This window comes from Cucumis sativus, chromosome 6 (assembly GCF_000004075.3).
Source record: "Cucumis sativus cultivar 9930 chromosome 6, Cucumber_9930_V3, whole genome shotgun sequence".
NCBI classification, from domain to species: domain Eukaryota; kingdom Viridiplantae; phylum Streptophyta; class Magnoliopsida; order Cucurbitales; family Cucurbitaceae; genus Cucumis; species Cucumis sativus.
In genome coordinates, this window is record NC_026660.2 from 7,688,524 (window position 1) to 7,760,612 (window position 72,089).

Sequence of the window (72,089 nt, forward strand, 5' to 3'; positions counted from 1 at the left end):
TGATTTTAGACATAAAATCAATATTGCAGTTTGAACCTTATTATACACATCAGAAATTTGATTGTGTGTAGTATTTAGGCGTCGAGAGGTTGTTTGCCTTAAATAAAGATTAAAACATGAAATCGTATAAAAAAAGACTTAAACATGAATCTCATATTTCACTTCAGCATATGTATCCTAAAATGCGAGCATATGTGGTGAAAGCTCCGAGAGGTTGCTCGTCTTAATTTGAAGTTGAATATATATTGTTATCACCTCAAAGAGATCTATCATCTTTTTATTTTGCATTATTTCACAATAATTTATCTTTTATTATTTGTCAAAGTTTGTGTTAAGCAAATTAGTCCAAAAACATGCTCAATCACTAATATCTATGTCACCCTTCCCACTCCACCGTCAATGTAAATAGTCGCATGCAAAATGCTCACTATGTACCTCTTCATCGTGTAATAAATAAGTCATTGTTGGGTACAAGTTTTCTATTGTTTGCCCAAGTGCAAGCAAAACAATAGGTTTACCTGGATGATCTAGGATCGAACATAGGGAGTTGTTTCAAGACATTAGTTCTAGAGTTTACTTATCGGTTAGGCGTTATGATGATTCCAATAAAAGAATATATAAAAAGAACCGAAGCTATTTACTGTCACCTAGAGACTCATGCATAAGAGAATAAATTATGGCGTGAGATGAAAGATTGAGTAAACTAACTTGCGTTAAGAAAGTGGTGAAGGAAGGTCTCATGTTATCAAGCGAGTAAGCTATATGACCACCTCACTGCGATATAACTCATCAAGCTATCTTATGTTTAATGTGTGGTCCTCTCGGAGTCGTTGAATGCCACACTTGGTTTTCTTTAGAGTTCAAATGACTAAGAATGACTAAATGGTTTATATCTAGTAATACTTATTTATCTACTTAGAGTGTTTCACATTTAACGACAACAACCTCTCGACGTCTTATTTCACACTTGTTTGCCTTTTGGAATACAAATGAAGGAAGTCCTCTTGCAAGGTTGAGAAAATTCTTCCTTACATGTGTTAATCACGTCCTTGCTACCTACCCTATCGGGTAGTTGGTGATACACTCTGGCCAAGTGTAGAATGTAGTTCAGCTAACACACTAAGCGATATAAATATGTATTACGATAGATGAATAGTAGAGGCCTGGTGATAACGCGCAGATATGTCCGTTATTAAAGCCCTTTTTTATTAAAATAATGAGGTCAAAACACGTAAGAAGATGATCAGAAATGTGTGACTCATGTTGTAATTTCATAAATATTTAGAAAGATGATCAGAAATGTGTGACTCATGTTGCGAGGAGATTCACATTGAGTGCCTGGCAGTCAGTCTCCACAAGGTCGCGTAAAGTTACTTTTGGGACTAGGCGTGACTAGTTGGTATGAGAGCATAAGTTCTTGAAAAAAGTCATAGAAGTTATAAGCATGCATATAAAGAGTCACATAATGGGTTATGAAGGTCTAATGTATTTATGCGTTATAGGGAGTTCTGGCACTGCGAGGAAGATTGAGGCGAGGTAGGCAAGTGACAACTGTTGTTCATACTACTGGGAGCACTAATGAAGCGCAAGAATGTAATGAGATATCTAGAAATCCACATGATCCTGTTGAGCAAAATGAGGAAGAAAGCATGTTTATCTACTTTGCTCAAAGGTTGACTAATAAATTTATGCCTATATGCACCTTCCACCATCGATAAAAAGGTTTGGCATAAAGAGATTGAAAACATTGGGAGCAACAACCTTTGAAAGAACAACAAACCAAGTTGATAGGGAGAAGTGGTTGAATTTAATAGGAAAATATTTCGAGGTGATGGAGTGCCCTAAAGAATGAAAAGTAAAGTTTGAGCTAGAGACTGGTGGACTCTCCATGTGGCGAGAGTTTGAGCAATGGGCTCCGTTTTATGGGAGGAGTTTACAAAAGCATTTCAAAATAAATTGTATCATCGTTCGTTTTGTGATACGAAGAGGGATGTATTTATGAGTTTAGTGCAAGGCTATATGACTGTCGTAAAGTATGAGAAAAAGTTTACCGAATTGGCTAAGTATGCATTAGCCATTGCGATTGTCAGATAAATTCAAATTCTTTACTTGTGTGATTATTTTATGCGATTTGAATTTTATGTGTAACCAACAAACTTCATAACCCGCGGTTACCTCACACTATAAAGTGTTCAACCGAAAAATCCTTTGATTTTTTGTGTTCAACCTGTTTGCTATCGCCACTAAATATTTTTACTAGAAACAATTTAAATATTATTTGGTTCGAAGTTGGGTGACAAAGTCTGCTCGACCGTATAAAAAACCAATCTACAATTATACATCTTCATCGCCTATAAAATGTATCAATGATAAATTAACTCACAAGTGAAAGTATATCAATGATAAGAATTTATAGTTGATAACACGTGTCCAATTAAAATAAGTGCAACTTAGTAATTTTGTGATTTTAAAAAATTGATATTGCTATATTTGTATTATAAACACGTGTTAAATAGTAGCTTTTCCTTGGTGTCTATTTTCAAGGGTCAAAATATGATCGTCCTATTTGTTGTCTATATGTCTCAAGATAACATATTGTTAGTGTCCATGTAATCTATTAACTACTTACTATTTTACCTATAAATAAAGTTCTTTGGTGGATCTTGGTACTACCCATAATATTGATGAAAATTCCTAAAATGTTAGAGATAGTGGAAAATCTTTGAGTGCTTTTTGAAGAATTTTATTTTAGTAATTTTGTTCTTTATATATATATATATATATATATATATATTATTTTTCTCCGTATTCGTATTTTGGTTGTGTGTCTTGTGCTTCTCAATCTCACAACATGTTATCGGCTTTAATTTTAATTGTTTTCTAAGATAGGTCCTAAAAGTATGTTAGACTTTTCTCTTATTTTATTACAATATTATAAAATAAATGTTATTTTACATATTATATATATATATATTAAATTTCTAATATAATTATAATATTTTGTGATTGTTATGATTATATATCTTGCAAAAATAGAATTCATAGCCCTTAGCATTAATGATAACAATTATTTGACATGAGTTCTTAAAGTTGAAATGCATCTTGAAGCCATGAATCTCGAAGATACAGTTAGAAAGGAAAATATAATGACCAGTCAAAAAAAGTGAAGGTCATGATCTATCTTTGTTATCACATTCATGAGAATTTGAAGTCAGAATATTTAACAATAAAATATTCTCATTATTGTGGAATAAACTAAAAGAAATGTATGCTCATTTACCCAAACTTGTTAGATAGACTTGAGGCTGAAAGATTTCAAAAAAGTAATTAATTAAAATTCTAAATTATTTAGAATTAGTTCAAAAGTGTTGTTATGCAAAGAAAAAAATATTGATGCTCATATGTTGGAGAGGACATTTTCTACTTTTTCATATCTTGAATATGCTTATGCAACAATAATATTTAGAGAAAGGTTTAAAGAATATTTTGAACTCATCTCATGTCTTGTTGTCAAACAAAATAACAAGTTGTTAATGAAAATTCATGAATCTCGACCAACTAGAACAAAATCATTACCTGAAACAAATGTTGTGAATTTTAATCATGGCCAAGGTTGTGGTAGTCATTCTAATAATCCAAATTTCATAAAAACCACGTAAAATGATGATTGTAAAGAGAAAAGGCTTTACAAAATAAGAATTCAAAAGGTGATGTAGAAGTATACTACTAATATAATATGACCGGATATTGGTCACTTGTTTGTCGTACATGAAAACTCTTAGTTGGTCTATATTAAGCATCTCTGGAAGAGAAAAAAAAAAGGAAAAAATGTAGAAGTTAATTGTGTCTATCAAGATAATGATATATTTTATCAATCCAATCTGACTAATTTGAATGTGGCAGGTTTCTTTGAAACTTCTGAAGAGAAGATCGTCATGGTTTTGATAGAACAACAAGTGTTTCTTTTGACTTTGAAAATATCTAGAATAATGTAATTATTTTATTATCTATCATGTTTTTGTTTTTGCTTTTGTTAATGTTAGTCTTGTACATTCTAAACGTTATTTTACTTATTGGAATGATTTGTTTTTAACAAAGAAAAATGCATCAATTTTATACGCGAGTGATTAAAAAATGAGCAAATAAGATCTATGTCTACCAAACAATGTAACCACACACAATACTTACATGTAAAAATTATTTTTCTAAGTTAACATTATTGAATGCAAAAGTAAATACGATATCAGGTTTGCAAACCTGATTGAAGACTTTGGAAAAATGTATGTTATTTTGCCTAAAATAACAAAATTTACCATTGATGATGCATTGTTTTCCGGTCAATCAAAGAGAAATCTACTAAGTTTTTAAAGATATATATTGCAATGGTTATCATATTGAGAATAATAAAAAGAATAAGATAGAATATCTTTATATTATCTCTCCCTACAAGAAATCAAAGCATTTCCAAAGCTGAAAATGACGTCGAGGTAGAGTACATTGGGAATGTCCTACCATTCCCAACGCTACTTGACATGCGTCGTCGTAGAGGTCCAATCCTGACGTAAAAGTTCAAACGTCGAGAATGATCCACCATTTTGATTTTTCTTTTATTTTATTTTGAAATTTGTTCCGAAGCCATGAAAAGAGACGTAAAAATTGTGTACACTTGCCCCGACGTCTACGTTTATAGCGTCGAGAAAATTAAATAATTTTTAAATTTTTGCCGATGCCATGCAAGAACATTTGAGATAGTTCAAACCATTCTCAAAGCCATTTGTGAAACGTCGAAAATGATTGGAACTATCCCTGGCGTTTCACTTTATGACGTGAGAATATTGGGATCTTCCGACGTCTTTGAGGTGCGTCGAGAGATTCCCTGTCTATTTTAGTTTTGTGTTTACAAAACATAGAACTTAAAACGAAATGAAGGAAATGAGGAAGAGGTTGAGAGAGACAGGTCGCCCGTTGCCATCCGCTGTCTGTCATCTTTCGTCGACGCTTGTGAGCTGCCATGCGCGCTTGTCGGTAAGTGTTTGTTTTTGTAGTTGTTTTCTTTGTTTTGGTTTAAGTTTGAGAACAAAAAAATATTAAATGGGTCAAGGCCTTCTCTTGTCTGTTTTTCTCCTTGTCGTCGTCGTCCACCGCTACCCTTTCGCTGTTGTCGCCGTCTACCCCATGTCGGTAAGTCTTTGTTTTTAATTTTTGTTTAAGGTTGAGAAAAAATTATTAAATACGTGTGTTAGTCTTTCCCTTGTCGTCCACCCCTCGTCATCTGCCCCTCGTCCATAAGTCTTTCCGTTCGTTTACTAATTGTTTTGGATTTATTTCAGCCTCAAAAGATGTCAAGGATCTCTCAACGCTATATTTTATGCGTCAGGAGATTCTGTTTTTTTCCAACTCTGATCCCGACGCGAATTTATGCGTCGAAAAATCCTTTTTCGATGTTTTTTTATATATCTCCTGACGCACAAAAGCGTCGGGAGATCTCCATTTCCTTGTAGTGTCTATTGTCTCAAATAAAAATATGCTTTTAGAAAAGTCGTTTGCTTTATCTTTTAGATTATACTATACTCATATTTGAGTAATTGAAATGTATGCACCAATATACCTAAAGTTCATGAATCTAGATATATTTTTTATTTGACGTGAAAGATTAAGTCATATAGGGTATATAATGATGAGAATAATTACTGAGAATTTCAATGGACACTCGTTAAAGAACTAGAAGATTTTTTAATTCTAATGAATTAACATGTAATAATTGATCTCAAGGAAAATTAATAATTAGACCATCACGAATTAAAGTGAAAATTAAATTATCTACATTTTTAGGACGAATTCATGGTGATACATGTAGACCTATCAACCCATCAAGTTGATCATTTAAGTACTTTATGGTATTAATGAACGCATCGAGCAGATGGTCACATGTATGCTTATTTTCAAGTCAAAATTTTGCATTTGCTAGATTACTTGCTCAAATAATTATGAGCATAGTTTTTTAATTATACAATTAAGAATATTTGACTTGATAATACTGGTGAATTTACATTCCAAACATTTGATGATTATTGTATGTCAATTGGAATAAGTGTTAAACATTTTGTAGCTCATGTTCATATAAAAAAAGGTTTAGCAAAATCAATTATAAAACGTTTGCAATTAATTTCTCTCCAGGTCAATGCTTATAAGAGTCATGCTTTTTACATCTGTATGGACATGTTATTTTGCATGTTGCATCACTTGTACGTAATGGGTCAACAACTTATCACAAGTACTCATCATTACAATTAGCATATAGTCACGATCCAAATAATTCCCATTTGAGAATATTTGGGTGTGCAATATATGTTATTATATATTGTTCCACCACAACACTATAAAATATGTCCTCAAAGGAGACCATGAATATATGTTTGATTTTATTATCTTTCAATTGTTAAATATCTTAAACCTCTGACATGTGATATTTTACTACACGACTCGGTTATTATCATTTTAATGAGACAAAATGTTTCAATATTAAAAGGAATTCAAAAGTTGGAAAAAGAAATTACATGAAATACATCATTATTGTTTCATTCAGATTCCAGTACAAATAAATGTGAACTTGAAGTTAAAAAAACAATTCATTTGCAAAAATATAGCAAAATAGTTATCAAATACCTTAGTAAATACAAATATAGGAACTAAGTCACATATACCTAGTTGTAAACGTCCCATAAAATATCGATATATACCAACACAACAAATTGTCATTAATGAATCTAGAACATGTCAGAAGTGTGGTAAACCAGTGGATTACAAAAATAAAAATCCTTGACAATTTGGTAAACTTGTTTACAAAATCATTACCTACTATAACCTTTGAAACACTAGTGCATAACTGAAATCTTAAATGATGTTTTCATAAGAGGGAGTAAATGATATTTTTGTAAAATTTATATCGAATATGTACTTCTTTTTCCTTCATTGAGATTTTTTTTTTCCGTTTAGATATTTTTTCCTAGTAAAATTTTAACGAGACATATTTCTTATACACAATGGATATCTAAGGGAGAGTATTATAAATATATGTGTTAAATATATACTCATCCTTCCTGTCTATTACCATGTGTTAAAATATGACCATTCCATTTGTGTTGTGCATGTGCTCAAGATAACACACCATTAACTGTACATGTAATCCACCACCTAGTTGTCATTTAACTTATAAATAGAGATATTTGGTGAATCTTGGTATTACACGTCCCAGTCAAATATTCTAAAATTTTTGAGATAGTGAAAAAGTTGGATTATTATTTTTTGAAGAATTTTATTTTAGTAATTTTGTTATAATCTATAGGTATATTATATTATTTTATTTTATTGTTGGGAAAGGAGGTTGTATTTGTAACATATATAGTCAATTTTTTAAAAAAATATATAGAATTATTGTGTACGATGACAAGTTCCAAACCGTACTTTGATATATGATAATTATTTGATCATAGCTCATCGGGTTTCCACCCTAAGAACCTCATAATCATGTAATAATAAATTCATAAAATTAATAAACGAACTAATTATCATATACTTAATCTGTACAATAAATCAATTTTGAAACATGGAATCATTTTCTTCTCTTTTGTGAATCACCCTTCATATTTGGATACATTATACAGTAAAATTTCTTAAGTTTCCTCAATTTTATTTAATATATTTTTAATAAATCTTAAAGTTAATATTTGATGCTAATTTGTGATTGATTTTCAAAACCTATTCACCTATCATATTCTGACATTTTTAAATATAACAAAACGAGTCGAAACATTTACAAAATATAACATAATTTTTTATTATATCAATCATAATTGGTAGATACCAATCTACCAATATAAGTACAAAAAGTGATCAACGGGAAAACGAGCTAATACGCATAGTTACCACTAAGCTTTCTTTATACATATTATATAAAGATGATAAAGATGAAGGAAATCTCTCCTCGGACCTATACTAAATCCGCCGGTGTATGCGATGATGTTAGATCTCGACATATAAATCATAATCTTTAATTGAGTATACACCATTTTTTTAAATTAATGGGTGTTTAGACACCACACTTTGAATGGGTGAAGTGAGCTATAATATTACAACCAATCCTACGTTGATCACTCTAGCTATTAATACACTTTAAACACAAATTAGTGTAATCCAAATTTAAATAGTATGTACTCTAAACACAAATTACTATAACCTACTATCTATTTTATGGTATTTAATTGAGTGCTTCAAATAGTTCATAAATAATTAAATATTCATTTTAAAAGAAAATATTTTAAGTGAGAAAACTAGTTAAATATTTATAAATATGTGGTAAAATTTTATTTTTCTATATTTATAAATAATTTTAATAATTTTATATTATTGAAACAACCCCTAAATTGTATTAGAATAGTCAGTGGATCAAATAAAAAACGTTAAATAAAGAGAATAAATTTCTTGATATATGTGAAATGAAGCAAAGTATAGGAAAGTTTTAGAATCTATTTATTTGAAAACATATAGACATTAATAGTACTTCAATTTCTGTGATTTGATATATTTTATACTACTTTTATAAATATTTCAAACAATTTTACTATTTGAAATAATGTTTGGAGGGTATTAATGCATATATTCTTAGTTTGTCCTGAATGCTATGTTTCAGTTTTGAGGGAAATTTTGTAATACAACAACTGAATCTAAATATTATTTGGGTATACACTCTCCTTTATAGATTAGATATGTTTGGCCCCCATTTGATTTACTAACAAAAGTATTTCTAAAAGAAGTTTTTATTCATTTAAACCTTTCTTTTCTTCTTATATATATGTGTATAAAAACAGTTTATCTTTTGTGTTTCTGTCAAGAAATCACTTATGAATTTATCATATTTTATAGTTATTTGAATATTAAGGTTTTAAACATATTATATATATATATATTTACTTTATGAGATAAAATGGTTCAGTTACAAATTTGATTCTCATGGTCTTTTGAAGTTAAAATTCATCAATAATGTTTGATGACAATTTCATTATTTATTTTGGCTTTTGAAAATTTATAAGCATATTTTATGTTGACGTGCAGTTTTTGTTTAAGTATAATGGTTCAATTCTTAGCTAAATTTTAAAAAGAAAAATAACCTTTTTGAAATCGACATTTTTGTTTGTTTTTTTAAAACTGACAGTAAAATGTGGACAGCAAAGAAAAAAAGAAAAAGAAAGTGAAAATAGTATTTATAAGGTTAGTTTTTAAAAAAATATATATATATAAATAAAATAGTTATAAAACAGGATTAGTCTTAATTATGATTTGGTTAAACATGTTTACAACGTCTTTATGACTTGATAAAACTCTTGCATTATATTTCATCAAATAAAAAAAGATGAAATTTTAATTTTTAAAACAAGATCAAATTTATAATTTAACCATTTTAAAATTGAATTGAAATAAAATGTTTTGATTTTTTTTTGTTAATGTTTGAGTGTAAGTTAACGCGAGAACTCAAACATGCCCTTGAGTGTTCCTCCAACATTTTCTTCATGTTGGACACATTGTTGAAGATGATCGCAACATTATTCACTCCATTGTAGTATTGGGCTGAGTATATTTTGACGTAGAAGTTAGTAGTCAAAGTATTTAACTCAACTGGGTAGATATAGAATTGGTAATTGTGTGAGGTTGTTGATACATGACTATTCACAAGGCCTCATCTACTAAGTTTCACTTGAAATATGTGCAATATTTGAAAGAGTCATAATATGTATTTGGCGAAGAAGGTTGTGAAGTGCGAATGAAAAAGAAAGCATGATCATTGTTGGAGGTCAACTGAACAGAATTCAAAGAACTTGACTTTCTCTTTTGAAACTGATGGACCCATATTCATGCTTTAAAACTCGCTTAGACTTAGGTCTTGTCTTGATGATTTAAAAAATGAAAGAAAAAGTAATTAGACTTTAGTGAAAAGAATAAAGAAATAAAAATGTGTAGTAGTTGGACATAGTTTAACCAATAATAAACACCACAATGTCTAAAAACTAACAAAACAAAAGTTAAAAAGATAACTTAGAAAAGAAATTGATGGAGGAATTAAAAGATAAAACTCAAAAGAAGATGTCAGTTATTGAAATGTTATAGAGAAAATAGGAAGCAAAAAGAAAAGAATTGTCTTATTTAGAATAAGAAAAGGAGAAAACATGTGACACTTTCCCATCGTAGCTACCAACAATGGAAAAAATAAAGAAGAAGAAAAAAAAGAAGAAAAAGAAGGTTTGACAGTCATTAGATTACCAACGAAAAAGAAACGGCAATTCAGGATCTGAGTCTTCCATGACGTCTTTAATTAATTCATTAATTAATTACTCTTTCCTCCAATTAATTTCTATCTTTTCAGTTTTCCTTTTTTCTTTTCTTTCTTTCTTTCTTTTTTTTTTTTAAAACCCTAATCGAGGAAAGACCCTTCACATCTATTGTATGTAGATAGACTCTGCTTTCTTTTTTCTTTTTTCTTTTTTTCTCCTTGGTAACCTAATCACATCCACAAAAGCAATTTATTAAAAATGATAGTAATAATAAAACTGACAAATAATATTTTTGAAAGCAATTTTCCAGAGAAAAATCCGCATAGAAAAGCCCCTGAAAAAACTAAGGTAATTTACATAACACAACAGTTCTCTCCTTTCTCCTTCACAGCCCCGCCGTCTTTGCAGTCCCAAAATAAAAAAATTAAAAAAAATAAAAACCCCATTTTTTCTTTTATATATTCACAACTTTTTCTTTTATTAAAAATACCATAAAAATTGAGTCTTTCTTACAAGAGTGGTGGTATGTTTTTTGTGTTCATATATATCCAAGAATCCCAGACACCCTTTTTGGGACCCTCATTTTGTGTCTTTATCCACACCTTTTTGTCCTTCTTCTTTTCTTCTATCTTCCCATCATCTTCTTTTCTCCCTTTTTTCTTTTTTTTTTTTTGAGAATTTAAATTTGTTTTTATTTCCCTTAAAAAAAAACAAAATTTGGGCTGTGCCATTTCTCGTATTGTTGTTTATTGTTGTTGTTGTTGTTGTTATGTCTTCCTCCGCCCCTTCTTCCTCCGGTAGCGGACGACGGCGGCGAGGTGTTGGTGATTTTGATGGTCCATCTTCATCCCGCCGCCGTGGGGCCAATGAGATTTGGCCTGAGCCATTTATTGAAGCACTCGCCACTCAAGTCGCCATTGATGCTTCTCGCTCTCTTGGTCGTATTCATGCTGCTGCTGCTCTTTCAAATGTTTTCCAGGTGACACCATCTCTCTCACGTGCCTCTCCCCCTTTTTCTTTTCTCCAATTTTGTTCATTCCAAATCAGTGTTCATTCTAGTGGGAAAAAATGCATTACTACAACTAAAGTTATCATGATATCCGTCTCTTGTTTTTGTGTAATTATGTGTTGAAACCAAGTCTTCTAAATGGTTCACACATTGCAGAGTTTTCATCTTTTTTTTTTTTTTTTTTTGTGTGACCCTTTTTTCCAATTCTGCTAACTCGAAAATAGCTCAAATCAATTTTCAATCACGATGTTTGAGGCTTTTATCTGTCCTTATATATTCACTAAAGAAAGATGTCCTTTTGAATTTGGCTAACATACACGTAGGTTAACTAGTTTAGACATATGTGTTTTCGACGAAGAGCTTTAGAGGTTATAGTGTTCTTGTTAGAACTTGAAAAAAATACAATTTTTTTGAATGTTATAGAAAGGTTGAAGAGGGTTTAGTTAGAAAATGGTGGAAGTGTATATCTAGTAGTGAAAGGGATTGGTATCAAATAGATATATTATGATTATTGTTTGTTTTCCTTATTTTGACATGTTATGGTAGGTCATTTTCAAAGTGGGGGTTTTCTTTTTTCTTTTCTTTTTTTTTGGGAGAGAAAATTTGGTTTGCCTTATTTATTATAGTGCTTTAGAATTGTCTATTTTTGGGGCCCTTCTGCATATCTCATGGAAAAGGGCTCTTTTGGCGTAGAATTTGCCTTTTATAACCTTTATTGGCATGGATCTCTTTTCTGCTCTATAAAATCCTCCCTTCTTTTTTGACTGAAAAAAACACACACACACACACACAACACATACACTTTACTTTTTTTTCCTCTTTTTTTTAAAATTTTTTTTCTATCTGTCTCACTATCACCAAATCTATTCAAAACCCCTTTCTTGGGTTCTAACACTAAAATGCAAATAATGACTTTTGATACCACTTTAGAACACATACAGTACCTATACACACATGTAAATAAATATATGTACCATGTAATTCAAGGAAGAGAGAGAACCTAAAATTTTCTCACTTCCCTTTATTATTCACTTTGTTTACATACATGCGTAACACCCCTTTTTACCTTACCAAAATAAAAATAGGGAAAAAAAAGGAAGCAAACAAAACCATGCAAAGCATAATATAATATATGGAAAAAATGTTGCAAAGTTATGTTTTGTTATAAATGACATTTTGTGTAAAACAACATCTCATGCGTGATGTTGGGTAGTACTAAAGTAAGCATATAATATATAAAGAAAAACATAAAGTATTTGATAAAAAAGTGGTTATTCTGAGAGAAAGAGAAGCAAACCAACCTAGGAGCTTAATAAAATTAAAAGTCCAGAGAGAGTTGATAGAATAGACAAGCGGGTCAAAGCTAGAATGAGATTTATTTGTTTGTTTTTTTTTAAAAAAAAAAGAAAAAAAAAAGGAGAGAAAAAGAAGAAAGATTCTGTGGTTTGAACGAGAAGGGGCAATGTCTACACCTTTCTTGGAAATGAAAATGGAAAATACTTGGGGAAGCACGCTTTTGAATCTCCCATGTTTTTTATAAATAAAATTTATTTCATATGGGTCCTTTTTGATGTTGTTTTTACAAAGCCTAGACTAAGAGTAGTCCAATTCAAAACTATTATCAAAGAGGGATAAAAAAATTATAAGACAATGAAATAGATTTTTATTATATGATCATGGACCACAAAACACACAAGTGAAAAAGTGTTTTTTTTGGGTACATTTTTTAGGTTGTTCTTTTCTTCCTACTACTGACTGACAAAACGACAGATATCTTCTTCCCACAGTTATTCTAACATTTTAATTTTTGAAAAAGAAAGAAAAGAAAAGTGGGTAGCATTTTGCCATGCTCATTTGGTGAAAAAGTGCATATCTTTGACCCTCTGTCACAAAATGTACATATGTGAAATTTTTTTATGTACTTTTGTGTACTCCGCTTTTGTTTTTTTTTGGTTTCTTTCATATGGATTCAATTCAACAATGATAAAAGAAGAGATATGTCTACAGTGTTCCCTGGGCCACTTGTTTGTGTTTATTAATTGTGTGTGATAAAAACTGAAATACAGTGTTTCTTAACTAAGAACAAAGAAAAATAGATTGTGTTTTGTGGGGGATGGAATGCCATTCCCTCTCTGTTTCTATCTCTTGTTTAGTCTCTTCCATTTCAGTCTTCTTATTTTAACGTTTAAATTCAGTTCACTCTCTTTTATTGTTATTCTATTATTTGTTTTCTTTTTTAGTTTTGGATTTGATATATAATTGTGTATCCAATCAATTTCTGCCATTGTGTGTCCTGCTCGTGATTCATGTGGGGTCTCTCCCCTTTTGCCTTCACATGCTTTGAGATATGTTCCCCTCTTCTTGTAATCATACTATATTTCTCTTCTTTCTTCTTTTCTTCTCTTTCTACTTTGACATTTCTTGTCATGATTGACTGCTTCCCTGCCTTTTTGACTTCCCATATTAACCTCTTTTTCTTTTTAATTTGCTTGTGAAGGTATGTTCCACATGGCGAGTGGTGTCTCGCTCCGAGCTACTGTGGCATCGTTTGACTACTCGAATATGGGGTCGGACCTATCGTCTACTCGACACGTGGCGCGATGAGTATGTGTACTGGCACACTATTGCTCGTAATTTTCGCACTGGTAGATCTCTCCATACTGTTCTCCGATACGACCAATCAGACGTGGATGAACCTGATGGTTTGATGTGTCGTTGCCTTGCCATCTCCTTGCGCCACTTGGCATGCGGATTTGCCGATGGTACTGTCCGCCTATTTGACCTTGCTACGCGGTTGCATATCACGACGTTTCGCCCTCACCACCGTGATCGTCTTGGCCAGTTCTCGCGTGCTGTCTCCGGTATTGTCATCATTGCCGATGCCCGTCTCGTTTTTGCAAGCATTGATGGTGATATCCACGTTGGGATCATTGCCCCCAACCCTGTTGCTATTTCCCCCACTCGTCGAGTCCACGAGGGTAATGTGATGAATGATGGCGTGTTGGTTGACTTTGCCGGCTGTGATAGATGGTGGGTTGGACTGTACGCAGGTGTACCTGGTCGTGCATTTCACATATGGGACGGAAACAGTGAAGAACTCGTGTTCGTAGGTGGGTCGTTGACTGATCCAGAATCTGTAACAGGGTGGCACATGTTGGCGGAGCTAACGGAGCAAGTTGGTAGGGTACGAGTGTCGAATCAAGAATCGGCAGTAGCATGCACTAGCCTACAACTCATGGTTTTGGACTTAAGAAATCAAGAAGTGGTATTAAACGAAGAGGAAAATGGGGTGGTACGGATAGTAACATCAATGGATGTAAGCAATGAGACTTACATAGTGGTGGACGGAAATGGGGTGGCCATTGTACGACGAGTGGACACAATGGAAGAAGTGTGCACGTTCACAGTAAGAGGGGCGGCTGACAGAGGGGTTGTGGGATGCATCAACATGGGTTATGCTGTGATGAGTTCTGGTGGAACGATTAGAGTTTGGGACATAGAACATGGGCAATATATGTGCAGGTTTAGAGAGAGGATTGGGGCTGCCAATGCCATCGTTGCCAATGATCGATATGTGGCTGCCTCCGCGTTTGACACAACTTTACATCTGTGGGATTTTGGTGCATAACTAAAACAATGTAAGAGAAAGAAGATTGGTTTTGGGGGGGAGGATGTGTTGTACAGTTTGGAAAAGGTTGGTTTTTGTGGGAGTGGATGGGTTTCATTTGATAGTTATTCCATTTTATTGGGTACTTGAAAGGAAAGGGTTGGATTGTAGAAGGGGATTAGGATTAATAGGAGATTTAAATTATGTTTTTTTTTCTTTGCCATTTTCTGTCGGGGGAGAAGGAAATAGTAATCTGATTCATTGTTTTGAAGAACGTATTTTCATTTAAATTCAAGGGGGAATGGAATTATTAGTTGATGGAGTTTAGGAATGATTATTGGAATCTCATGCCTTAATTAATTCATTATTCTTAATCATCATCCTCATCATTGTTAAATGTCTTTTTTGACTTCTTAGGTACTTTCTTTTGCCGGGAGAATCCTCCACTGGTTTGGTTCTCATAAACTGCCAATTTATGAAAACATAAATTCTTCAATACTCTCTGCCTGCAGGTATTATTTGGTCAAATTTTTGGCAATATTATTAATTACCATCAGACAATGATTTTTTGATTTTTGGTTTTCCTGTTACAAAGGAGATTTTTAATTATCATACTTATAACGTGGGACCTACCAACGAGCTAATATAATAGATAATAATAACGAATAAACTTTTCCAAGTCTTTTCTGTCTTCACAAAAGTATGTACAATCTTTTCTAACTTAGATATGTATAGGGACATGAAATCTTAAACCTAGTGATGCCAAATTTTCTTATCATGTCATTCTATCTTCATTATTATATTTTGGAAAATGTTAAATATTTGAATGATGAAGTCTTTTCGAGAGTAAAGAAAATGAAACTTAGTAATACAATAATATTAAAAAAAAGAAAACGGAACCAAATTTTAAAATATCAACTCAATCAGCAACAATATAGCTGGCTTTTTTCATCATTATTAAAAATGTTCACTTCCGGCAGTACGAAGGAATATACAAAGATTCTTCACTGAACAGATGAACCAACTAACTACATTGGTTTTTAAAGATCCATAACTAGACCAATCTAACTTGAAAGTTGATTTCAATCTGAACAGTTTGAATTCCATTGATGTTGGAGTGGTGAAGTTTCAGGAGATGCCCAGTAGTCATTGTCCACAGTATCTAAAAAGACCATGCGTCCCAGAACCAACGTTGCCGACAATTAAATCCTCCACTATCGGACATTAATGACAGAGTGAGAGCCCATGAAAATTTCAAGGAAGCGTTGACGGGCAAGGCAAGGATACCTGTTTGGTGCATAACATAAGTTACATAGTTCCTTCACATTGGTAATCAACTTGGATTGAATCATGTGATAGAGCTGTTGACAGAAAACTGCAAATCATCTGCTAAACAAAAGTCAATACGCAGTATGTTTCAAGTCGTTTGAGGCACCATCAAGGCCAAAATGTAGCTATCTTGTATGCTGCACAAGCACAAGAAGATAGATCTTAGGTCAGTTTTTTTATCCTTTTGGAATGAGGAACCAGAAAGGATTTCTTGTAAATCCCATAACGATAACTCTTATCAAAATGATACTACATAAAATGGTTAACTATCCAAATGCATCTTTGTTATCGGGCAACAAACCGAATGCCTTGAGTTTGTCAAAACCTTCTGGCAATAGACGTTGAGCTTCCAACTCACTGCATAACATCATAGCTGTTTTAACCTTTCCACACTGACCAAGTCCAGCACAAAGCTCATATAAATTATTCACATCAGGTGCCTTATGTCTATTCAACATTTCCTCTAATAATTGGACTGCTCCATCATAATCCTCGTTCTCACAGAAAGTGGACAGCAACATCCTAAAGGTCTGATCACAAGGAGTAAAACTACTTTTTATCATGCTTTTATATATTTGAAATGCTCGCTCCGACTGTTTCTGTACACATTGCCCATAAATTAGAGCAGAAAAGGTTGAAGCATTCGGAACAAGACCCTTCTCATCAAGCTCTCTAACCAGATATGCTGCTTTCTTTGTCTTTCCCTCTTTGCAAAGTCCCAAGATCAGGGCATTGTAAGTAAGAATATCAGCTTTAACTTGAAACCTTGACATCTCCTCAAAAAGTCTATTGCCCATCTCACAATTGCCTGCTTTGCTGTAGCCATTTATCAAAATGTTGTATGTGACTGTGGTAGGAGATAAACTCATCCCTTTCATCTCACCAAATAGTTTACTTGCTTCTTGCAGCTTCCCAACCTTGCAGAACCCATTGACAAGTGTATTAAATGTGACAACATCTGGAGGAACTCCATTTTTTTCCATTACACTTCTAAGCTTCATGGCTGAACTCAGAAGACCTTTATTGCAGTAGCCGGCAATGAGTGTATTATAAGATGCAACATTTGGAGAAAACCCCATGGTTCCCATTTCCTCAAACACCACATTGGCTTTATCTAATCTTCCCAATTTACAGCAAGCACAAATAACCAAGTTGAGTGTATATGAATTTGGGTATATTCGACTACGCCGCATTTCCCGATAAAACGCCAACGCAATATCACCCCTGCTGAAATTAAGCAAGGAGCTGAGATATGCATTACATGATTCCACAGTGGGTAAAAATCCATAATCTTTCATCCTACAAAATGTATCAGAGGCATTTCTAAACTTCTTCAAATGAGCAAAAGTCTTGAAAAGCAGATCAAAAACATGCGGGGAAGAATCACACAGTCTGTAGGAGTACAATAAGGATTCAAACAACTTAGAAGGAAAGTCAATAGAGCACGATTCTATGATACTCCTCAAAATTGATTCTGCAGATTTAAATTTTCTACGTTTAGTAAGTATATGGAGTATTATGCAATGGGTCTCAAGAGTATGAGAAGAAGGATTTTGAGTCGCAACCCAATTGAAGAACTCGAGCGAAAGTACATAATCCTTCTGGGTTTTCAGTAGAATGTGTTTGACTCTGAATGCTGTCAGACCCATTGACAAACAATCAAGCTTACTCCAATCCGAATGAATCAGATGGCTGTGTACCACGTTAACAAAATCAAGGTCTGGTCCTCTGGGTTCGGGAATTGACCGATGAGGTATTGGAATTGAATCCCGATTCCTTTTTCCTAAACTCAAATCGAATTTAGGGCTTATAGAAGCATAAGTTCTGGGTACAGAGCCCAGCAGAGTGGAAAATCTACGAAATGGCAAAAACCTCATAATTTTCGCACAAATCAGAGTTACGTGATTGATAAATAAATTCAAGAAACCTATTATTCAATTGATTTGCAGCCCAATTTAGATGCAAATCGAAGGAAATGGAAAAACAGGGATTCAAAGATCAACTAACCGATTTGATTGTTGAAGGATTGCAAATTAGATCTCCAAAGAAATCGGATAGCGAAGGTTTCTTAGAGTGGGCAAGAAAAATAAGGATTGAAACCTCTAATCTAGCAACTGCGCAGTTTGAAAAATAGAAGCTGTGCCTTCCATTTTGATTTTTTCTCAGGAAGAGGGAATAATATAAACCAACGAGGAACCATTAGAGAGCCTCTCCATTAATAATAGGGGACACCCAACGCGGGATATTACAAACCCAGAAGCGCCAACTTCCATCATGAGAGAGGCTCATTAAAGCCCAAAAAAGAAAACAAAACATTGGACCAAGCCAATGTAGCCCGATAGTGCGCTGCCAAGTTACAACATCTAGAACAAAACCAGAACTGAACATTCCCAAGAAGGTTAGCTAACTTCAAAACGTCACAGGAAACAATTTTTTGTATCTCGGAGAGGTCGTTCCGCAGAGAGGCAATAACTTCCAAAGAATCAGATTCAATGTGAAGTGAGGAATTGAGTTACCAAACTGTTCAATGGTTTTCTTCAATAGCTTTCACCTCGAGCATCTCGATTTTTCACGCCATTCTAAATCTCTTGAAACCCACACCAATAAGAAAACTAGCGGAGCCACAAACAATCCACCCTTCCACACCAGAAACATTACACCAAGATGCATATGCATTCATCTTCCAACCATCCTCTGGCGGCTTCTAAGTATTGAGACTAAACTCCTTCTTAGGCACCAAATCAAGGGAGCTCAGTATTGAGACTAAACTCCTTCTTAGGCACCAAATCAAGGGAGCTCCAGATGATAACAAAGGATTCTTGGATAGTTATATCAATGAATTTGCATGCAAGCTCAAAAATCGACAAAACTAATCTTTTTTGTTTTATATTTTAGAAGTAGTTTTAGAAAACTCTAATTTTGTTTTTCTTGGGTCAATCTTGGTCGAGATCGACTCCGAGATTTTTTTCAAAATTTAAAAACTCTTTGAAGATTTATCTTGGTCTCTCTCAATCGAGTGCATTGAAAAATGTTTGGCTGAACAGAAAAAGAAATGTGAAGTAAGGCCATTGCGACCAAGGTACTAAAAGCTATGCGTTTTGATCCTGTTTTGACTCTATTGTTTGACCTAAAATACCACAATAACTTGTATTTCTATAAGTTATCACACTTGACAAGAGCTCATATGCGTTGAGATGGGACTATGTGCGATGGAAACTAACGAGTGGCAAGTGCAAAGTACTCTGCGTATCACGTTCTAGCTATGCATTGAGAAGAAGCTAAGTGATGAACTGGGAGCCGATGTGAGTTTTCTTCACTTTGAAGCAACTAATGACATAAAGACGGCGAGTTGATTTATCTTTCTTGCCCAACTGAATTTAGGATAAGAAGTGACATTGACACGTGTCATTTTGATGTTGGATGATTCTTATCGTCGGGCACAAATAATCATTCATGAAAATTTTCTTCGGAGAAGCTTATAATTAAAAGAAGTCGAGTCATTTTGAGAGCTACTTTACCTTATGATTTAGATAGGAAAGAATTAAAAGAATTTCAGAGTTTGTTAGTAGTCCATCACAATCTAGAATTTTAGAGTTTCTTAGTAGTCCACCACAATCTTGAATTTCAAGAATTTATAAGAAGGTGCATGGGAGCTTGGCTAAGCACTTAGGCGAGGAGATTAATTGATTCTTAGTGGTTTGTTCTTAAAATGTTCTCAAATTAAAAAGAACTTCCATTGTATTTGAATTCTTAAATTTATTACTATTGAATCCTTGAGTTTCACGATTTCTCTTATATTCTTAAAATTCTTACAATGCATTTGGTTTACAAATGCATTGAATTTGAAAATGAGTTGGAATATTGTGATGAAATAATTTTTTGTACCCTATGGGATGAGATACCTCACACTTGTTGTGTGTTCTGGTGTGAGATGCTTTATCCTTGTTGTGTGACCCAGGATATGATGTGCTATTCTTGTTGTGAGACCCGGGATATGATGCGCTATTCTTGTTGTGTGATCGAGAATAAGATACCTCATACTTGTCGTGTGATCTAATATGAGATGCTCTTTACTTGCTTTGTGTTCTGGCATTGGAAGACGTGTTATGCGTGATGGAATTGATGGAGAGTTTGTTGTTGCGTTAAGATTACTTCGCATAGTTGTAAGTCAGCAAAAGAGTGGTAAACGCTTGAACTGAGGAGGGTATAAAGATGTAATTTAAGCATGCAGAATGATTCTTTAATATACTATATAATGCATTATGCAAAACATATTCCAATACGATATGAGTTATTATGAATGATTTGAAAGATAAGAGTTTCCATATGATTTATAAATATTTATTAATGAGATTTGAATTGACATAACTATTTATATTGAATAGTTTTGTGAAAAGAATTGCATGGGTTTCAACTGAAATTTACACAACAAGAAATAAGGCTTTCCTCGTAGCAGCAACACATTGCTGAAAACTCTCACCCACGTTGTGGAAGGTTACTGCAACGTCGAAGATGACATCGGCAAGAATGTCGTGAAATGTCCGTCGGGGATACTTTCGGTGATGCAGCTAAAGCCAACGATGGGAAAATTCTCGACCTATGTCAGTACGTCACAGAAGGTTTTCGCGACATTGCATCATTGAAAGCGCGACGTTTGCGATATCCATTGCAGAAGGCTTCAGCGGCGTGATGTCGGGAATAACTTCTGCAACGTGACGTCGCAAAAAAAAAAATCAGAGACGTGTGTCGGGGAAGGCTTTAAATATTTTTTTATTTATTTGTCATTTTTTGTATTATTTATTTTACTAAACCCCGACGTAGTAAAATTTGCAGTAAAATGTTTAAAATGAAAACATTTTCATTCATTACAAAATGATACATGAAATATATGTTCAATACAAAAAAAAAAAAAAAAACAATTACATAATTCAAAACACTACATTAAAAAAACTCAAAAATGCTCTAGTGCGCCATAGTTATGGAAGCGAAACCTACAAATGACATAAAAGTATAGTTAGAGTATCACATATGCAAAGTTAAACACATTAAAAATTGAAAAGTGCATACTCCAAGTGATCACTAGCCTCTCTATGCCCGACTCATCTCCTCGAGCATCTTCTTCATCTCCTCCATTTGTCGTGCATGGTTCGTCATTTGTCGATCTCGCTCATTCTTCCTCAGACGTTGTTCTTCGATCTTTTGGTTAGCATTTTCAAGGCTCGCCTTTAGTTCACCAACCTCCGCTATGTGTGCCTGGTAGTCAACATATTGGTGGAAGAAGATAAAACGACATTCATCCTAGGCTTGAATTTTGGGTCCCAACCAAGACCTTTTGAGTAGTTCGGTCGTCTACCCAAAACTGTCTCGCATATCTCGTCCTCAATTAGTGGTTGAGAACCCTTTGGTACAGACTAAGATTGAAGTTCCACCACTTGATTCTGCACAATAGAAGCTTGTAAGTTAGAGATGATCAAACTTGAAAACATAATTGAAAGTATAACAAAACATAAAGTTTTCTAAAATTTACAAAAGCGTCCTCTGCTACTTTTGAAATTAACTCGCCACTACTACTGGCGTGCGTTTCTCTGAATAACTCGACACAGTCGTGAGTTATATCGCATCGAGGTAGTCATATAGCTTATTCGTCTGATAACATGATACCTTCCTTCACCGGCTTCCTTACGCAATTTAGTTCGCTCAATCTTGTCTCAAATTATGGTTTAGCCATATTCCAACCCTTATTCCAAATTCAAATCAAATTCATGTACTAAATTCATAGTTTTGATTATTTTTTGTATGTCAAATTGAGCCAAAAATTAAAAATAAGAAAAACAATTGCTTGTATTTTGACTTCAACTTTATCTTTTTCGAGATTCATCCACCCATATACATGCATTAATCTTGAAAGAGGTATTTGTTGAATAAGAAATTTTGGACCAATCACAAATTGCCTCATTTGCCAAATTAATGCCAAAAAAATAAATAATTGAATCTAGGACTAATTAAAAGTTGACATGTGTCCCAAATTGAAATTGAAGACATAAATTTGACTATTCTGATCACACCCCATGTTTTCATTATAACCGGTGGATCAAGTTAATTATTTTAGTCAAAATAAATATCATTTATTTGGGCTAAAGTCCAACTAAGCAAAAAGAAAAACAAGGAGCTAATTTAGTCCCGATGCTAAATCTGAATCAAAACCATGTGGTTGAACCCATTGGTTTGATCCATAAACCAATCACCTCTTCATGTTGTAGAAAGATAAAAAAATAATTCTTTTGGAAATGTCTTAGAGAATTCTCTTAAACAATCAAAACTCTATAACTCCTAAAGGCTGAACCATTCATAAAGCTCAAGCTCTTTGAAGGTACCAATATTCTTTCAAAACTTCGACTTCAAGAACATCAAACATAGACATTCAATCGATAGAGAATTAAAGGATCGAGTACTAGAGATTGAACGACATGACATCAAATCAACACAAACACAAGTTCAAGTCTATGAAACAAGTTTCTCCAAGAACCTTGTGCAAACAGGATTCAATTAATATTTTTACTTTTAATATTTTAATAATTATGGTACATATATATTTGTTAGTGAGAATAAAAAACGACTTAATTATCATCTAAAAGAAAAAAATTACCGAAAAGAATGACCAAATTTAAAAATGAGAAAATGCAAATTAAAAATATAAAAAAGAGAAAAAAAGAAAAAAAGGAAAAAAAGAAAACCAAACTATTGGTTTTGTCTTTCATTAGACATGGGTTTAGTTTATAGTCTAAAAATTGGATAGATTGGGTTCGATGGTTGATTGATATCAAAATCAAAAGAATGGAACCCACTATAAGCCTTGGTTGCCCCAAGGTCACTCTAAAATATGTCCCCTACCCCACATGGGATTCAATATGTGATGAATTAGGCCTTATTCTTGTGATGAGCCAATCATCCAATGTTTATATAGGACCACCCACTTGTGCCAATCCCCATTTCTCTTCTCATAATCCCTTATTACTTTTTCTTTGCCTCTCAAAAAAAAAAAAAAAATAAAATAAAAACTATTTTCTCTACTGCCTTCTGGTGGACTTGATCGAAAATCATGTGTTTTCATCTCATTTTGCCTTTCGTTTCTTTTAGAATTAAATTAATTTTGTTACTGTCTTTTTTTATTTTTATTTTTAACAAGAGTATTCAGAAAATAACAAAAGAAAAGAAAAAAGGCACTATGATAAAGTGAAGTCAAGAAGACCCGAATATTTCATATATAAATTGGTTGTTACAAGAAATAACGAATAAAAAAATAAAATAGACAAGATGAAGCAAACAGCAATAATCAAGATGTAGAAAAAAAAAAAAATAGTTCAATGTTTTTTTATTTAAGAAAATGGGTGTATAATATTGAAAAATCATCATATTTGATATTTGATATTTGATATTTGATATTTGATATTTGATGTTCATACTCATATTCGTACCAGGCCAAGGCTAATCTTAATCCTTTTGACTAAAATCACCGGATGGAGCTTGGTTCTCTTATACAGATTTGGTCTGCAGATCGGAGGGGCGAGAAAGTATGACAAAGAGGCAATAAGATGAATCAGACGTTCACTGTGTTGCACAGGAACATGAGGGACAATGCGGATGCCTCGCCGCCTATTCTTCCACTCCCAGTGAGCCTCTCGTAATAGTCCACACAAAACAGAGAAAGTGAAAGTTGGACCTCATCCTGAGTCCAAACTCGCCTCACCAGGTCCGAGTACCCGAGTCGACTCAGCACCGGTCGAATGCTAACCATGTATAGCCTCTTGTACCCTCCCAAGGCGGCTACCACCGTTTTCACCGACGACGGAAGCGGCGATTTTACATGACGGAAGCACACTTGTTCCCACACCGATTCACTTCGAGCTATGGTGCACCATAGCCGGCAGACACAGGTCGCGACCCCGAGGGATGGTCCGTCTAGCCGCTTGAGGATTTCGATCAGAATGTCGAGATTGTCGTTGATTAAGAACTTCCGCCTCTTCTCGTTCGGCTCTGGTATGTGATTCTTCTGCATTGTTTATGTTTAAGCCCTAGAGTAATTAGGAATCTGGTAGGTGAAACTTGAAACTCTACGCGTCTTTGATATATATGGAATTGACATTAGATTGAGAGATGGAAAGAGAGAGAGAGAGAGCTCAATCCGATGGAAATTCATTAACAAGGAGAAAAAGTCTAAGATAGGATTTGTCTTGCTGTGCGTCTCGAAGTCCGCGTGTTTGTGAAAATGCCTGTGAGAAGGATTGAGAGGGTATCGAGGGGGGAGGAGATGGGGCCAAAGAAGAAGATCCAAATAAAAGAAAAACCTCAAAACCAATGCAAATGAATGGGATGCTGTTTAACTTTCTCTTTCTTTGGTTTCTTTTTTCAATAAACAAATTTGGTTTTGGGTTTAGCAGAAGCTGAAACTGTAGTTGAATTTAGTTTGTGCATATTCCAAGATTTTAGGCATGTGTCCGTTGTGATTTCGGAACCACTCTTCAAAGGAGGAGGGAGATCCTTTGAAATTGAAATCAGCTGTTCATGGATATGTTACTGTCTTTTAAGTCTTTTTTTTATACCCATCTTTTCTTAACTTCAGTGTGTGGACTGTGGACCATCTCTAAACATTGTTTACTGGACTCTAATCATGAACCATCAATTTCTATATAGTGCCATATCAAATTATGGATTCTTAAAACGTTAATGATGTCCTGACAGATAATATGTGCAATGAATCTTGATTATGATTGCATTTAGTTTTGCAAATTATAATATAAATTAAAAGAGATGTCTGAAAAGTGTTTTTGAAAACAATTGCAAATGAAAAAGATAGTACTTTTCCTTTTCTTTTTTTAAAAGGTTCTTATGATGTCACAAGTTGTTCTTAAAATGTCTTTTAGGAAATGGAGAGACTTATATGCGTGAGCAAGAGTATTAGTTTTGGAATGTTAAGTTACTTTTAATAAAACTCTTTGAATTTTAGCAAGCAAGTTTTTAGTAAGCAATTAAAAAAATGTCTAATAGATTCGTGAACTTTTTACTTGTGTGTATGTCTATAAATTTGTCACATGTAAGATAAAAACATTAAAAATAAAGACTTGATGGACTCAATTTGAAATTTCAAAATTTTGGAAGTACATCAAATCTAATGATAGTGTATAATTGAAACATATCAGTTTAAATTTTTCATTAAAAAATAGTTCAAAATTTTCAAATTATGCAAAAATGATTTGATGAAAAAGTATTGCGTTCAAAATTCCTATACTATCCAGAAACCTATTCCATTATGTACTTTTTTCTACCTAAATGATGTATTTTTGTTTGTGAAATTTAAATTTGTGACATGTTATTGACTATATGATCTTAATTGTCACATCATCCTCTCTCTCTCTCTCTCTCTCTCTCTAAATCACATTGTTCCTCTTATTCTTCTCTTTCTTCTCACTTCATTTAGTTTAAGCATCCAATTTCCCATAGTTTCTGAGAAGGCTTATTCATCGTACTCCACAATCTCCATCTGAAGAACTGAGAGATTCTATTTCTAATTCCTAAATGTTTTTGCTTTTCCATTTCCCTTTCCTTTTTTTTAAAGAAAAAGAGTCACTGTTGTATTTACGCTGATTTTAATTAGATGGCATGTTAGACTTAGACTTAGACTTTGCTCATTCTCCTTCTTTAGTCATGACATTCACTGTCCCTCTCTTGAAGAGAGAATTAATGATTTTCAACTTTTCACACACAGGGGAAGGCAGACCAGAGACACACACCCGGGGGGCAGGGGTGGAACTTTTAGACTATGAAAAACGCGTTGACAATCGCATAATTGTACCATAGAGGTATATTTTGCGTCGTCTTTGCTCATGGTATATCCACAGTTTATCACTAAACTTGTGTGCTTTAATTAAAATTGTCATTCTAATAATTGTGAATCTTGTTGGATGGTTCATTTCTATTACAAAACGTACAGCGTTTTCATATGGCCTTCATATGATACAGTGATATATACACATCACACTGAGGAAATATATGCTGGAAAACTAAAAAACAAAATAGACAGAACTTTATGCACTTGGTGGAAAAAGGTGAAGCAGAAGACGATAAAATGCATTAAAAAATGTTTGAAAATAAGAAGTGTTGTTTGTGCGGAGGAAGAAAAGTGAGGGGAAACAAGCATCATAGGTGTCTTCTGAAAAACAATAAATAAATAATGTAAATATGTGTGAGAATTGAGAAGAGATGACCCATTGAAAATCATAGACAGGGCAGTGCCCATTTGATTGTCTGATGGGGTTGGCACGGAAAGGAAAACCCCAAGTCCTTTGAGACAGAAAGGATATAATAAAACATCATTATATTGGGTGTTAGAATTGACATTTAGATTTATAAAAAGACCCTTTAGGTTGGGTTCTGCGGGAAGGACTTAGGAGGTGAGAGATTCTCTTAGCCTCTCCCTCCCCTACTGCCCCCACCTCTATATTATATTCTTTTAGGGTTTCTGAAGACGTTGTTTTATTTATGTTGGACTTGTCTATTGGACTTATCTGAGAAAGCACTGTTCCCAAGTCTTGCTGAGAAGAACTTAATAATTGCAACAATACAAGAAGAAAAACTCCTAAAGGTCAATAACCAACACAAATTCTTACGTTTCCATTTTCTTACTTGCTTAACCTTCTCTGTGTTAAAAGACTGCCTTTCGTACTTACTTTGTTGTTATAGAGTTCTTGTCATCATCATCTTGTAATTTTTCAATTTTTTACAGCTTAACATTTCATTCAATTCAACTCCCCTTCTTTCTTTCTTTGTTGTTTTTTTTTTCTTTTTTTTTTTTAATAAATATTTTCCATACATACATTTGCGTTTCTAAGACTCTGTTTACTTATATTTTATTGAGCTTAATATTTTGTATCATCAACAGAAAGACTGTCACATTTTCCCATTTTGCTGTAAATCTTCTTTCACTTTTTGGGGTCTTCATGGATTTAGAATAACAATTTCTTTAATGAAATGTGTACCGTCTCTTGCTGATTCGCATAATATTTTGTTAACTCTGCGATTAAAATAGAGAAATGGTAAATAATTATAAATTCGTTTCATATCTTTGTTTTACCCTCCATGGTCCTGGAAATGCTTTGACATTGATTTTTCATGTCAAATTTATGCACGTGATTTGGTTTTGTATGTAGATATTTGTTTTTATACGATTTTGAATAATATATATATATATATATATATATATATATATATATATATATATATATATATATTATGTACTAAAAGTAATGTAGATTTTGGTTGTTTTTGCATAGAACACAAGAACTTGGGTGTTGATAAGTTTCAAAACATAATTTATTTTAAACTCAGAATTCTACTATTACTGGGTCACTAGAGACAAGTTTAAGAGTAAACCATATTTGACATGAATTAGTTCACACCTTCTTCAATCAATTAGGCGATGAATTTTATGTTTTGTTTTATCATTAGCAAGTAGACACTCTTGTGTCTCCATAAGGATGCGTATTATAGTTATTAGAAAACGAAAAAGAGGTATTATAGTTGATTTAATCAACCCTCAATGATCTTATGGCGCTTCATTTATGTTATGTCCTCTTTGATGTATTATAGTTGATTTTAGTTAATCAACCCTCAGTGATTTTTTGTCATCCACCTCCTAGCAACTTTTCAAAAATCAAGGCTAGTCTCTACACGAAAAAACAAGAAAGAAAAGAAAAGAAAAGAAAAGAAAAGAAAAGATCCATAAAAGGGACTTGTAATAGAATTAGACATTCACCCAAGGGCGAATATGGAAAATAATTACCAATCAGTCGTTTCAAAAAATGAGAAAAGGCCAAGTTTATTTTTTCAAACTAGAGCCTAAAGTAAGGCATCTCTACCTAATTCAAATTTAAAACTTCCCTACAAATTTTATCTCAAAATTTAAATCAAACTACCATTTCGTACACGAAATTCATATAGTTTGTTCAAATTGACACATCAATATACTCAAAACTAAGAACATATAACCTATTTTTCGATTCTGACTTTATCTTTTTTGAAATTTACCAACTCATGCATGTGCATAAGGCTTGGAGGGGCATTTGTTGAATAAAACATTTTGGGTAAAATATAAAAGGATGCATTTCTAAATTGAGATTGAAGATATAGATAAAATATAAAATGATGCATTTCTAAATTGAGATTGAAGATATAGATCAGCTAAACTCTTTGATGTCATATGTAAAATCTAATTAAACCTAAAAATAAGTTTAATTTAGCTTAAATTCAATCACTTTTGTCCAAGGATCTACCAAGATTAAATTCACTACATAACTTTATAACTTGAGTTAGTGACAAGCAAAAGAATTTTTTGGTCCTGGTAAAACGAGTGAAATAGAGGACTATTATTTTGGTCGTGTATGACCAGAAATATGAGAGTTATTTTATTAGTATATATTTAAAAGGATTTTGATAATTGGATTGTAAAGTAATGGAAAAAGGATAATGAAGGACAGAGTAATGGATTAAGTAAAATAATAGAAGAAAAGATTATGGAAGATTGTTGGTGGGGAAATTAAAACACATAATGATAAGTACTTGTGAACAACATGAAGAAAACGAAAAAGCAAGTAGAGAAAAGGTAAACAGAAGACGACTTGAAAAACAAACAACCAAATAATTAACAATCAATTCCAAAGTCAAATTAAAATTAAATGGTACTCTTTTTAATCACCATCTTCCCCTTTCCCCTAACTGCTTCTTCAATCACGAAGCTATCCAATCTCAAACTCATCTTCTTCTCTATAAGTACTAACCATCTTCATTGTCCATTTATCAACTTCTTTCGCTTTTAGTATTTAACCAACAATTCAACTCTAATACCTTTTTTAAAAATAAAAATCATTATTAGAAACTTCCGCTTAATTTTCAACCATCAAAAACATAAATTAAAATAGTTAGCCAAACATGTTGGTTTTAAGACTGCTTCAAACATGTTGGTTTTTAAGTTGTTAGAAATTCATTCCAAATTGCCCATTAATGTATGAACTTAGATTCTGATTTTGGGTTGTAGGGCTCTGCATGATTACTATTTTCGTTACAACACTACCTTTTGTTGCGTCATTTGTTTTAGTCAGCTCCTCAGCTTTGAAAACATATTTCTATTTTGATAGCTTCATAAAATGAGCTAGGTATTTTAGGATACGACTTTCAAGATAGCAACGCTTATTCGTTAATTCTATAGTAATCTAAAGAAGCCAACGAGTTCAATGCAACAAGAATCAAATGAGCGAAAATGGGTCAAGGAGGGGATGTGGTGGAGGAGATGATAAAACTCTACATGATAATGTTGAAGTAACTCAAGCCAATCAATTAGACGCACCAGAGGAAGATATGACTCTCTCAGTCATTAAAGAAACTAAAGGTGATGAATTAGAACTAGTGAAGGATGATAGGACTCTCTCAGTCATTGAAGAAACTCAAGATTATGATTCCGATGTGGTGGAGGATGCTAAGACTGTCAAAGTCATTGAAGAACTTCAAGATGATGAATTATAAATATTGGAGGGTGATAAAACTCTCTCAGTGGTGGAAGAAACTTGTAATGATGATGAACAAAAACAAGGAGGCAGCGTTGATGCCATCAGCTTAGAGGAGTTGAACAGAAAGTGCGAGGAGTTCATAAGAAGAATGAAAAATGATATACAGATTGAAATTCTAACAATATAAAGCCATTACTACCAACAAAATTCAGTTCTTGTAACTATAATTCCATATAATGTGATGAGCTAATAATCTCAATCCTCCTCATCCCTTTTGTAAACTAGATAAAAATCTGATGCTTAAAAGCTTAGTCAGGAATGTCAATATGCATCAAAACAGAATCTAACTAGCATTTTGCAAGCCGCAACAGTTTTTTGTGGGTTAGCCTTAATGATCAATATAATGGTCTTGAGCTTAGTATTTTTGTCTCCGGGGATGAATGTGTTGGAAAATATATTAAAACTTCGAAAGCTAAATTAGCTAATAATGTAGGAATATTGAAAATAGGGTTTGAGAAAGCTTGTAATTTGGCTTGAGGTGTGCTATAGAATGTTGTTCTTAGAGAAGACATGCCTCCAATTGCATAGAGTACTATTCGACACTCTACTTCCAGGATACAACTACCAACAAGACAGCTTGTGTGCGATGCATCTATCTAACAGGCTTCCATTGACTTGTATCTCACAAAAAGCCCTTTTGGAATCGATGTTTTGAAAGCAAAAGCTTATGTGTGAATAAGGTCTTTTTGTACAAGTTATTAGCTATCTATTAGAGAAAAATGATTAGAAAGAATAAAAAAGCCGACAATCCTTCCATGTAGCTTACATTGTTCAATAAAAAGGGCAAAGATGAGACTGACTCCTTCTAACCCGTTTACTTGATCGATAATAAATTAAAATAATAAAAATTAGCCTTGACGATTAATGGTCTTAAGCTTATACCTCACTCTCAGCCTCCCGGGAGATGAATGCAGAGGATAGCTTATACCCGTTTAGTAAGTGGATCCGTTATATTATCTTTTGACCTCACAAAGTCAATTGTGATAATTTCACTGGAGATTAGTTGTCTGATTGTATTATGTTACCGTCGTATATGTTGAGACTACCATTATACATAATATTCTATGCCCTTTCAATAGTTGTCTGACTATCACTATGTATACATATTGCAGATATTGATTTAGACCAGTTGGGGATATCCTCCAAAAAATTTCGAAGTCATTCTGCTTCTTCTCCAGCTTTGTCTAAAGCTATAAATTCAGATTCCATTGTGGATCGTGCTATACATGTTTGTTTGGAAGATTTCCAAGATACAACACCCTCTCCAAAGGTGAAAAATGTAACCACTTGTGGATTTGGTGTCTTTAGTGCTCGATATCCAATTGACATCACTATAACCTTCAAGTACAGCGGGATATCGAGTATAATGTAATCCATAATTTTTAGTATGCTTTAAATAACCCAAAATTCTCAAGATAGCTTTCCAATGATCATGACCTGGATTATTTGTATAGCAACTTAACTTGCTTATAGCATAAGCTATATTCGAATGTGTACAACTCATGATATACATCAAACTACCAATGATGCAAGAGTATTCTAATTGTGGCATACTATCTCCATTATTTTTAACCTAAATGAAGACTAACATCAATTGGGGTCTTTGCAATCACAATGTTATGTTTTGTATATTTCTTCAATATTTTATAAACATAATGTAATTGAGACAACACTAACCCTTGTGGGGTTCTAGAAATTTTAATACCTAGAATAACATCTACGACACCCATGTCTTTCATCTTAAATTTATTGGGCAACATTTGTTTGGTTGCCTTAATAATGTTGATATTGCTACCTATAATTAACATATCATCAACATATAAGCACACAATGACATGGTCATTCTCATTGTTTTTGACATATACACATTTGTCACATTTATTGATTTTAAACCTACTGGCCATCATTACACTGTCAAATTTTTCATGCCATTGTTTTGGTGTTTGTTTTAGTCCATAAAGAGATCTAATTTGCAAACTTTCTTTTCTTGACCGTAAGAAACAAACCATTCAGGTTGTTGCATGTAGATCTCTTCATTTAACTCACTGTTTAAAAATGTTGTCTTGACATCGATCTGATGTATCTCAAATCAATGCAAAGCTGATATTGCTATGAGCATGTGAATGGAAGTAATTCGAGTAACTAGTGAGTATATATCAAAATAGTCAAGTCCTTCTTGTTGCTTGTAACCTTTGGTGACAAGTCTTGCCTTATATTTATCTATTGACCCATCAGTCTTCATTTTTCATTTGAAAATCCATTTGTAACCAAGTGGTTTACTTCCTAACGGAAGATCAACTAGTTCTCAAGTATGGTTATGCATAATAGACTCAATTTCACTATTTACAACCTCTTTCAAATATCGAGCTTCAGGAGAGGACATGACCTCTTTAAATGTTTGAGGTTTGTTTCCAACAAATAAGTTAAAAAAATTAGGCCCAGATGATTTTGTGATCCTCAATCTTTTACTTCGTCAGAGTTCCTCATCCATCGTTAACTCAACATATGATCTATTATGAGATTAACTCGTTATAGCATCAAACGAACGTTTTTGTAACCTTGCTTCACAAGACATTTTATGAGGAAAAACATTCTCCAAGAATGTTGCATTCCTTGACTTCATGATTGTATTAACATGTATATCTGAAATATCTGATTTATGAACTATAAATCGATATGCACAACTGATACTAGCATAACTAATGAATATACAATCAAAAGTTTTTTGTCCGATTTTAACCATTTTAGGTTTAGGCATGACAACCTTTATTAGGCATCCCCACACTTTTAAGAATTTGTATGAAGGTTTTTTTTCCTTTCCACTTCTCATAAGAAATATTTTGTGACTTCTTATGAAGAGTTCTGTTTAATAAATAATTTGCTGTCAACAAAGCTTCTCCCTACAAATTTTAGTGTAAACCTGAACTTATAAGTATTGCGTTCATCATTTTCTTAAGTGTTTGATTTTTTCGTTATGCAATTCCATTGGATTGAGGTGAGTAAGGAACAGTAGTTTGGTGAATAATGCCATGTTTTAAACAAAATTGTTCAAAAGGAGGACCATACTCACCACCTCGATCACTTCTTATTGCCTTAATTTTTGTACTAAGTTGATTTTCAACCTCTTTCTTTATAAAAGCTTAAACACTTCAATTGCCCCATCTTTGCTTTTCAGCAGATAAACATAACAATATCTTGAGCTATCATCGATAAAAATAATAAAGTACTTTTTTCCACCTCTAATTTGCACAAATTTCAAGTCACAAATATCACTGTGAATTAACTCTAAAGGCTTGTTAATCTCTGAGTTGAATGAAAATGTGTTTTAGTCATTTTTGATTCCATACACACCTCACATCTATGATTTGTGTCAAAAGTAAATTTTGGAATCAAGTTCATATTAATTAGCATCCCCAAAGAATTAAAATTAACATGTCCTAGCCTAACATGCCAAAAGCAAATGTAGATACTTTATTAATAATACTTTTGGTACAACTGTGAGTACATTTAATTTAAAGAGGCCATCACTCAAATAACCATTTTCAATGTACATCTCATTCTTGAAAAATACAAACTTATAAGATACAAAAACCAACTTAAAGTCCTTCTTACTAAGCAGTGAACTAGAAACTAAGTTCTTGTGAATGGCAGAAGCATGAAACACATTGTTGAGAGTGAGTTCCTTGCCAAAAGTCATCTTAAGAATCACTTTGCCTTGTCTCTCAACCTTTGAAGTAGAGGAGTTACCCATAAATAGTTGTTCTCCACTAGAAACTAACACATATGATGTGAACATATTCTTGTTGGCACAAATATGACGAGTAGCCCCAATGTCTACCCACCATTCCTTGGAATTGTCCACCATGTTGCATTCTGAAATGACTGCACAAAGGTCAATATCTGCAACACCATCTGATACTTCATCAACTTCTGTGATATGAGCTTGAGCATGTTTTTTCTGAAGGTTCTTTAGCTTACGACAATCTTTTGATTGATGTCCCATTTTGTTTAAGTTGTAACACTTGCCATTGAACCTTTTTGTGAATTACAGTTTTTTATTTGAACCTTCACCAGAAAACTTCATTTTCTTATTACTTTGTGGTCTATTTTTGACAATGTTGATCTTAGGATTAACAAGCTAATTTCCAAGTAGGATAGTCAATTTGTTCATAATTTAACTCTATGCTTCCAAAAATACCAAAATGAATAATTTATCAATTTTACTTTCTAGGATATATTAGACACTAATTGATGTCAACCCGAGCCTATCACAATCTATCAAGATACAAAATAAAATTTTAATATGTTAGTAAATATTTTTAATAGTTTTATTATTTAAAATAGTTTTTTTTATGGGAAATTGCATATGATAGCATTTTAAGAATATGATATAGCAATTATAACACATTGTTTTAGAATTTTGCAAATATGGCAAAATTTTCACTTCTCCATCTTAAATTTGATATTATTCCTAAACTACTCTTCAATAACTCACTTTTTTTTTTAATGTCGTACTTATTATTTATTTATGCTCCCACTTTTTAAGGTCCTAATCATTTAAATTTGATTTCAAATGATTTTGTTTTAATTTTTTACATAAATTTTTTTGTTTTACTTAGTCTCAGTTTCATATATCAGTGTTGTGATATACTTATATCATATGTATTAGTTGGTTAATATACTTACTACATGTTTTTTATTTTTTCAAATTTTATGCAGTTTATTAGAGTATTATTAAGTATAAATGATGTAACTGAATATATCATTATCAAGTATATCAACAATATATTGTTAAAACATATAAGTAAAGTGAATCATTATCAAGTATATAAATCAAGTTTACAAGTGTATATCAAGTGTATAAGTAGGACTTCAAGCATATCAAATGCATTTAATTAATCAATTGTATAAGTGAATAATACTAAATGTATATGTAGTGTATCAGGTGTATCAAACATATATTAGTAATGTTTCGATATCGAGTGTATCAAAGAGTATCAAGTGCATCAAGTGTATCAATCGAATGTATTGGGTGTATCAAGAAATCTCAGGTGTATCAAGGAATGTATTAGGTGTATCAGACATGTATAAGGTGTATCAAACGTATATTAGTAACAAGGGTATTAGTTATATTTTACCTCTTGATGTGTGGGCTGAACTTCGTTTCTGCCATTTTTACAAATAATAAAATGTGTTTGCTATGGACTTAATTATTATAACTTATTTTGCAAAAAATAACCTGTTTTGTCATTTTTGGAATTGTTCCTTTTCTTTATTTAATGAATAAATAAATATTTAAAAGAAAAGCTCGTATAGTTAGAAAATAACTATTTGTATTGCCTCTAACAAAAAAAAAAAAACTCATAGAAGTAAATATAACTTAAGGATAAAAGATCTACAATGAAATAAATTATTTTAGGTTTTTTCTTTCGAAATTATGTACGAATGTCATTATCAATAAATGAAAGAATCTATTTATATAAATGAGTAATCTAATCTCAAACATAATAAATCTTCTGAGAAAGTTCATTTTTAGAAATTCAATATACATTTTCCAAACAAATCCATATAATTATTATCATTTACAAAATTGTAAAAAAAACTGTTTTGTTAAAATGGTCTCAAATTTTGTATTCTAGTGGTTGAGTGACTATAAGCTTATAGTTTATGGTTAAATGTTACCGTTTTTCCCAAAATTTAATTATTGGAGACAAAAATTGGTTTTTACAAATAAAATTTTAAATCTCAAGAACCACAATGATAATAATAATGACAAAAAGGGAGTAAAGTGTGGTTGAGTTATTTGAACCACCAAAAAGTACTTATGGGTTCATAGAACCACAATGTAGTGATTGAAATGTCACCACAAATGAAAAGGAAAGACGAAGATGGGGCCTTTGGGCTTGGCTGTTATATCAAGCATTGGCCATTGGCTTAGATGAGCAAATATCATTGCCACAACATTCATATCCAAATCTCTTGTGTGGATTTAGGTGAAACAGCTTCAAGAATACTTCATATCCAAATCTCTTTGTGCCATCCCCAACAAACACAGCATTCACTAATTCAACAATGGCCGCCAAATTTCCTCTTTCTTCTTCCCTTACCATCAAATTTCCTCTCCAACAAAATCCTTCTTCTTCCTTCTTCCCTCCTCTTCCTTCCCCCTTCTCGTCGCCAAAGCTTAGGCCAACGCCTTCTTCTCGCTTCAAGCTTCTAGCAAATTTAGGTAAGAAAAGAGCTTTCACTTTTGCTTGGATCTGCAACTCATTCTTGCTGTGTTTTTTTATATTTATATTGATGCCTTCTTTTTACAGGTGGTGGAGATGCAGAAATCAAGAAGGGAGGGAAGAAAAAGTTTATAACTAAAGAAGAAGAACCAGAGCAGTAAACAATTTTTTTCCTTTTATGTTTTCCTTTTTCTGGTATCAGAATGTTCAACAATTTGAGTGGAAATACAAGAAGATAATTGTAAAATACCAAGCTGAAAATCTGATTGGATTTGATGGTGTAGGTATTGGCAGACAGCAGGGGAAAGGGAAGGGGAGAATCCTATGAAGACTCCTCTTCCTTATATCATCATCTTCGGTATGTCAACTCCGTTCGTGATCTTAGCCATAGCTTTTGCCAATGGCTGGGTTAAGGTTCCTGTGAGATGAATCTGTACAAACTCATTGTGCAAAGGCAAATGCCAAGTGAACATCACCATGACAGTAACCTGAGAGTAACCTGAGATCTCCTTCCACAGCGCACAAAACCCTCTGTTTATGCCTGTTTTGAGTTGTTATGTTATTTCAGAAATTAATACGAAGTATAGTAACTTAATTAATTTTCGCTGTTTTGAGTGCTTGGATTCCTTTTCCCTCCATTTCAATACAAGTATTTGTTGTTGGTAGCTTTGAGTAATATGTTTGGAATCACAAACAAATGAAAAATAGTAATAATAAACCAGGAAAATGCATGAAATATTGACTACCGCTGCTGCCACCTTCGCAGCTTAGCAGTTAAAGACAGCTATTCATGTTCTCGAGTTTGGAGGTTTGAATCCTACCTCACCTCCGTGTCTTGTGGTTCTGCAGCAATTTGAGATATTAATTTCATGAAGACACACCAAAGTTCAATGAGGAAATGAAGTGAAGCGAAAAATTCGAATTTACATAAGGAAATGAACCGTTCAAAAGAAAAAGGAAAAAGAACATGTAAAAGAAGGTAGAATTCCATTGCAATATAGAAAACGAAGATGACATCGAGAAGATGCAGAAACACCTTGGAACAATTTAATCGGTTCAACATTTCCATTCCAATGGTTCGAAACATACTGCACAAAAGGAAAAAGGAAAATAGAGTTTACATATCCTAGTAGCTGAATCCTCTTTAGATCTAACAGCCGATCTCTTGCTACATCGAAATAAGTATTTCAAATGCATGGTCGCTAGGACTTTCCACTTCTTTCAAGGAAACAATACATGAAAATAAGCTTTGAAATACACACACACAAAAAAAAAAAAAAAAAGGAACAGAGAATCGGATCCACAATGAACAGATATTAAAACATATGGAAAAGAATTCTATTTCAAGCTCTCTTCAATCTATTAGTATAACAATCTTCACATAAATAATCATTGCTCATTTAATCCCAGCTACGAGGTTGAAATACAGAAGGGTAGGCCACAAATTTAGAGGTGGGAAAAACAGTTGACCAAAGTCTTATCAATTTCTTTTCAGCAAGGGCTTGAAAAGTAACATTGTGACATATTTTTCATAAAACTTGAATGTTGAACCAAGTGCCATGAATTCACCTCCAACATTATTTTGGTATAAATGATTTAATTCAGTGTGTCGAGGCTGCACAACGGACTGATGACCACTTGTGCAGCAAGATGGTTCATTCAAAACAGTCTCTCGCAGTTGTGGCGGTAGATCCGGTGGAGGCCTACTGAAATCATCGTCGTTGAAACATTGGTTATCATAACTAGATGGAGGGGATGGAGGAAATTCAAACTCAGAAAGACTTTCAGGCAATTCTGAGGCAGGTGTCTGTAAGACAATTTCAATAATAAATTCAAATTAGTACGGGGCAGACAAAGAGCTCTTATTCAGATCCATTTAACCATAATTAACAAAGAGTGGCAATAAAGAAGAGTCAAAACTAATGATAGAAGCATCAGGGCCTCTTCGATCAGCAGAACTTAACAGAAAAACTAGAAGCCTAGATTTGTTTCTCGCTTTCAATCTTTCATACTTGAGCATCCAAAATTAATTGGTAACCCATTAAAGAACCTGGGCTTTCAATGCTCATATATTACATATACACAACTAAACCTTAGTTTGCCTTTTCTAAGCCCCTCAATTCCAAAACATTCCATCATGTCTAAATGCACTCTTATCAACCAAAAATCTTAACCAAACAGTCCACATAAAGTGGTTTTGATAAGAAATAAAATAAGAATAAGTTGCAAACTTAACTGTTTCATCCCACACACACACACATTTTTCATTTTGGTAGGTGCCCTGATCTTTCAAACAAAGCAATTAAATTGGGAACTCTAAAACTCAGTCAAAGTTGGATATTTAGGGGAAAGGTCAGGCAAAAGCAAATATCTCTTCAAGGACATAGTCAGGGAATCATGCAAAGACCACTGATCCCATCTGAGAAAATAAAAAGGCATTCTTTTGGACAATCTTTACATTGAGTTATTTCCTTTATCAACTTTCTATGAAATCTACGAACGAATCATTGAGCAGATGTCATGCATCCAAGTCAACAAAAAGGGTAGACTAGAAGCTATAACTATTTATTTTCATTGTAAGCTTGTGTAAATTGTAATAAGTTTTAGCAGTGAATGTAACCCAACACCACCTTTTGTACATAGAATTTGGTAGAAAGCAAACATAAAACCATCAAATCATTTTTTTTATGAAAAAAAAGAAAAAAAGAAACATAGGGTCAGCCCATATAATCTACCAAGTAACCAAGGGTGTATTTGTTTTCAAGTGTTTAATTTAAAATAAGTCATTTTAGAAAAACGAAATTGGAGTCTTGACAAGCACTCAACATAGCTTTTGAAACACTATCAAAATATGTTTTACAGTTTTTATCAAAAGAGTTTAAATAAAAATGAGTTTTTAAGAAACCACTTCTTTCTCGAATCTCAAGTCATTCCAAACAGATCATAAATCTATAAGCTATTAGATATATCAAATATGGGGTGTCAATAATCTTAACAGATAACATCAAAGTCGTGAATTACCATCAAGTCCAGAATATTGTATGAATTTCCTGCATCATCAGAAACCCACGGCAAATCAGGAGCACATGTCAACCATCCATCAACCATGAAGCGATAATGGTAGATCCCCGATGAAAGTGTCTTGATAGTAATAAATTCTTTTCCTATGCTTTGTAAGACCTCACTAACAGAAGGAGATGAAACGTTCTATATTAGACAAAAAAAAAAAGAGTTCACAATCAAACATCTTCACTTCAAAGTTGTACCTTGTCTCCCAATTATCCCATGACCCAACAATAGCCACTTGCTTTCCTCCATGATTCCATGAGATCCTTACAGATGTCCTTGGTGTGTTAGACACTTCCTCATTATTCATTGTATTATGACCTTTAAGTTCTAAACGCCTGCCCAACCTCAAAAAAGTAATTAACATGGTCTAATATCAGAGAAAAAAACAACAAAAACAAAGATAGCACATACTGTAATCGAAAGAAGCCCAATAACTGTTAGAATTCCAGAGAGAAAAAGAACACACAAGAGTGAAAATCCAAATCATTTTGTCCTCAGAAACTAAAAGGAAAAATTGTACTTAATCCATGAATTCAGTGGAACTTAGTTCCAAACAAGAGAAGAAACTATTTCTGCCACAAATACTTTTGCACTAGCTATTACTGTGTTAAACACCAGAAGTGACATTAAGTGGGAGAAAAAAAGAACCCAGTGAAGAAAAAAACAACAAAAAACCTCTAACCCTTCAAAATCTTAAAAACAGAAGTAGCATAGTCCAGACAAACAAACCAGATATCCCAGTTGAATACATGCATACATATAAGTTTTTTCTTTGGCTTTTTTACAGAGGAAAAACAAACAAAAACCCAAATTCCAGATTGTTTAGAAACAAATCAAGGTATACCTCTGCCGGGGAGATGAAATCCGTTGGATGAAATTCAAGAAAACAAACAGCAAACTCAAGTATGGGCTCTGAAAACCTATGAGCAGGATACCAAAAAAATTGCTTCTCAACACTTCTTCGTGTTCTCATAATTCAATTCAGCAAAATGGTATTCCCCATCTGAAAAAACAAAGCAAAACCCAGTTGAAATTTGAATCGTAAGAACCAAAAATCAGTCGATACAATTAGAAAGAGGCGGAAGAATCAGCAAGTGAAAAGAAGAGACAAAACATACGTCATCAGAGTAAAGGCAAGATATGAAGAAGAAGAAGAAGAAAAGAAAAAAGAAGCAAACCCAAGTTAAAGAAACATGGACTTAGGTTAGATACCCAATAATGAGGATGAATTGCAGAAAAAGAAGCACCCAAATCGAGAATTGAGTGAAGAAATGAACGCACCATGTCTTGAGCTCTACATATTACACAATTTTAATTGATAAACAAAAAGAAAAAGAAAAAAAAAGAGACTCAAATCGGAACTGCAATCTCTCCACCACACTCTTTCTTCTCCCCCAAACAACACTTCCAATTTTCCCTTTTTTTTCTTTTTTTCTTTTTGGGTTTATTTTTTTTTCCCTTTTTCTTTTTTTTTTTTTAACTCTACAAAAATTAAATGAAACCTAAGAAAAGAAGAGGGAGGGGGTAAGGTTTTAACCTCCAATGAGTTTGGAAGATACCTGTGGCCTGTGGGGGTGGACTTTATTCATAATGATGCTCATTTTAATCATAATTAGAATTAAATAGAATTTGTTGTTTTTGTTTTGCCTCTTTTTTTCTTTTTTTCTTTTTTTCTTTTTAAAAGAAACATAATTTTTTTTTTAAAAATTCCTCATTTTATGATATATACAGTGGGTGATTGTGAACTCTTCTTGGTCGTTCATGCCATTCCCACCACCAATGAGGTCTCTCCACGTCACCCTCTCTACTCCTCTTACTATTTTACCCTTGTTGACAATTGCAACAACTTTTGTCGTTTCTACCCTTAACTTCGAAATCTTCGTTCAAAATTCAAATACTGCCAAATTCCAGAATATGAACTCCAATTTCCCTTTTTTCCTCCCTTCCTTGGAAAATTAAAATTCCGGGTTTTATTTCTTTAATCAAAACATTAATATCACAAATCTTCTTTTATGCTTCAATTTATTCCCTTAATTTCCAACAATAAATTTATTTTTTTATTTTAAATCCATTGATGGTCTTTTTTAAATTTTATACCTTCTGACCTGGATTTTCACTCAATATTTTCTATCTCAACTGTCAAATGTTCATTAGTTACTTCAGAATAATTATGAAATGCGTTTTAACATTTAATATTAACAATCATAAAATATAGTAAACTTTAATTAATTATATTCTTTTAATTCTTTTAATTTAACTAAGAAAATATTTCTTTCAAGTAGGTATGATTTTTAAAATTTATTACAAAAATATTAAAAGGTTAGAAGGGATGAACTTCTCAAAACTACATTTTAACAATTCAAATTTAAAAAAAAAATAATTTGAAAAATGGTAATTAGGACAATTTGAAAAAATAAAACAATGTCACAATTTTATAAATAAATTGATGTTTAAAAAATGCAAAAACCTTTCTTTAGAGATCATTGGGGTGAAGGTGCGAATAATTATAAACTTGCGACTAATGACCTCGTTACTTTTATTAAAATTTATGTTCTTTTTATCAATAATACGTTCTTATTTGTAGACTTGCATGTGAAGTTTTTGAGTGTTGATTTGATTTATTGTGTCTCCCAATTATTATCTTAAAAATGTAATTTTCAATATTGGAGTTTTTTAATTACCTAACAATTATATCATATTCACGTGGATCTAAACTTGTTAACATTGCCACATTCATGGTGCAATCGTAGATTCAAATTAAAACTTCACATAAAAGTTTAGTAATGGAGTAAATTCATGTGTGTACAAACATGGTAGAATATACGGTCAAGTTACTCAGAGATCAATCAACAAGTTTTGTTTAACCATTTTATAATTGAATTGACTTAAGACAAGAAAACTAATAGAATGTTGAACGATTATGAAAACAAAGTAAAATTGACAAACAACTATTCGTTGTAAAAGATGTTCTACGTGTTGATTTCATTACAAATTTCATTACTATTATATGTCTATGTTTACAACTCGTATAAACAGATTTATATGTGTAAGCTTTCACGTGCTCTTACCTTTAAATTTCTAGTTTTAAAATGAGTCACTCACTGCGCTTTATAGCTTACCCTTCCAAAATGTTTTTCCACTTTCCAGGTAGAGATCGAGTTCTCGATGCCTGATAAACTACCTTAGTCTCTTGAAGCTCCGATATCGATTACCAGTACGTGGTTAGAGTTGTGTATAGAGTATGTTGTGTTATGATGTATATATCTTAGTTTGGTTTAGATACTCTATAGTTTGTGTGAGCTTTAGGAGTTGCGGTTGTATAAACCTTTGTTGGTTATGTTTTGGTTAAGGTGTCTCCAGGCTTACTCGTGAAATCAGTTATTTCTGGGCTACATTTCATGTATGTACATGATTAGTGTAAGATTCATTGTGTTATGTTGCATGTACAATAGTTTATATACTAGATTAGCTAGTTTATCACGTTAAAGATTTCAATAGAGTTGACAGATACAGATAGAGATAAGCATTGTCTGTCGGCTTCACGCCGTCTTTTGGTATAAGCTAGCAAGTAATTCGGGAGGGGGTGTGGCAACTTGGTATCAGAGCATGTTTGCTTCATAGAAATTAAAATAGAGCGGTTAGCTTTAAGAACAAATTGGAAAGTAAATAGTTGGAAGTCAAGTTAGCTTAGAGGGAACTAGTGGAGTATGGTGTAAGTAAGGGTAGACATTTAGTATCATGGTAATTTGAGTTAAGTATCTATAGTATGTCTTAATGTGTTGACATATTATAGGAGTCATGCCACCACGTACTAGTAGACGATGCAGGCAGAATCAGGATGGGATGCAAGGTCCTACCCAAGGTCAGTCTGAAGGGGAATCTAATATCCCGAGAGGTCTAGTTGGGGCAAGAAACGAGTAGTTTGCGAGAACTGCACATGAGATAGGAAGGCTAGAGAGAGTAGAGCCTAGTGATCCAGAAAAGGCATATGGAATTGAATGGCTAAAGAAGTTATGGGCTATCTGCATAACTTTTCTGATGTATAAGTATAAGAATACTTACAAAAACATAACGAGTATAAGTAATTGTTTACATAAATATATGGATGCAATAAGAAAATTAGAAGAATTATACATTAAAGATGCATCCTAGCATTCAGGTTCTTTGGCAAGAAAGAACTGTGATATCATTGCTTCTGCTCCGCATAACTTTCTTGACGCATTATGACTCTTAGCATCCTGATTGCTTAGTGCAATAAGTCTCTGCTCTCAATCATTCATCGCAACGCTTAAATGATCTTTCTTGGTCATTATCAATTAGCTATGTGAACCATGAATCTCATTAGCTTGATGCGAGGACACTCTCTTTGACGAATTCTTAGAGATTCTCATTTTCATTTACGATCAACCGCATCCATTGAGATTTTCCTTGGTCATCTACTGAAAGATACACTGATCTTGGGGTTGGTTTAAGCAATCACAGATTACTTTGGTACCTTAAACATTTTCGCACAATTTTTGGCTAATCACGTGATTCACCAAGATTAAATGTTTTGCCCAAAATTAAAGTAAGACTCTACTCTAATATCTAGAATTAAATTTCCTGACAATGGCACCAAAAACATGGTTGGTGTTGGAACAACATGGATGCGTTGCTTAAGACTTAGTCTTAGCAATCTAACATCTATGTAATGCAATTGCAATATGTCACTAAGTAGGTTCAATGCACATAATGTGTTCACCATGTCTTTCTATATTGCATGCTTAATTGTTAGAGACATGTTACAGGTCATGATCATAGCATGCAAAATGCTCACTATATACCTCTTTATCGCGTGCAACCCAAGTCATCATTGAATCCAAAATTTTCTACTGCTTGTCCAAGTGCAAACGAAACAGTAGGTTTACTTGGGTGATCCAAGATCAAACATAGAAAATTGTTTTAAGACATTAGTTCTAGTGTCTACTTAAAGGTTAGACGTTATGATGGTTGCGGTAAAAGAATGTATAAAAAGAACTAAAGCTATTTACACCCACCTAGAGACTCATGCATAGGGGGATAAATTATGGTAAAATAGAGGTTTGAGCGAACTAACTTGTGTTAAGAAGGCGGTGAAGGAAGATTTCAAATTATCATGAAAGTAAGCTGTATGAACACTTCACTGCGGTATAACTTATCAAGCTATCTAATGTCTAATGCACGCTCCTTTTGGAGTCGTTGAACACCATACTTGGTTTCTTTTCAGAATCCAAATGACTAAGATTATATATAAATGATTTATCTCAATAAATACCTATTTATTATGCTTAGAATGCTTCTTATTTAAGGACAACAACCTCTTTGCTCTTGGTCCACACTTGTTTGCCTTTTCGAATACAAATGAAAGAAATGCTCTTGTAAGGTTGGGCAAACTCTTCCTTGCGTGTATTAGTCATGTCCTTGCTACTCATCCTCTCGGGTAGTTGGCGACATACACTGGCCAAGTATGAAATGTAACTCAACTAAAACACTAAGCAATATAAATACATACTACTTAATGAAAGTAACATCATAGACCTAACTACAAATAACATAAAAACAGATGAACAGTAGAGGCATGGATAGATTGAGAAGTGTATAATATACATTGTATTCAAGAATGAAGGTCTTCGACCATTATACAATATTACTATATACAATGTAAAGAAATAATAAAATGGTAAGTGAAAGAAAGTGAAATACAAGTTAGGGGAATGGAATACGACTCTTCTCCTCTCAAAATATAAGGTTTTACTTTACACTCTGATCGGAAAAGATGAAGAAGTGTTGTTAATTCGATGGTTAGGCTAATCCTTGCCATCGACTCTCTAGGTTTTGGCTCATGTAGGCTTCTCGCCCATACAAACGCTTTTTGGCCCATGCATGCCTCCGTTCTCTTGGTGAAGATAAAGTGCTTTATAGGCAATTTTAGATGGAAAACTTCTATTCCTATGATCTTGTCAGCACTTTCTTCGATCCTATGAAGTCACATCACTCCAACTATTATTCTTGTCTTCTAGTGAGCCTTTCTCATGTAATGACATGGTTCTTAGCATGGAGGTGTTATTCACCAGGCGAGTTTCCATTGCATCACTTGTGTGTGAGGTATGCTCTATGATTTACTCCTTTCTTCTTGTCCACTTATGCTGCATTTAAACATGGAAAACGCGCTAAATACTTATGTATTTACAACATAAGTTTCATGCTTTGATCATCTTATTATGCGTTTTGACTTCATTATTCTAATAAAAGATGTTATAAAAATGGGTATTTATTCACATTATCAATCGGCTTTTAAATTTGCTAGTTTTGCAATTTAGAAAATGTAGGGACAGGAGCTCTATTATCATAAATTTTTTTCTACTTTTGCAAGCGCCCCTAAATTTTTAACAAAAAGCAAAAAGCAAAAAGCAGACAAGCTGACCCTTAATCTTTAACCTTTAAACAATAAACAAATGGAAGCTAAAACACATAAATTTTAAACACAACTGGGTAAAATCTTTTCATTTAACAAACTTTATATAAGTTTTACATAGACATAACTTGACATTATTTAAATAAATACATAACCCAATTCCAACCCTCATAAACCTAAGTTAGATACCATAAAAGATTGACTAAACATAGGTTCAAAACAACAAGACACGTACAACATTAAAACAAAATCTTTCAGCAAACAGATACCAGTAATTTAGGCTTCGAGGACACGTCTCTACCTTGAAAGTGAAAAACATTTGAAGAGTGAGCTAAACGAGGCAAGTGAGTGATAGATTTTCTAACCATCTTTTTATGAACCTTTCAGAAACAATAAACGATGAACAATAATGTGAATGCTCAAACTTTATAAGAATTTAGGAAATAGTAACATAAATCCTTGTTTTTTTTTTTTATTCGAATCTCAAGTATCTACCTCATGTGAGGTGATAGAGTAATCTCAATACCAACTCCAAATCGTAGAGATGGGCATCCCCAATCACTCTTCTTGGAAGATAGATGTCCCTAGCTCCAATCTTGGAGATAAGTGTCCTTACCTCAATTCCTTGGCGCCTCTTATCCTACCCCGTTAAGGGTTGTTTTAGACATTTTGCATCTAAGAAAAAAGTTTATAAAATCATAAGCTTTAAACCCTTTAAGAACTCTTTTGGATAAAGCAATCTCTTAAACATGGTTATGCATTGACAAACTCCTTTTCTCTTTAGCTTTAAATATTTAACATTAAATATACTTGAATAAATGTTTTGATAGAAATTATGCTTTAGAAATCATTCATAAATTAGCTAACTCAACATTGAGTTCAAACATTACTTTAAACGTTAAGATCATGCTTTGAAATAATTTAATAAATTCATCTTTCACTCACAAATACAAGCTTAGGTCCCTAGCCTATAGATTTGCCCGATCTCTTCTTGATCTGAAATAATTGTAGAATAATTCATTTAATTTCCCTAATTAAGAAAATACCAAAAATTTACTAAAAACTTCCAAAAATAACCAAAATGGCCCGAAAATGCATCTTAACATAGGCTGGCACACAAGGCTTCCGCAGTTTGGTGCGTGCTAACCCCACGCATAGGCACGTCGCACGTCTGGCATCTCATGTGGTCCTCCTTGCGTGCATGACTTTTCGTGCACCTCCTTAGTTGAACGCATCTTGCGTGTTGCTTGCCCTGCATGCAGGCTGTGTGTCTAACACTAGCCTAACTTCAACACGCATGTCCATCTCGCCTTGTAAACCTTATCACTTGGCCAGCCTCCAACTTCCTAGAAACTAATTTTTAGCACAAAAACTTATCTTTACTTTGAAAAGTTATAACTAAACATCAATAACTATTTTGAAGAAACTTTCTTCTATAAAGTTTTCTATAAAAGTCTTAACTTTCTTTCCTTAAAGTTTTATCTCTAAAATGTAAGAGATTTGCTTTGTAGCCTTCTGTAAGTGCACCTTGTTTAGATTGCTATAAAATCTGACAATTTTCTCTTTCTTCAACTCAAACTCAATATTTCTTTCTTTAAATATGTCAAGTAGAACTAGTCTAGAAACTAGACTCAATTTGTGAACTTTTAAGAGTAATTGCAGCCAAAATGCACGAGTAGAATGCAAGAAATGTCCTTTTCGAAGTTACCTATTTATAATGAACCTTGTATGGACCTTTATTGACACCACCTACTTGTCGACTGTTAACTTAAGCATGCAGAGACACCTATAAAGCACTCACCAAATACACCTCTTCAGCATCTTGCTCAACCAAAACACCTAAGTGTCCAACATCAAGCCAAACTACCTGGTGTAAAACACCTAACTAACCTCCAAACATAGTCGCAAGCAATCTTCATCCTCGCATATAAGGCTCATCACCCAACACCATCTTTCCTAGCCATCTCACCTAAGCCTTTTAATGCCTAATAACCTTTGGATGACAAGGTGTCCTTGCCTAGGTGAACATTGGCCCCCCATGACACTTCTCTGAAGGTTCTTCTCGCCTAGTATCCTTCCAACAAGTTTTGGCAGCCTAGTCAAACCCAAATGCCTAAGAGGTTATTCCTTTCTTTTGGCCACCTACACACCATCCTATAACCTCTAAACGACATGTCCTTAAACATTTGACAATTAGTCAAAATTTTCTTTTTTTCCCACAACCATGACTACATTTAATGACACTTTTTAGTCCTTTTTTAACCTTAACCCATTCAACATTTATCCTTCCAACATCTTTAAAAGATATAAGTTTTCCTAAGATTCGAGGTTAACACCTAAGGTAAGGGTTCTACTACTGGAATGCCAATTAAGGATTAGATTACTGTGTGAAATGGTGATACAACTGTATGCATAGACTGTGATATGTTTGTGATGTTGAATTGCTTATATAGCCTAAAATTACTGTTAAATTGTGAAGGGTGGCCATTGGATTAGGCTAAGGTGTAAAGGATAATTATTTGCATATGTTTATTATGGGAGTTGCATATGCTTTCTGTAAAGTATGATGATTGCTTACATTCTTATTATGGAATACTTATATGGTATGTTGTGAATTATATTATGATGATTTATTACGAGTTCATTATTGATGAATTATTTGCTTAGCTTATAGGTTACTGTGATTACTATTATGGGAAGTTTTTTCCATACCATATGGGTTACTGTAATAATTATGATGGATAACTATTGGCTTAGTTTTGAGTTACCGATAATTTATTTGGCCTAAGGCTACTAGGGAATGTGTAAAGAGCAATGATTTGCCTAACATGTGGTTACTTGGGAATGCTTACTATGAAAAGTATGATCATTGTTTGTGTGTCTAGCATGGATTACTGTTCGAACATAATTGATAATTTTATTAATTAAAATTATTAACTATTTTCGTTATGTATAGGTTAGTTGGTGGTAATTTTCATAAATAAATTTTGTAAAAGAGTTCAATTCTTTTGAGGTAAGGGGATTCTACTATCGGACCTTCGATTTAAGATTAAAGTTGTACTATATGGATGAAATGGTTAACATCCTGTGCAACATGCTTTTACAGGCTAAGCATACTTTTTCCAAAAAAACAAAAAATACCAGTAAATTGGGAACTTAAAAACAAATACAAAGATTAATAGAAACCTAAATTCAAGTTTAATTGGGAACTTAAAAATACCAGTAAATTGGAAAAAGAGTATAGAAACTAATTTACTACAATCTAAAGGCTAAAAATGCTTTTACAAAAAAAAAAAAAAAAAACAAATAGAAATCAAGTAGAAAAGGAACACTTGCGTACATTGATGTCTCTAGCTATATTTGTTAAACGTCAATTTTGGGGTACCACCACTTGGAAACCTCTCTAATCTCTAAGATTGAGATTTTGGTTTGTGGAAACCAAAATTTAAATGAGAATTCTGTACAGAGAATTATCTTTTTTCTTTGAGAATATACACAAAGTATACCTAGAGCATATGTTTTCTTTTTAGAAGGACCTCTTCTTATCTTTCGTACTCTTACCTCCCACTTCTTCATTATGAAGAAGAGGGTGTTAGAAAGATTTTTGGGTTACATGGAAGAGCCACCCACGTTCCTTATTAATGCAATGTAGTAGTTTATGCTTTATGCTATGTTATTGGTAGTTTATTTCTTAAGTTTATGTTGTGAAGTTCTGGCTTCTTTGGTGTTTTCTTAGTTATGTTTAGTGAGATTTACAACTGTGAGTGTTCAAAGATTGAGACTATGATGTGGATCTACACTGTGAATCTATGTAGCTTATGGAAGTGTTTTTACTTTGGAATTTGGATGTTAATGAGAATAATCTTATCTATTTTTAAAAAATCAATATTAAGACAAAAGCTGAAAAATTTAAGGCAGACAAATCAATCTTTTTCCATTAGAAATTTGTTGAATTTTTGTCTATATATGGATGAAATTCCCGAATAGAAAGTATATCTCTTAGTTTGATGGATAAATAATCATACTAACATAAGTTCTAATGGAGAGATATTCACAGTTAATGTTAGGAGAAGTAATATTTCAACAATTGTTGAAAATTTGGATAAAGTTTACAATCTGGACTAATTTTTGTAAGTTTTGAATAGTTAAAGTTAAAGTGGTACATAAGAACTTTTTGGTTCTTTTGGGAGTTAAGTGTCAGATACACGTTTTATGAACTTTTTGGTTGCATCTTACATTTGAGATTCAATACTTCACTTAAAAGATTTAGGTTGTTTTGAGATGCAAAGTGCTACTTACATACTTTTAATAATTTTTATCTTTATTTTGAGAATGAAAGTGACACTTACACACTTTTAATTCGTTTCAGGGATTAAAGTGTTGCTTTCAAACGTAAGCATTTTTTAGAAACTTTTTATCAGAGTTGAAGAGACATTTAAGCATTTTTTTGTTATTTAAGTTTTAAAGCATCATTTTTTGTTGTTTAAGTTTTAAAGCATTTTCCATCTAATTATTTAGCATTGAGAAGGAAAAGAAAGATCTCATTTTGAGATTAATATTGGATGGTGTGGAAAATATATATAAATAGCCCTTTCAAGGGTGATCTTCTCTCTTTTTCCATACACGAGTAAAATCTACAGGATGAATATCACTATGATGTTCTCTCTTTTGCTCTTAGATATTTTGTGAAGAACTTGATGAAGGAGAATAACATAAATTGAAAAATAAGAGTATAACAAAAGGGATTAAAGGGAGATAAAGAATATAGATATTTAAGCGGTATGACCAAAATGTCTACATCTACTGGACAAGGGGACTTTCTTTTTCTTTATTGTTTTCATTCTTGTAGAGAATTTAGGCAAACAAAAAAACTCAAACTCTCTTTTAATTTCTTTTATAGGTAGAAAGATAAAAAGAATTGAAAACAACTGTGAGCTGTTGGTTTCAACTGAAATAGGTTTGTTTGTTTGTGTTTTTTTTTCATAGCAAACCTTTTGTTCAATCTCCACAAACCTTTTGTTCAATCTCCACCTTTGTAAGCAACAAGTGAACCCCCAATATGATTTCTTCTTTTACCCATTTTTAGTTAACTGAAAGACAATTACAACAAGGCAACAAACTAACTTTTTGTTGTGTAATGAGTTAGTCAACATATCAGAGATATTATCTAAGGTATGTATCTTCAAAACTTTGATTTCTCCTTTCTCTATTTCTTCTTTTATGGAATGATATGTAACGACTATGTGCTTGGTTTTGTTATGAAACTGATGACTTTTAGATAGGAAATTATGTTATGATTATAACAATATATTCTTATTTTTGTCTGTTTAATCCCAAAATCATTTAGTAAACCCTTTAGCCATAGGCCTTCTTTCACTACCCGCCTCTGCTAAAGCAATGAACTCAACTTCAGTTTTGATAATGCTACAACTGGCTGAAGAGTTGTTTTCCAACTAAATAGATTATTATCCAATAGAAACACATAGTTTGATAGAGACCTCCTTTTATCTGTCCCCTGCAAAATTTGCATCTAGAAAACTACAAAGCTCTTCATTAGAAGGATCATTCCTCTTGTAAACTAGTCTTGAACTCTTAGAATATTGTAGAGGTTGATTTTTGTTGTCATATGGTGTACTCTCGTTCCTCTATCTTTTGCATTTTTTTTTTTTTGTGCACAAGTGATTGTTATAATCTTTTGTTAGATTTATTTTGGTGAGAACAACTCAACTAAGAATGATTGGTACTTTGTTTCTACACCCCCTCCCTCTTTTTCCTTGAACTATTTCATTGCTTATGTTTTCTGTTTGAACATTTTATGCATGGTATTGAGTCATTAAAAACTATGTTTGAGTGGTTTCTAATTTTCTTTATAAACCTTATTATAAGGAGCATTAATGGTACCCTTGTATCATTTGAAAATTTATAATCAATCAGAATTTTGAATTATTTAGTAGGAAAAAATAGATAAAAGAAGAGAAAGGAAAGGGGAAAAAAGGCAGCATAGAATTTTAGTTAGGTTTAGTTGAAGTAGTTTTTAAATGTTGTGACTTTCTCTGATGCCTTCTTCCCCCAGCCCCAATGATCGTTTTTATGCTCCATGTTTTGTTTACTAAGTATTGGTTATTCATCACTTGACAAGTGCCAATCGCCAGCTACCTGAGAGGGCAAGTAGCAAGGATAAGGCTAATGCGCATAAGGAGAGTTTGGTAACAAACTCACCCTTAGCAAGATAACTTCTAACATTTGTATCCCGAAAGATGAACAAGTGTGGTCATAAGGCGTCGAGAGGTTGTTGTCCTTAAACAAGAAGTTCTATAAGTATGATAAATCAAGTCTTCTAGATATAGCGTGCCTAATCAAGCATAGTCATTGGCATCCCAATGGTGAGCAACTGTGGTGTTCAAACACTTCGAGAGAAGTTCATCTTAATTATGGGTTGATTATGTAGTTATCTCGCATCAAAGGTTTCACATTACTTAACTATTTAATAATGCATAGACCTTTCTTCACTTTTTTCTCACATACAAGTTAGTTCCTTCAATCTTCTAGCTTGCCATAATTTATTCTCTATGCATGAGTCTCTAGCTGTAAGAAATCAGTTTAAATTTCTTTATATTCTTTCTACTTGATCATCATAATGCCTAAACAATGAGAAGACCCTAGAACTAATGTCTATAAACAATTTCCTATGTTCGACCCTGGATCATCTAGGTAAATTTTCTGTTTCGCTTGGACATGGACAAGCATTAGGAAAACTTGTACTCAACGAGGACTTATGTATCACTCGATGAAGAGGTACATAGTGAGCACCTTACATGCTATGGTCATGATCCATGACTCATCGTCTGGAGTTAAAGCATGCTATACAAAGAGTTACAGTGAGCATATCACGCACAATGACCTGATTTAGTGCGTATTACAATTTCTCTATACACACATCACATTATTAAGTCCAATCACAACAAGCAAGTTTTTGGCGTCGGTACTGGGAAATTGCTTTATAGATGTTAGAGTAGAGTCTTACTTTGAATTTGGGCCAAGCATTTGATTTTGATGCATCATGCGATTAGCTGAAAATCACGAGAAGAGGTTCAAGGTATTAGAGTAATATGTGATTGCTTGAACCAACCCTAAGATCAATGTATCTTTTGGATGATGACCTAGATAAATCTCAATGGATACAATTGGTCGCAAATGAAAATGAGAATTTCTATAAAGTCGTCAAGAAAATTGTCCCCTCATTAAAGTAATGAACCTCATATTTCATTTAAATACACGAGTAAGACCAATAATGATCGAACATTGCGTTGAATGATTGAGAGCATAACTTATTATGATGAGCAATCATGATGCAGAGAGTTATAATGATCTAAGAATTTCAGGTTCGATGAGGTTGGGAAGACTATGTAGAGTAGAAGCAATGATACCACAGTTCCTCGCTGCCAAGGAATCTAAGTGCATGGGTGTACCTGTAGTGTATAATTCTTCCAATTTCTTATTGAAATTGTGTGCTTGTGTATATAGTTGTCTATATTTGTTATACTTATGTAAATACCCTTATACGTGTAGATCAATTTTGTATTAGAGTTCTCTATATCCTTTAATCTCACCCACAAGCGAAGACACCTACTTCCGCCCACTTTAAAATTCTAATTATATCTTATGTTATTTTCATGTCTTTATATTTATGTTCTTTACAATATGAGTCACAACTTAGGATATATTTTTATGCGTTTAATCTTTCTTGTTGCAAGTCTGACTCTCCGCTTTGTAAACCTCTAATTTTTCCTTGTGCTTCAATGACACTTCAATAAAATAAAGTAAGCAAAATAAAGTTTCATTTGTTATTTAAGTGTTTAACTTGTTTAGGAACCTTAATTAGAAAATATTTCTCGAGTTTACTACGCGAGCAAACTTTACCTCAAACCACTTTTGTAAAACTTTTATGAGAAAAATCTTATCATTCACCTTTAGTAATGAGGACTTTGCTAACCTTTGGGGGTGTGCGAGATTCGCGCTAAAATTGTGTGATCATTTTAAAAACCTATTAAGGCATGCAAAAATGTGGCATTTTAACCAAAGTTAAAACTTAGCCAAAGTGATTTTTTTTTTTCAAAAAGTTGGCATTCTTTAATTGAATTAAAATAATAGTTCCTATGTTGCTCCTCTCGCAAAAATAAAGAAGCAAATCTTTAAAAGTAAAAATTCAAAGAGTTGAGTAATAAGAGGCGATAAGAATTATAGTTGAGGAGAGAAACAAACTCATAAAGTACCTATGATTTTTCACTCAACGCCAAATCCAATGAAAATTTAATAAAAAGCACTCTTTTGCCAAATAAAATGGATTTCGAAAATTTTACCAAATTTTAGCCATTTCCGAAGTTGAAAATAAGATTTAATGTAGGGCAAACAAGGGTATTTTGGGTGTTAAGCTTTCCACATTCAGAACTTGGAAATACCTTCACAGCAAGGAGGAATGGTGCTTAAAGACGAGCATAATACATAGCGATGCTTGAGGACAAGCATTACTCTAAATTTGGAGTGTGATAACGTGCAAAAAGGCTCGTTATTATAACCCTTTTATTAGTATAATGAGGGCAAAATGCATAAGAAGATGGTCAGAACACATGACTCATATTGTAAATTCATAAATATTTAGACATATAACTTACATAAGTGTCATACCTATCTTATGTGATTACCATGTCTAAACATACGATAAGTGGAAAAAGAAGAAAGGAGCGAATAAAAGAGAACATCCCACATAGAGGCTACGCGATGGAAACTCGCTTGGCGATTAATAACCCAAGCGAGGAAATAGGTCATCAGTCGAGGAAAGCTCATTAGAATACAAGAATGGTAGTTGGAATGATGTGATTTCACAGTGCCAGAGTCAGTGCTAACACGCTTAGAGGAATAAAAGTTTTCTACTGAAAAGTATCTTATAAAAGCACTTCATCTTCATCAAGGCAAAGGTTGGCCTGAATAGGTCGAGGAAGCCTAAATAGGCTAATTGAGAGCAGATAGTTCAAGCCAGAGACGAGTCATTCTCCCGTTTTTCCCCTAAATTGTAATATATTTCCTTTCTTCTTTCTCTCCCTTCTTGCACTTCACTGTAATATATGTTGTCCATATTGTACAATGGCCAAAGGTCTATATTCTTTATGCATCTATTACATTTTTCAACCTTTTCAATCCATCATTCTTGAATTTTCATCTCTCAATTTGTTATTAGTGTTTACAATTAATTACGATAGATCTTTGATAATGAGTCTAGCTTATAAGCCATATCGCATTAGTGAAGCTATATTCATCACTTGGCCAGTGTCAATCAAGCACAGTCATTTGCATCCCAAAAGGTGAGCAATTGTGGTGACCAAACACTTCAAGAGAATGTCACCATAATCACAAACTAATTATGTAGCTATCTCGCATCAAGGGATTCACATTACTTAATAACTTAATAATGCATAGATTCATTCACCTTTTTATAGAATACAAGTTAGTTTGTTCAATCTTCCACTTGCCATAATTTATTCTCTGTGCATGACATACAAGAAATATCAGTTACGATAGCATAAAACTAAAGCTATTGTTGATTTTTTATTGCATTTTCAAAATGCTGTCGTAGCCAATGTTATTGACAGTCCATGACTTTCCATAGCGTTTTTACAACGTTGTGCAAAATGCTATAATATGTCTCTATTGATATCACATACATGATGGTATAAATGCTTTTTATAACGAGCAAAAACGTTATTGAAAATTGGATAACGTTTTTTATTGCGTTGAAAAAATAGTTATCAAAATGTTTGAGTAGCGTTTTCAATAACATTGAAAAAGTGCTATAAGAGATATTTTATAGCGTTTTTTATTGCGTTCGAAAAAGCGTTATCAAAATCATTCAATAACTATTTTAATAACATTGAAAAAATGCTACAAACCATTTTTTTAGCGTTTTATGAATGCTGTTGTAGCAAAAAGTTATTGACTTTTAATAACAGTTTTTGTAGAGCTATTAATAACAATATAAAAGTGATATATTATAGATTTAATTCACTGTTATAGAAACGTTTCATGATATTGAAAAAGTATCACAAAAGAATGTTATAACAATAAAAAGATGTTATAAAAGACTAGATATGTTATTGAAGGTCTCTTATTTTTTTAGCATAATTCATTGTAATGGAAAAAAGTTATAAATACCTCATTTTTACACACAAACTTTATTGTTGATTAACCATCTATAGCATTTTTTGTTATAATACAAGCATAACTATAATTGGTCTAATAGCACCTATCCAATATTATTATTGTAAAATGAAATTATAATCATGTAGATATTTACAGATCAAGTCATGATTTTCCATACTAAGAAGGTACAATTCACATTCATCCAAATCTACTATCATAATTACAACCAAAACATTCAAATTTATAACATATAAAAAAAAAGAAAAAAAAGAAAAGAAAGCATTATATACATTCAAATATTTGAAATAATCATCAACACTAGGTTCTAACAAAGTCCTTAACTACTAGAACAAGTAAATTCTTAATTCAATTAAAACTACTAGAACATTATAATATAAAGTTTTCACGAGAGAAGTTAGTATTTGAATATGGTTCAATAATAATAATATGAATAAGATTCATAAATAAACTACTGGTTAAAATTAATATGGACTCGATTCATATTAGAACTATAGATCATATGAAAATATCTAAACCATTGGTTATATTATATATGATATAATATAAAGTTAATATTATATACGATATAATACAGTTTAAATTATTTATATTAATATAATTTTAAATAATAGAATAACTCCCACGCGATGGAGAGGGATAAAGTTATTTTGATAACTTCCCCTCAATCTCTCTTCATATTTTTTGGTTAAGATACAGAGGAGAGTAAACAATCTCTTCTTAGTATATTTTTCTACGATCTATTGGTTACAAATAGAAAACTCTTTAAAAAGTTTTCCTTTTAACAAAAAAAAAAAAAAAAAATCACAGAAGCCCCACGAACTCTCTGTGTTTTTTTGTTATCTTGAGGATAACAAGGAAGACTTTGAGGTGTTCTTTAGGAGGTTCAAGAAATCTTGGGAGCTTCTACAAATGTTAGTTTTCTTTTTATTCTTTTCTTCCATAGAAGCAGGTTTAGGTGTGTTTTGTATGTGGTTCAAGTTGAATTTCTTGCACAAAGTAGTCGACACAAAGTTTCTTTTGGAGCCAAATGCATAGATATGTAAGAACAAATTGGGGAGGATAGAAGGCTAAGAAGGAACAATCATAGGCATAACTTGGGGACCTAGAGTGATAGATGGAGCTTGGCGACTTGAAATGATAAACGAGAAGACAAATGAAGGGAACGAAGGTGATGGTTGAAAAGAACAGAGAAGATGCGGTTAGAGATTTGAGTTGTGGAAGAGAGCTAATGGAGAGAGAATGTGAAGTACCCCAAATGAGAAGACAAACCAGAAGATTGGAAGAAGCGTAATGTGATATTCTCAAATGAAACTCATTTTGGAGCACCAATTTTAGGTTCCAACCTTTCTTTTCTTATTTTAATAACATTTTATAATAGATGTTATAAAAAAAAATGTTATTGAAAGGCTGATTTGTTGTAGTGGGAAATGCAAACCATAATCTTTATCTTCAAAAAGATGAGCATTCCCTTTTATATATAGGTTCCAAGGCTTCTATGCACGCCACTACATTTTAAGCATATAAACACACCAATATTCACAGAGTTGCATAGGTAGTGAATCATACATCATATTTTTTTTAGATCTTCATATAAATAGAAAATAAACACGCAAAGTAAAATTGATCAATGAAAGGCATTATATGTTGTTCTAAGAAAAATAATAGTAAATAGTAATTCTAAAAACTATTTTATTTCTTATAAATATTCAGACCTCAAAAAATAATTCTAAATTCAAACACAACAAGCAAAAGGGGAAGATGAGTCTTTAAAGAGGAATGATGCTTGAAGACTAGCAGAATATGGAGTGATACTTGAGGACAAGCATTATTCTAAATTTGGGAGTTTAATAATGTGTATATAGATATCCATTCTTAGAACCTCTTTTATTAGAATAATGAGGCAAAACACATGAGAGAAGAGGATCAAAACGCGTTACTTATATTGTAAATTCATAAATATTTAGAAATACATCTTACATCAGTATCATGTCTGTTTTATGCGATTTCCATGTTTAAATGCAGAATAAGTTGACAGAAAGAAATGAGTAAATTACAGAGGACATCTCATGCAAAGGCCACATGATGGGAACATCACATGAGAAAGGCTCACTATAAAACAAGAATGATAGTGTTGGATTTATATGACTTCCTAGGACGAAAGTCGGTGCTGACAATCTTAAAAGAACAAAAGTTTCTTTCCAAAAGCTGCCTATAAAAAGACCTCATCCCCACCAAGAGAGGAAGGCCTATATAGGCCAGCTGGACGTTGTATGGACCAAAGGCTTGAATATGTCAATCCCTAGAGAGTGTAAAAAAGGAATAGCCTTTCCGCCATTTGTAAACGTTTTCTTCTTCTTCTTCTTCAATCAATTGTAAGACGAAGAGCTTGACTCTTGAGTAGGGAAGAATCCATACTCCCGTTGTGCCCTAACTTGTAATATTTTTCATTCTATTTTCTCTCCATTTTTATACTTCTTTGTAATATATGTTGTTCATATTGTACAATACCTAAGGCCTACATTCTTTATATATATTACATGTTTATACCTTTTCAAACCATCATTTCTTGACTTTCCACTTGCCAATGTTTTATTAGTAGTTAGGTTTGTGATAAAGATTTTTTATAAGAAGTTTAACTTAAAATTCTTGTGGTGTTAGTTGAGCTATGTTCATCGGTTGATTAGCGTATATTGCCAACTATACAAGAGGACAAGTAGCAAGGATAAGGCTAACATGCAGAAAGAGGAGTACTTTGGAAATAATCTCCACTTTGCGAGATAACTTCCATCATTTGTATCCCGAAAGGTGAAAAAGTGTAAACATTAGGGACTGAGAAGTTACTGTTCTTAATCCGAAGTTCTATAAGTATTATAACTGAATTCTTCTAGATATACCTTGCCTAATCAAGCGTAGTCATTAACATCTCGAAAGGTGAGAAAATGTGGCATCTAAATACTTCGAAAGAAGCTCGCCTTGATAATGAGCTGGTTACACAAGTTATATCGTATCGAACTTTTCGAATTGCTTAATCGCCTAATAATGCATAAACCTTCCTTCACCTTTTTTTCGCATTCAAGTTAGTCTGCAATTTCATCTCCCATCCATTTATTTCCCTTTACAGATTATGTAGGCGTACATAAGTAGTTTTCATCTTGATTTTGATTCTTTTATACTTTATTTAACTATTCTTATATACTGCCTAGATGATAAGTAATTCTTATAACTAATGTCTTGAATCAATTTCTCGTGTTCAATCTTGGATCATCCAGGTAAACCTACTGTTTCACTTGCACTTGGACAAGCAGTTGGAAAATTTGTATTTAACGAGGACTTAGCTATTATGCGATAAAGAGGTACATACTGAACATCTTGCATGTGTTGATCATGACCCATAACTTACCGCATAAAATTAATCATGCAATACAAAAAGATATAGTAAGCATCTTACATGCGATGAACATGCTTCGTGACGTATTGCGTAAATTAGAATTGCATCATATGAATGTGAAATTACTAAGTCCAAATGAAAAGTCACAACCAGCGCGCGACCAACCCCATTAACCATGTTAGTGTGTACCGAAAGGCTATTTTTGAGTTGTTTTGGGCTTTCTTGATATTTGGAGAATCTTCAGAAAAGTTTTGGATAGTTTCATGAACAAGGGACTAATTAAGAAATAAATATGAATTTTTCAGAATGGGAACGCTTCAAAGGAATTTCAAGACTAAGTACTAGTTGAAGTATTGTGAGTACACATTGATTTCTATTGCAATTAGTTAGTAAACATGGTTTCAAGCTACATAAGCAATAACTTGTGAAATAATTGCTAAATATGAATGTCAAGTTATTGTTTAAAGGTATAGTGTATGATAAATGTTTATTGAACTAATGTTTCAAGCTATGCAATGATATGAATGATTTACTGATTAATGCAAAGGAAATGTTTCAATGTTTTTAAATGTTTTCTCTTAGCCCGAATATTCCATGAGACCTATTGTATACATGTGGTTAACTCCATACAGATGGTAGGATTGACGAGCCAATAGTTTACAGGCCATCAGAAATGATATATATTTTATACCTTAAAGGAGGAGGATTACAATGAAAATTGTTTACTACCGACTGTTCCGTTTTCGGACGAAGAGGTTTAATATTGTCAGTGGCTATAGAACACTATTTTGCAAAAGCTATGCAAATGTTTCAAGTATCATTGTATGAAATGACTGTTTATTGATAAATGTATTTAAGCTTTAGTTTTATATTAAATTATTTTATGAAAACTTGTTTTATAAAACCGTTGCTCACTAAGTCTTTCGACTTATTATTTTAAAATGTTTTCTCTCTATCCAGGTACAGACTGTGACTTTCCACGTGCTGAACTTATTGCTGCTAGACCAATCTAACTTTCAATCATGAAAGATATAGAATTGTTAAAAAGTATTATTGTGTTTTATTAAAAGTTTATATTTTTATGTTTGGTACATTTTACTTGGTAATTATTGATAACGTGTATAAATATTCGTTATTATAGCTCCTTTTATTAGAACAATGAGGTTAAAACACACAAGAAGATAATCAAAATGCGCAACTTGTGTTGTAAATGCATAAGTACTTAGAAATATACTTTACATAAATGTTATGCCTATTTCACGCGATTTTAATTTCTAAACGCAGGATGATGAACAAAAAAAAAAACTAGTGAACTGCATGAAACATTTCAAGCAAGGACTACAACCAAGAACTCATCAAGTGATTAACGTCTTCACGCGAGAAACAAAGTTTTCACGCAAAGAGAGATCACTAGAAGAGAATAGTGGTAGTTGGAGGTGATGTGACGTGCGACAAACACTTTTCGACGGATGTCGCTGACAAAATCAGAAGATAGAAGTTCCCTCCCAAATGCTACCTATATAAAGCCATTTGTGTCAACCTATAAAGAAGATGCCTGAATGGGTGCAAGAGGTTCAAATAGGCTAAAAGTCCTAAAGAGTGGTAGAAAAGAATAACCTTTTTGCCATCTGTAAATATTTTTTTCTTCTTCTTTGATCAGTTGTAAAAGTGAAAGCTTGGCTCCTGAGAAGAGAAGAATCCATACTTTCGTTGTCCACTAACTTGTAATATTTTTCACTCACTTTCTTCCCATTTTTGCACTTCTTTGTAATATATGTTGTTCATATTGTACAATGGCCTAAGACCTACATTATTTACATATATTGTACAATTATTACTTTTCAGTCCATCACTTCTTGACTGTTCATTTGTCAAAGTGTTATTAGTAGTTTAAGTTAGTGATAGTCTTTGATAAGAAGTCTAGGTTGTAATTCATATTACATTAGTTGGGCTATATTCATTGTTTGACCAGTGTCAATCACCAACTACTCGAGAGGGCAAGTAAAAAAGAATAAGGCTAATGTGTGCAAGGAGGAATTTGGCAACAAGCTCTACCTTAGCGATATAACTTCCAACATTTGTATCCTGAAAGGCGAACAAGTGTGGACATTAGGCGCCGAGAGGTTGCTATCCTTAAATGCGAAGTTCTATAAGTTTTATAAGTGAATACTCGTAGATATATCTCGCCTAAACAGACTTAGTCATGTGGATCCCGAAAGGAGACTATGTATGGTGTTTAATACTCTAAAAGGAGTACACCTTAATTATAAGCTGGTTGAGCAAGTTAAATTGCATTAAAGCTCTTGCATTGCTTAATCGCCTAATGGTGCGAGACCTTCCTTCACTCTTTCTCGCCTACAAGTTAGTTCACATACAATTCCATTGTGCATCCATTTACTCCACTTTACAGATTCTTTAGGTGTACATGAGTAGTTTTAGTCCTAGTTCTGATTGTTTTATACATTATTAGTTAATTCTTATACCACCCAACTAATGAGTGATTTGCTAGAGCTAATGTCTATCAACAATTTCCAGTGCTCGACCTTGGATCATCCAGATAAACTTATTGTTTCACTTGTACTTGGGCAAACAGTAAGAAAACTTGTACTCAACAAGGATTTAAGTATTTTGCGATGAAGAGGGATAACACAAGCAGCGTACATGACTCATGACTCATCACTTAGAATTAAAGCATGTGATATTGAGAGCTACGATGAACACATTACGCGTGATGACCTGACTTAGTGACGTATCACATTTTCATTACACACACATGAATTTCGTAAGTCAAAATAAAGAACCAATTATAAAAGGCAGTACAAATGGGTTACACTGCGGTTTTAAAGTGTTTCAAATTTAAAGACTTTTTGCTGGCAAATGTTTCATGTTTTCATGTCAAGGGTTAGTTGAAGTTGTTCCAAAGGTGAATGGGTTCAACTTACATCACGCCACATCTCGGGCCAAGCAAGGAGGTGCTCAAGGTGAGTTGTGACAACTTGTGTAACTTTTGTTTCTAATAAGCCTTTAAGACAAGTAGGGATGACATTGTTAGGTTTGGGTTCAGCTAAACTACAACCGTTTCTTTAGACTCAACCTCCACTAGGTTGAACCCCAATAGGATGAAGCAGGTCGAGCCATTCTACTCTCGATTACTTTATCCATAAATTCCTATTTTGACCATCCATCCAAATCATCCCCTAACAAATAAAAAAATATTAGATATACCTTTATATAATTACATCATTATAACTTTTTAACCATTTCCCAGAATTAACCGTATAAATAATTAAATGAAAGAAGTTTAATGTGGAAAAAGAATAAAAATGAATCTGATGGCAAATGGGGGGAAATGATTTAGGGAAGTTGTTTATATAATTGCGACAATTGAAGGTTAGGTTGGTGGGTAGGGAAACATTAATGTAAATGGTCTGTACTGTCACACTTTATTATTTTATTTTATAAAAAGGTGTAGATATACATTTTTAATTTATTAATTTAATCTATGCCCTTTGTGTTTGGCATCTACCTAATTTCCTAATTAACATGATTAAATTAGGGACACTTGGGGTTTGTCATTTGTTTCAATTTTTAAAACACATTATATGTATAGGAGTTCGTATCTAATTAAAACCAAATTATATAATAAAGGAAAACATATTTATTTAATTTAGTTTTTTTTTTTTTTAACTTATTGCATGCCAACTATTTTTAATGAATCCAAGAAACCGAAATTAAATAAAAACATTTGACATTGTCCTTGACGTTGATGTAATAATACTTTACTACACTTTATAGAATCTATAGTTCTTTTTTATTTTTGTTCATTTCCAAAACTTATTTCCTTTAAAGAAGAGAGATTGACGTACAAAGAACACCAAACTAATTGCAATTGCTTAGCTCGCCCTAAATTGTTTTCACTTTTGGTATTTCTTTCTTAAAATATATGTTTTCTTTTATTTTAATCAATAATTTATTTGCTTTCAAATATACATATTAAAGAAAAGAACTCCCACAACTATTTTCTCTCTCTCCAAATATTAGTTGATAAATTTGAAATATAAAATTTTCAAGTTTAATTATAAAAGGTTGGATACATTAACGTAGGGTCCGTAGTTTATATGATCTCCCGATACTCCATTTTTCAACGTCAGGAAGGCCTCTTCTTATGCATTTTGTCCGACCATGATCCTGACGAAAAATTATGTGTTGGAAGATATTTTTAAGATGTTTTTTCGTATATCTCTCAATGATTTTGTGCGTTGTTTCTTATAATGATTCTTGAATACATATAAAGTTGAAAATATATAATGTTATTTCTGAAACAAAGAAATAATAAAGGTTCAACTATAGCAAAATGATCCAAGAAATTTGCAAATATAACTCGAAATTTTGTAAATATTTTAATTCGATCAATTTTGTTATTTACGGTAATTATTAGTCGGAGATTAGGAACAGTGGTTATGCAAAATATATATATATATATATACAAAAAACTAATCTAGGGAACATGGAAGTTATATGTGAGGATTCTTTTAGGGTTAAATTATAGGAAATACTTGTAACATATGTTAAAACATACCCAGGAACAACTTTCAAATATTTAAAAAATATTTTTAAACTTTTTGTATAATTAATTTTAAATGAAAATAATTACTCTCGATCATAAAAATATTCAAATGCATTTTTGAATTAAAAAAATTAAACACCCCTGCCGATAATGAGAATATGAAAATTCTATGTTTTATTTAAGATATCAAAAACTCTCCAGATGTCTTTTACAATAGTATCCTACGATATCAAAAAGATTCAAAACTATTTTAGCGTGATAATTAAATATCCACGGCATGAGAACCTATGAAAGATATCCTATAAAACAAACAAACTTTTAGATTATATGGAAAATTTTGGGCGATAAATGGGATGAAGGAAAGAAAAAAGAAAATTAAACTAAGTGGGCATCTGATTTTGTTCTAGTGGGAGAATAATTTATCTAGTAGCTTTGAGCTTTGACATAGGTTTCAGGTAAAGATACGACCACCCAATGATCGATCTTAGGATTGCATTTTATTTTTCTCTAGGTTTATCGCTCCATCTGAGGTCAAAACTAGTAATCATTATAGTTTTTAGCTAAGAAATAGGTATATTATATAGAAGAGATTCCAATGATAAAGTTAATGCCTTTGATATGTTAAATCAGTTGTACTGCTAAACATTTTAAGATCAAGTATGTTGTTGATTCTGAGGGGTAACAAATTGTAAACCTGCTAGAATTCAGAGGGGGCTATTGTAGAGTCTGATCATTTTTGTGTCATATTGATATATACACTACCATTCTTCTTACTTCTTTTATTCTTCCTAATATTCGATAATGCTATTGGCCATTTTGGAGCAAAGGGCCTCATATTCCAAAATTTAAGTTAATTTCTAATTTAACTATCTTGTTTTATTTGAGGTTGAATTATTGGGTGTTAGTTTGTGTAATTAAATATATGTATACATGTATTAATGTTTAATTAAAGAAATTTGGAGTTTGGTGGAAAATATTATTAGTTATATGTATTTGTAGATATAATTCATATGAAAAAAGTATATTAATGAAAGAGAGAGGATAGTTTATGTTGATTAGATGGGGAAGAAATGGAGTTAATATGAAAAAAGTATATTAATGAAGAGAGGGAGAGGGTAGAATATGTTTATTCCCTAGGGTAAATTTTGTAGGGATATGATTAGAGTAATGATTTTTGGGTTTTAGACATATACTTTCTTAGTATTGGGTATGGGAGTTGAATGTTCATATGGTAAATTTTGGAAATTTGCTATTTGGATTAGACATATATTGTTGTTATAGGATATCGATTTTGTTATATATATAACACAACTATATATTCAAAATATTGCACTTTGTTACCTTATGTGTTCGAGAAAAGTTTGGATAGATTGAAGAAGCTCAAATAATTCAATATATATGTTGTTTGTTAGGTAGGTTGATGGGGAAGCTTAATTGTTACCTATTTGTTGTGTGAGTTGATACCATTGTTGAACTTAAAGTAGGTGCAATTTTATATATATAGGTGTTTCTAATTGTACATTTGTTTAGAAAAGGAAAAAAAGGTTTAACGCACCAATTTATGAAGTATTAATTAAGTTGTTAGTTTTTAGTATCAGGAAGAAATTATATTTGATAGGTAAAATCTGTCATGTTTTAAATAACCTTGTCAAATAATAAATGTCGAGAATCTATATACTTGACACTTAAAACAAGTCAAATAATCTTATATATTTGATGTCTATAACATATCAAGTAAATTACAGTTTGATGCTTCTAGCTAGTTAAAATTATTTCTCTTGACACATGTTTAGTTGACATTTTTAGAAACGTTAAGTACACATATACTTGACTGTAAAAAAATGTTAAGCAATATAGTTTTTGTAATAGAGTTAAGTGAAACCCATGGAATTGTTTGGTATCCATTCGATTAGAAATGTTTATTTAACTTATTTAAATAGCATACCGTTTGGCCGCTTGTGAGGCATTACCTACTTGTCATTCATTTGGGCTTCATCTTTGGAACTCATGGTTGATTGATATGGTTTAGGATGCATTACATTGTGTATATGTGTTGATTGATTAGGTGCGTTGCATTACATTGTGCATATGTGTTGATTGATTAGGTGTGTTGGATTTTCATTTATCATTACTAAATGTGCTAGGCTAAGCATCGACAATAATACCAATATATTTGTCTGTGTTTGATGATCAAGCAAGCAATTAGGGATACTTTTAAAACTTATGATAAGCCGATTTTACTTCATTGCATTTTACAATCCGCATTTTATTTTTACATAGCTTACTTCTCAAACCACACTAACCTCCCTCTTCCTACTACCACTTTAACTAAAGATTTGGCTATGTAAAACTAATGTTTGTACTTGCTTATGGATGAGCCTACGTTGTTTTTGATAGTACGTCTGAAATACACTATTTTATTTCATGATTTTCTGATCTTATTTGATTATGTTATAGGTTCTTAGCAATTCGCGAGGAAAGGATTGGGTGTTGATACATGTAGTTATTCCTACATTGTTTTGTTGTTTGCAATGAGCTGTCATTGATTAATTATCTTTGGAAACATTATGAGATTAGTTGCTGATCTTGTTTCTTTCTTGTGAACCATTTGATCTTTTATGGTAAAAGCAAAGTGATTTATTTGTTTGGGTTTTGTTTGAGTATCTTTTTAGTTTTTGAAATTTTGTTTTAATTATTTCATCTTTACTTTGTATGCTAATCCAAATCCCTTTTTCCCCAGTTCAAATTCGGGTGTCGGAATTCAGCCTATCCTGATAAAGACTATTCATAAGACTGGAGGGGTCCGGAGGACTATTCAAACTCAAAGAGCAAAATCTCAAATTTGCAAGTCAAATTTGATACTTTATGTTTTAATTATTTCATTTTCCAAATTAGAATTAATATTGTTCATAGTTTTCTTGTATGGCTGCCAGTTGAACAAATAAGACAGTAGACCATGTTGCTTTCTAAGGTATGGGTTACCAATTTTTCTCTCCCATCTTTGTCTCATTTGGCTACCAATTAACCCTCCAATTTTCCCCTTGTATTAAGTATGATTCGAATATGATAGTACCTTCACTCTACACACATCAATGTATTCTTTCAAGAATAATTGCATCTTTTGGCTACTTTATGTATAATTACACACCCAATAATGATTTTATATAAATATTGGAATTTGTGCATGTACGGATCTTCTTGCTTAGTTATCAATAAACATAAAGAATATATCAGCTTCTGATGATATTTAATTTTCATCACATTTTCTTTCCTTTTTTTTTATCTTACTAGTTGGTCATTGTTTAAAAATAGTGAAAGTGATTGAAAGTATCCTTTTCCTAATATCTTTTTTTTTCTATAAGCTTCTTGAATAGGACTATCATTTGATTTTTCATGATGATGATATTTCTTTCTGCATTGCTTTATGATAAATCAAGGTGTCATTCCTTATAGTTGTAGCAAGTTTTGGTAATTTATTTTGGCAATGCTAAAGTAGGCTTTCTATTTTTCCAGTGTTCTTGTTTCCCTAAATGTTTGGGATAAGAAAATTTATTATTTTCCTGACATTCTTAGTATCTTTCGAATTTCAGTCTAAGCTACTTGTAATTTAATTCTTTTCTCTATGAAGGGTTTGTGTAGAATTGGATAATTCTAAAACAATATTCTAACCTATTCAATGTTTAATCAAAATTAGTTTTTTGCACCGCATGAACCGCTATGGAGAATTATTTGTCCTTTCTCACAAGCATGTATGCAAAGACTGTTCTATTTGCTTCTATAGTTTAAACGTATGTAAGAAGTTTTCATGGTTTGTTTTGATTATGATTTGCAATGGATTCTCTCATACTTATGACTATTTTCTAGCATTGGAAAATCATTTATATTTTCCTCATAACAAATTTTCAATGTATTTTGTATGAGTGAGGATGGAGAGGCAGCCTCCAGAGGAGGAGGTGAAATATATATAAATCGTCAAAGAAAGATCACGAGGCAGACCAAACAATATTAAACAGGGTATTTGTTCTCTTCTACTTTGAATTAATGAAAATTATTGATAAAATATTTGATTTCTATCAATGTTTACAATAAGCATCTTGCTAATTATTTTTCTTTTTTTTTTGTTTTCTTATACTATTTTGGGTTACCCTCAGTGTTTTGGAATAATGAAAAATGATTTCAAGGATTGTTCTATTGAAGGTTTGAGTTGCAAGCCTCTATTTAAATATATAAACATAAACACATTGTCATACTCACAAAGACAACTAAATGTTGTATAGTTAATGTATATCACTAACCGAAATGATTGTATAACTGTTATAGAAAAAAAAAACACCTCAACCACGATCACCTTCATAAGTAAAGACTTACATTTAGAACATTACTATTTTAACACAAATTACATTATTTTCTTTATTTTATATTGCCAATATTATTTTAAAGCTTTGGTGATTTTAGTAATGAATTAGCTAGACAATCCTATTTGTTGGCATATCGCATTACATCAAGAGCTTTTATGACTTTGGAAGATGGATAGGAAACTAATTTTAGGGTTATAAAACCCGATGGATGTTACACTTCAAATTGAAAGTGTCGAGCAAGAAAAGGAAACTAATTCTTGCCCTACATTCTTTGTCTCTCATTGTTGTTCACTATGTTTGGTCCATGTGTTGTAGAATACATTGCTCCTATAATATAGAAGAGTTCATGTACGTTATCAATTGATTTCGAACACCCAATAGAAAGAAACGTCTCTCTATAAATATTATTAGTATGTCTTTAAAATAATCTTATGATTAAGACAATGAATGATATCATTACAACCATGTACATAGAGAATCCAAATGTTTTTTTTTTCTTTAAAAAATCCATTAACTATATACAAGAAAGAACTAGTTTTATTTACTTTTCAAACTTTAACGACAAATTGTTGATGTTGCAGTTTCAAATCATCCATATTTCCATTTGTTTGAAATTATTGTTTGCATTTCCTTTGCCAAAGAAGAATATTTGATTAGTAACTATGTTTCAAAATTTCAGATGAAAATGGAGAGAATAAAGTTGGGGCCATTCGATAAGGAAGCCTACACCCAGTCGTTACATTCCAACAAATCATCACCAAAGAAACTTTATATGAGATGTCAAATTGTATTTTTGGTGGCCTACTTCTCACCTAAAATAAAATTTTGGGATTGATTTTCTCATAATAAAGTTAGCTTACTTTATGTGTAACTTAGTTTCTGGTCAGATTTTGTTTTCTGCCTCATTTTGTTTTCTCATAAGAAGCAAACATCTTGCTTTTTTTTTTTTTTTTTTTTTCTTTGGCTGATCAAATATGTTGCAACTTTATATGAGATGTCAAATAGTAGAAGCAACTTCAACTCACAAGTGACAACATCTTATCTTAATTTGATTAACCATTTGATTTGATCATTGTGATAATAATGTAGGAGGAGTAGTGGTTTATGTTTGGGATTTGAAATGAATTGTAGACAGGGGTAGTTGTAGTAATTATGGAGTGGAGATGGTTTAGTTGGGGAAATTGAAAGATTGTTGTTTAAGGTTTTCATTATAATTTTAATAATAATAATAATAATAATAATAATAATAGCAAGGTGATTAAGATTTAGGTTATGGATGTAGTTAATTAGTTATCAAATTTGGTATTGAGAGATTGATTTGGTTGTATTAATTTTTATAGCTCCATATAGATACGATTGTGTGTTGGGTTGATTTGGTTAGAAATCCTACGTTTTGTCTCTATTTCATGAACATAATTTTATTACCAAAGTTCTTAGAATTAGAAGTTAAACTTCTTAGTTTTAATGCTCTTCTTATTTTGTTTGTAGATTTCAAGGAGTTGAGGATAACAATCGGTGAGACTTTGATCAGTTTGGAGTTATCTACGAGTGTTGTGGTACTTGGATGAGGGTGATATCTCTGTTTCTTGTTATTACATATGCTTAAATTTGTGTTTTTTGATTAAGAACAATGTTCATAACTCGTTTTGTAATATGAATAAGAACCATATATTTCTATGTTGTAAGTACGTAATGACCAACTATATGTATATGTTCAATGGTATTTTAGCACATTTGTATGTGTACTCTCTTGCTTTACTTATATACTTTCGGCACTGTTGAACTTCAAAGTAGATGTAAGATAAATTATGAGGATATTTTAAAATATATAATTTTTATTTTTAAAAAAAAAGTTGACATGCAAAACGTGTCAAGAGTAAGCAAATTCTTGACTGGTAGAAAATGTCAACAAATCTTATATACTTGACGTTTATAAATTGTCAAGTATAATGTTACTTGACGCGTAAAAACTGTCAAACGAAAACCCTGTTATTCTTGACACTAGATTACTTGATGTGTAAAAATTGTCAAGTAATCTCATATACTTGACGTTTTTTACCTGTCAAGTAAACTGGCTTTACTTGACACTTAAAAACTGTTAAGTAAACCTTTCTTATTTTTGACATTGGATTACTTGACACATTGAAAAACGTAAAGTAAGCAGATACTTGACAGTTTTTAAGCGTCAAGTAACACTAGTTTTGTAATAGTGATTTTTTTTGGAACTGAAAACAATCTCAAACTCCTCCTTCGGGTACCTCAGTTGGAAACCACTTTGTTTGAGAAATTAACATGTTCCATGCGTTCTACTAGAACTTTCTGGTTGTTAAAAAATTTGACAAGGCCAAAAACTTGCTTGGGTAGATTTGATTCGAACTTAGGAAATAGTGTTGTTTCGTATGTTGATGTCTAATTTTACATGGTGAGTCATCAATCATGGTCACTGCATACTACATGCTCACTATGTATCTCCTCATCATATGATTACTAAGTCCTCGTTAATTACAAGTTTTCCTATTGCTTGTCCAAGTGTAAGCAAAAAACAATAGATTTTCTGGGTAATTCAGAGTCGAACACAGAGATATTATATCAAAGTCTTAGTTCTAGAGTTAACTCTTCATTCGAACGGTATAAAAAAATTATCTATACATTATAATGAAGTGTAAGTTTATATTATACCTACATATCTTCACTAGAGAATTTTTAAAGAGAAATTAGAATGAAGGTGATATGGAGATGCGAACTAACTTGTATGTAAGAAAGAGTGAAGAAAAGTCTATGTGCTGCTAGGCGATTAAGAAATATGAAAGTCTTGATACGACATAACTTAGTTAACTAGCTTATGATTAAAATGAGCACCTCTCGGTGTCTTTAAACACTACACTTGCTTGCCTCTCGGGATGCAAATGATTAATACAAAAATAGCATAAAAAACAAAATTCAACATTTTTCTGATTTATGACACTTTTTTCAACCTCCAACCACAATTTTTTTTTATTCCAAGCCAAGGGTCATTCAAACCCATTTTTCTATCAGTAGTTTGACACCAAAAGAAATATAACTAAAATTATCATTATTAAATTTCCCCATCCATTTTGAAATTTAATATCATTATAAGTTGATTCATTTTTTTAAAACCCTAACACCAACTTTTATAATTAAAAATAAAAATAAACAAATTGATGGATTGTAGGCTAGTTGAAAAGTCCAAACCCAAACATAACACTATCCTAGAAATTTTTAATTCCTACATCTAGAAAATATAGATCTAAGCTACAAATTAATGTTGTGACTTTTAAACATAAGCTTGGGTCACTGATGAAGCATGGTCATATGAATGATGGGTGATGTAAGATCTAATTTTGAGAAGTGATCAACATTAATAATGAAAAAGAATAACATATCAAATTATACTTACCTTTTAGGGTTTAATATCTACATCATAGTCTATATATTTCTCGAACTCATTCCTAGAATGCCTTAGATATTGTGTATGTGACTGTGTTATTTTTTATAAAGAAAACATGGAGTATGAATATATTTCATTACATGGACCGAATGAATATATATGAGAAAAGTATGAATATTCTTTAGAAAATTAAATAGATCTAAAGTACAATCTTAGATTTAAAGTACAATCTAATGAACTTAGGTCAAACATAAGTACACAGTTATATTTCCATAATAAATTTAAGAAACTCCCATATATATTCTAACATATATATGAAGTTATTATTGAAATGAAGTTTATATTATTTATCATTTTTTGATTGGGAGTTCCTCTCTTTTTGGAGTGTTCAACATTTTAATTATGGTTTTTCTTCTTTCCTAACAAAAACTAATGTGTAAACATATCAGCAAATTAATTAGAATTAAGGAAGATTTTAGCTAGGGAAATTGTAAAAAAGTGATAAAGGAAAAGGTTAAATAATAGATTTTATCG

General features: G+C 32.4%; 5 protein-coding genes and 1 long non-coding RNA gene across 9 annotated transcripts; 3 read left to right on the plus strand and 3 right to left on the minus strand.

Moving 5' to 3' along the window:
• Window positions 1–10,979: 10,979 nt before the first annotated feature.
• Window positions 10,980–15,709, plus strand: LOC101217029 (transcriptional regulator STERILE APETALA). Its single transcript, XM_031888142.1, has 3 exons — window positions 10,980–11,304; window positions 13,832–14,972; window positions 15,359–15,709. Exons 1-2 carry the CDS (start codon window positions 11,095–11,097, stop codon window positions 14,960–14,962), a joined length of 1,341 nt encoding a protein of 446 aa, XP_031744002.1. The 5' UTR covers window positions 10,980–11,094; the 3' UTR covers window positions 14,963–14,972; window positions 15,359–15,709.
• Window positions 15,710–15,820: 111 nt separating this feature from the next.
• On the minus strand, window positions 15,821–18,963 carry LOC101216795 (pentatricopeptide repeat-containing protein At4g26680, mitochondrial). The gene has a single exon (XM_004140021.3). The coding sequence runs from the start codon at window positions 18,145–18,147 to the stop codon at window positions 16,537–16,539; it is 1,611 nt and encodes a 536-aa protein (XP_004140069.1). The 5' UTR covers window positions 18,148–18,963; the 3' UTR covers window positions 15,821–16,536.
• Window positions 18,964–21,115: 2,152 nt separating this feature from the next.
• On the minus strand, window positions 21,116–24,826 carry LOC101219799 (F-box protein SNE). Of its 2 annotated transcripts, XM_031888125.1 has the most exons (3): window positions 23,746–24,826; window positions 21,338–21,708; window positions 21,116–21,261 (listed from the first exon to the last, which is right to left on the minus strand). In XM_031888125.1, exon 1 carries the CDS (start codon window positions 24,324–24,326, stop codon window positions 23,868–23,870), a length of 459 nt encoding a protein of 152 aa, XP_031743985.1. In that variant the 5' UTR covers window positions 24,327–24,826; the 3' UTR covers window positions 21,116–21,261; window positions 21,338–21,708; window positions 23,746–23,867. The 2 variants fall into 2 exon arrangements, with proteins under 2 accessions (XP_031743985.1, XP_004140002.1); XM_004139954.3 differs by having other exon boundaries at window positions 21,212–21,708.
• LOC116404758 lies at window positions 23,989–27,249 on the plus strand. Its single transcript, XR_004217820.1, has 2 exons — window positions 23,989–24,307; window positions 26,034–27,249. It is a non-coding gene; the product is annotated as an uncharacterized LOC116404758 (long non-coding RNA).
• An 8,503-nt stretch (window positions 27,250–35,752) lies between these two features.
• LOC101219556 lies at window positions 35,753–36,792 on the plus strand. Its single transcript, XM_004139953.3, has 3 exons — window positions 35,753–36,115; window positions 36,204–36,273; window positions 36,401–36,792. The coding sequence occupies exons 1-3, from the start codon at window positions 35,959–35,961 to the stop codon at window positions 36,543–36,545; spliced, it is 372 nt and encodes a 123-aa protein (XP_004140001.1). The 5' UTR covers window positions 35,753–35,958; the 3' UTR covers window positions 36,546–36,792.
• A 361-nt stretch (window positions 36,793–37,153) lies between these two features.
• LOC101219316 (SNF1-related protein kinase regulatory subunit beta-2) lies at window positions 37,154–40,673 on the minus strand. 3 transcript variants are annotated; one of them, XM_011658583.2, is made up of 5 exons: window positions 40,467–40,673; window positions 40,030–40,188; window positions 39,383–39,520; window positions 39,138–39,300; window positions 37,154–37,923 (listed from the first exon to the last, which is right to left on the minus strand). In XM_011658583.2, exons 3-5 carry the CDS (start codon window positions 39,490–39,492, stop codon window positions 37,597–37,599), a joined length of 600 nt encoding a protein of 199 aa, XP_011656885.1. In that variant the 5' UTR covers window positions 39,493–39,520; window positions 40,030–40,188; window positions 40,467–40,673; the 3' UTR covers window positions 37,154–37,596. The 3 variants fall into 3 exon arrangements, with proteins under 3 accessions (XP_011656885.1, XP_011656884.1, XP_031743665.1); XM_011658582.2 differs by having other exon boundaries at window positions 40,398–40,673; XM_031887805.1 differs by lacking the exon at window positions 40,467–40,673 and adding an exon at window positions 40,304–40,323.
• Window positions 40,674–72,089: the final 31,416 nt, after the last annotated feature.

Coding starts and splice junctions, on each gene's coding strand:
- LOC101217029 (XM_031888142.1), top strand. CDS start 11,095: ATGTCTTCCTCCGCCCCTTCTTCCTCCGGTAGCGGACGACGGCGGCGA. Junction 11,305..13,831: donor CTCTTTCAAATGTTTTCCAG/GTGACACCATCT, acceptor TTGCTTGTGAAG/GTATGTTCCACATGGCGAGT.
- LOC101216795 (XM_004140021.3), bottom strand. CDS start 18,147: ATGAGGTTTTTGCCATTTCGTAGATTTTCCACTCTGCTGGGCTCTGTA.
- LOC101219799 (XM_031888125.1), bottom strand. CDS start 24,326: ATGCAGAAGAATCACATACCAGAGCCGAACGAGAAGAGGCGGAAGTTC.
- LOC101219556 (XM_004139953.3), top strand. CDS start 35,959: ATGGCCGCCAAATTTCCTCTTTCTTCTTCCCTTACCATCAAATTTCCT. Junction 36,116..36,203: donor CAAGCTTCTAGCAAATTTAG/GTAAGAAAAGAG, acceptor TTCTTTTTACAG/GTGGTGGAGATGCAGAAATC. Junction 36,274..36,400: donor AAAGAAGAAGAACCAGAGCA/GTAAACAATTTT, acceptor TTGATGGTGTAG/GTATTGGCAGACAGCAGGGG.
- LOC101219316 (XM_011658583.2), bottom strand. CDS start 39,492: ATGAATAATGAGGAAGTGTCTAACACACCAAGGACATCTGTAAGGATC. Junction 39,301..39,382: donor TGGGATAATTGGGAGACAAG/GTACAACTTTGA, acceptor TCCTTCTGTTAG/TGAGGTCTTACAAAGCATAG. Junction 37,924..39,137: donor ACAATATTCTGGACTTGATG/GTAATTCACGAC, acceptor ATTGTCTTACAG/ACACCTGCCTCAGAATTGCC.